The sequence below is a fragment of the Apodemus sylvaticus genome, chromosome 1 (assembly GCF_947179515.1).
Source record: "Apodemus sylvaticus chromosome 1, mApoSyl1.1, whole genome shotgun sequence".
In the NCBI taxonomy this organism is placed as follows: domain Eukaryota; kingdom Metazoa; phylum Chordata; class Mammalia; order Rodentia; family Muridae; genus Apodemus; species Apodemus sylvaticus.
In genome coordinates, this window is record NC_067472.1 from 199,165,506 (window position 1) to 199,237,594 (window position 72,089).

A 72,089-nucleotide genomic window follows, 5' to 3' on the forward strand; every position below is an offset into this window, starting at 1 on the left:
CTACCTGCATTAGGGGTGGGAACCAAGGGTTCTGTCATTCCTTGTTCATATTTACCCAATCCTTTCCCAGGGAGGAACCCCATTTTTAACATTTGATTAGTAATAACTTCATTAGGACTGCACATCATCATCCCCATTTGAGATAGGATATCTCTCCCCCAAAGGTTAACAGGGAGTCCCGGTACCACAAATGGCCTAACCGTCCCCGTATTATCTTCCTTGTCTCTCCACGTTAGAAGCCTTGAACTTTGTAATGTATTTTGTGACTGTCCTATTCCCTTTAAGTGTGTGGCCGTGGCCTCAAGAGGCCAAGCTGAAGGCCAGTGCCTGGAGGAAAGCACTGTTGCATCGGCCCCAGTATCCAACAGGCCCTGAAACTGTTTGCCATCTAGCCATAGCGTCATCATGGGCCTCTCATCAGATAGCTTCTGAATCCAGTAGATATCAGAAGAACCAGGGGAGGAAGAGCCACGCCCCTTGCTCTTGTGGGGGAAGTGTCCCATCAAGGGGAGGGGTAGGGCCTGAGCAATGCGTTGTCCAGCCCTGAGTGTTAATGGACCCCTCGTGGCGGTGGCGAGAAACTTTATCTCTCCTGAATAATCAGCATCTATTATAGAAGGGAGTATGATGAGGCCTTGAAGGGAGCTTGAAGCTCGTCCAATGATCAGAAAAAACATCCCGGAGGGTGGGGGCCCAAACTTTCCAGATTCTATAAAAACAGTCCCTTCCTCGGGGGTTAAAACCCGGGTGGTGGATGAGCAGAGGTCCAATCCAGCGCTCCCTGCTGTGGCCCTAGATAGGGTGTCATCATTGGTGTCTGCTCTAGTGTCTGGGGGCGTACTGTGGCCTGAAGGTAAGGGCCCCGATATGGGGCCCTCGGCCCGTTTCCCGAGACCGCAGTAAGAGTTTGTCCATGAACATCAATCTTAGAGCGGCATTCGTTAGCCCAGTGCCTGCCTCTCTTGCATTGGGGACAGACTCCCGGCGGGGCAGGTCTTATAGCCCCTTGGCCGAGGGCAGGATCGGGGGCCTGCCCGGGAGAGCCACATTCCCTAGCAAAATGACCAGGCTGTCCGCACCGAAAGCATGTCTTGCTCTTGGTTCGGTTAGAGTCCCCTATCTTATGAAAGGCAGCCCCAATAGCCATGTTGATGGATTTGGATATCTGAAGTGAAACGGGATCTACCTCACCACAGAGTTTAATCATTCCTGAGATATCTAAGTCCTTGGTTTTGCCCCGCAGCGCGGCTCTGCACGCCGAATTGGCGTTCTCAAGGGCTAGCTGTTTAACTAGGATCCCTTCAGTCTCATTCGGACCTAAGATCCTCTCTGCCGCTTCTTGCAATCTCCCCACAAATTGAGCATAAGGCTCTTGGGGTCCCTGAATTATTTTAGTTAGAGGGGTAGTAACTGTCCCTGAGGCGGGGACCGCTCTCCAAGCAGACAAGGCGGCTTGCGCAGTCTGCGCAAGGATGCCGGGCGACAGCCCTCGCTGTTTTTCCTCGGAGGTGAATGCGCCCCTCCCACATAGCTTATCTGCTGTCCAGGAGGCAGTTTTACTCAAGGGATTCTTTCTATTTCCAGCGGCAAGGTTTTCTGCTTTGTCAATGAATTCTGATTTCCAAGTTAAGTATTGTCCTCTGCTCAGGACGGACTGCACTACCTTAATCCATTCTCCAGGTGTCAAATATCCGGACCCTGCAAGCCCTTCTAGTATGGATACCGTAAAGGGTGCGTTCATGCCGTAGTTTTTTACAGCTGAATGCAGTTCCTTAATACTCTTGAATTTGAGTTTCTTGTAAACGGGACGCGAGGTCCCATAGTCCCCTTGGTCAGATTCTTCTCCCTCAGAATCCTCAGCAATCTCATCATAGTCCTGTTCCTCTATTTCCTGGTCTTCATCACTGTCTTTTCCTAGAGTAGTATCTGGCTCAGATTCATTTCTGGTTTGTCTGGCGCGTGCCCTGGTCATGACTGGGAAGGTCAGTTTAGACTGATGTTTCTTTAAAGGGCCAGACGGCCGCTTCTTCGGGGGATTCTGTCCTTTTCTCATGGTTTCTTGTAAGTTCTGAATTTCTAGGGAAAGGTCTCCTAATTCTTGTTGTAACTGTAAGACCTGCTTAAGCCCAGTAATTTGCGCCTGGAGCGCAGTCTTTGTTTGTGTTATCTCATCAACCACCGAGGCTGGCAAAGACATAAGTGGGGCTGATGGCATCGGGGGTAGGTAAGGCGGGGGCCGAGTGAATCCGGGCCTTTGTGTGAAAAAGACTCGAGGGTCTCGGAGTCCGTCACCATACCTCTCTTCCAAGTACCTGGCAGCTTCCTCCTCTATCTCCTCTAACTCAACTTCGGAGGTCGGGTCTAGTTTCAGGTCTAAGGGACGTTGTGGGCTGCGCTTGTTCTTAGTTTCATCTTGGCCTTTTGAAATCTCCTTAAGAGAAGGGTATATATTTCTAGGAATTTTGGGCTCCTCCAGTGAGTGTGTAATCTTTGGAGGAGGGTCCTGTGTGTCCTCAGGTATCTCCACAATCACCGAGGGACACGGGGAGCCGCCTTCGCTTTTACGTGATGGCGGTCTTGAGGCTTGCAGAAAGTCGCCAGCAACAGCTAACAAACGGGCGCTTTCTCCTCCATTTTCAGCATCTATTATTATGTCCCGTATAAGGCCCCAGTAGCTAAGGAAAGCATCAGACACTGATTCACCTGATTTCAAAAGCTCATTAATTTCCTTACCAACCCTATTCCACGTTGGCGGGTGAATGTCAGGTCCACTTAAAATTAACCAAGGGCATTTTTTATCAAGAAAACAAAAGAACTTAATTAAATCCTTTTTCTTAACTCTTATCCCTCTCCCCCTGAGTGTTTGCTTGATCTCTCCTATAAAGCAAGCTTCCTTCGATAGTTGTTTCCCCATGACGATCGGACGACAATGTTTGGCCACTCACCTACCCCTCCAGCGACGCACGAGTGATGCGGTCTGAGAGGTCCTTGAATCTTCTTCCCGGGATTTCTTCTCCGTCGTCCGGTAGCTGACCGTACTTCGGGTCCCTGGTTCGGGCGCCACTGTAACCCGTCCCGCGGGTCAGTTATTCCAGGGTTCCGAAGGGGTGCTACCTGCGGGTCAAAAGGGGTGGGGAGGGAGACGGAGGCCAAGCGCCAAGAAAGACAGAGTCAATCTGGGTTTTGTCAAAGCCTCGTTTATTGTACTGGGGTACCCAGGTTTTAAGGTTTTCAGGAGGGGAGTACCCCAAGGTAAGGACAAAGAGGGGCAGAGATATTCCTGGCATTTACGACAGGAGATGAGAAGGTCATCTGATGAAGATACCCGGAGTCAGCGATGTTGACGCAGGCAGGATCATTCTGCAGTAATCTCGAGACAATGGCTAAACAAATACCCATTGGAGAGGCTCTTGTTTGCTTTTCTCAGGGCCTTAGCCCTGTCAGCTAAAGTGGAGGTCTCTAATGGCTTCTCACAATTTTCTCTTCTCAATGAGATTCAAACATCTTCCCTTAGGTCTTCCATGTTACTTAGCTTCTTGGGGTCTGTGGATCATGGGTAATCCCTACTTTATGGCTTCTGTGCACTTATGAGAAAGATTAGACCATGTTTGCCTTTTGGGACTTGGGTTACATCGATCAGGATATTTTCTATTTTTATTCATGTGCCTGCAAAATTCATTTTTAATAGATGAATAATATTCTGTGTATGAATGCACCGCATTTTGTTTCTCCATTCTTCTGTTAAGGTGCATCTACTTTGTTTTAAATATCTGGCCATTATGAATAGGGCTATAGCAAACATAATTGAGTAAGCATCATTATGGTAGGATTGAGGGTCCTTTGTGTATACAGCCTTGTAGAAGTGGGTTTTTAGGTAGAGTGATTTCACTTTTTCTAAGGAACCTTGATAGTGCCTTGATGTTCACAGCTGTCCAAGTTTCCACCCCACCAGCAGGAAAGGCGTGCTCTCTTTGCTCCAGAACCTCACATCACAAGATGCTCCTTGAGGTTTTTCATCTAAGCCATTCTGACAAGTGTAATGTGGAATCTCAGAGTCATTTTGATTTGTGTTTCCTTGATGACTAAGGATGTTGAACATCTCCTTAAGTGCTTCTTGGCCATTAGAGATTCCTCTATTTAGAAATCTGTTTTGGTTTTTTGATGTCTAATTTCTTGAATTATTTTTTTCTTTTTTCATGTATTTATTTACTTTACATGCTGATTGTTGTCCTGCCTCCCAGTTCCTCCTCTTCAGTCCCTCCCTACCCTGTCCCTTCTCCTCTGACAGGGTGGAGGCCACTGCTGAGTATCCCCTACGCTAGCATGTCAAGTGTCTTCATGACTAAGCACATCCTCTTCCACTGAGGCCAGACAAGGCAGCCCAGCTGGAACAATGTGTTCCACAGACAGGCAGAAGCTTTACAGACAGCCTTTGCTCCAGTTATTCAGGACCCACATGAGGACCAAGCTGCAAATCTGCTACTTATGTAGAGGTGTGCTAGGTCATCCCATGCATACGGACTCTTTTGTTGGTGGCTCAGTCTCCGAGAGCCCATTGGTGTCCAGATTAATTTATTCAGAGTGGACTTCCTATCCACTCCTATCCCTCAATCTCCTGTCAACTCTTCCATAACCTCCCCAAGCCCCATCCAGTGTTTGACTCAGGGATCCTGATTCTGTTTCAATCAGCTTCTGGGTGGAGTCTTTCAAAATACAGTTAAGCAGCACTGCTGTCTGCAAGCACCCCGGAGTATCATTGATAGTGTCAGGGGTTGGTGCTTGCCCATGGGATGGATCTCCAGTTGGGCCAGTTGTTGACTGTTCATTCCCTCAGTTACTGTTCCAACTTTGCCCTTGCATATCTTGTAGACAGGGTAAAATTTAGGTCAAAAGTTTTAGAGGTGGGTTGATAATTGTCTTTCTGTTTCTAAGAAATCTCACACACTGTTTTTTTTTTCCTAGCAAAATCTCACACACTAGAATTTTTTTTCCATTTACCTCCTTTTTTTATAAATTTTTTCTTAACAGCTGAATAATATTTTGATCTGCAAGTGTACCACATTTCATAATAACTCACCAGTTGATAAGCATCTGGGCTGTTTTTATTTCTTGTCTATTCTAACTGGAGTTGCAATAAATGTAAATAGTTATATTTATCTCTTAAATGGCTTGTCATATTCATTGCCTTACCTGTATGACCAGAACTGCTTCTTACACAGCAGATTTTCTAAAAATCAACAGCAGCTACTAGGCTTTTCAGGTACCCACGCCTCTAAGGTTTGGTTTATCAGAAAACAAGTCATAATCTGCCTGCAGACAAAAGCACACTGGAATAACCCAAGGTCTCATTAGGGGAACTTTGGTATCAGGTGGTAATTTGACATAGTAAACAGTCTAAGCCAACATGAGGGAAAAAGTGGAGTGGAATAACTCCACATCAAATACCACACTGTAGATCATGTGTCTTGAAGTTACTTGTTGTCAGGAGACTTTTAGATGAGAGCCACAGTGCTGTAGAATGTACCTGATAAAAGGGCACTAAATAAATCCATTGATTCACCCTGGAATACATTCTTCAATTTCTGATTGCAACAGAGTGCATAACTTCCAAAAGTTCTCCGCACGGAAACTTGGAAAACTTTTCCTAAGTTCTGCTCAGCTACTCATGAGTGAGTAGCCAACTGCCACATATCATCATTAACCACGAGAAGGTGAAAGTGGCAACTTGCTTTGGGGATAAATGTTTATCCCTTCATCTGAGGCATCCCAAAGTCTCCATGCAGGGAGTGTCAGGGACACCACAGATGGTAAAGTAACATCTCTGTGGCATGTTATACTCATCTATACTGGGTTTCTTTGTTTTTTGTTTTGCTTTGTTTTGTTTTAGTTCAAATTGTTTTATTTCCCTCTTTAATACTAGTCCAAAACAGACTGATACCCATGAGCATAGTTGAAATGTAAGAAAAAAAAGAATTAAACTATGTACTTTAAGGAAAGAAAATCTTTTCTATACCAACTTTTTCCTATTAATGCAGTTTCTGATTAGAAGAATTAAACACATCTTTTTCTTAATTTAATTTAGTATCAAGTAATAGAACTTTATGATCAACTTCATAAAATGTTAAGGAGAAAACAAATTTTTAAGTGGGTGTCATCATATTTACCAGTGAACAGGCTGCATGCTTGCCTTGTCGCCTTGAAGTCTGGCTATCATTAGAACTAACAAGACCAAGTCCATGAGTCCCGCAGGGAACTCAATGGCTTTGATATCCAAGGGGGACAGCACATACCACATGTCACAATGATGAGAATTAATGCTCTTACCCTCTGAGTCCATGTACAAAAATTTCTCTCATTCAAACTAACTGAAATCAAACAGTTAAAAAGTCAGAATGAAGAATAAAAAGTTTTTTTTCTTTTCACATAGAGGAGGGACACTCCTCCAGCTCCATTTAAAGTGAATCCTGTGCTGAGTTCCTGCTCCTACAGAAAACTGAAGTAACTTGGGGTCAAGGTCACATTGTATCACTTGGGTCTACTTGAGGACTCTTGCTCTGGGGCAACTAAGTCTTGGAGTTTGCACTTAGCATTATAATACACAGCAACAGGCCAACCCTAAAAAGAGTCAAGTAACTTGGGCCCCTGAGGGCTCACTGAGCCTTGGTCACCAACCAGGAAGCATACAGGGGCTTGACCTAGGGGCTTGACCTAGGGAGTATACAAATTCGTAGAAAATGTGCTTTTTGGTGTTTATGTATGGCTACTAACAAGTGGAACAGGGGCTATCTATGTCTTTGTTCCCTGTCATTGAATGCCCTTCCCCCTACCTGAATTGCCTGGCTGGGCCTCAGTGCAGGAGAATGTGCCTAGTCCTGCTGGGACTAGATGTCTCTAAGTAGGGTCTATCCAAGGGGTACTCTCCTTTTTCTGAGAAAGAGAGTGGGCAGTTGAGGGAGAGACTTGTAAAGGTAGGACTGGGAAGAGAGTAAGGGGTGTGTTATTTTGATGTAAAGTGAAGAAAAAAATCAGTTATTGGAGCAAAAACAAAATGAAATTCTCAAAGCTCTGAAGAATTCTGGGCCTTGGGTGATTTACAAAAACAAATAGAAGTAGGATCTTGTAGACATAGGTATAATTAAACTTACAGAAGCTCAAATCAAGAAACATTTACTGTAAATACATATGGTTAATGTAAAAGGATAAAGCATTCTCACTAGCACAGCTAAGCATGGTATGTCCCCTTACATACAGAACAAAATTAAAATAGTAAATCTCTTCAATACAATATTTTAAATATGAACAGAGTGAGTTAATCTTAAGAAAAATCAACATAATCTACAGCAAATTCCAGGTTTTTAAAGGCTGATAAATAAAATGCACTTTACATTATTCAAGAAAAATAATATAACACTTAAATGGCTGTTTAAGGAACCTCATTTTGTTTCCATATTCACTAAATTAACTGCAGTTTTCTCCTGACATAATTGATCAGTTCTCCATAGGACAGGAATGAACATCATGTCCCAGAGGAAAGGAGTCAGACTTTCTTAAGCATATTTTATGAAAATTTTATCTATGCATCTCACAGTCATCTAAAGTTATGCGATTCTAATTGTTCATTAAAGTACCTGTCAATTATCTTTGATGAATTATCTATAAAAGTTAGAATACATTTTCAGTTTTAATAGCTGACCTGATGACACTTAGAGATGTTAACATTTTGTATAATACTTGTCCATTTGTGTTTTAAACTTGTACAAATTCAAATCATAGAACAGTTTCTATAGCTTCATGTTTTTCTTACTAGGTTTCTTCTGTTTGAATGAAAGACCATGACCAAAACCATCTTAAGAATTAAAAGGTTTATTTCAGCTTAAATTTGCAGTCCAGCATTAAGAGAAATTAAGGCAGAAACACAAAAGTACATGCAAACATCTCTCTCTCTCTCTCTCTCTCTCTCTCTCTCTCTCTCTCTCACACACACACACACACACACACACACACACACACACACACACACACACGCACATGAAAGGAAGTCATAAGATATGTGGAATACCATCAAATACACAAACTTTTAATTATTAACATATATGAAAGAGACACCAAGTCAATGGCATGGGTATCTTCAGCATGCTCATAGATAGAATGTCCGCACACTAAGGAAAGGCTTATCTATGCATAACAATCCCCCCAAGAACAACAAATAAACAAGACAAGGAAGGAAAATCCTTTGAGCATTATTAAAAGACTTAAATATATATAACAAAGAATGTATATTGAAAGCTGTAAGAGAAAACTAACAGCTGATTTTTCAGTGAAAACTGAAATCCCCCAGAGGCTATAGCAATACATACAGTTCTTAAAGACTATAACAGCAAATCTAAAATAATATATCCAGCAAAACTGTAATGGTTTAAGGAGAGTGCAAAATTTTCCATGACATAAGCAGCTTAAACAAATTATATTCAAGAAACAAAAACCTAAGGGAAATATAGGAATCATTGTTTCTCCCTGAAGAGAGGATTCAGCATTCTCTTCTCCCGGAAGAGAGAGTCATAATGTGGAAAGTCTTCATTATTAAAGAATAAAGTACACTAAGAAGAAAACACCAAAAAACAGCAACAGGATTGGCCCTGATTACACATGCATATCAACTGTAAATATCAGGGTCCTCAATTCTACAGTCAAAGCACAGACTAAATGAAAGAAAGGGACAGGGAAGTAGACCACATAGACACATATGTAAATATATAGATATATAGATAGGTATCCATACATTCTGTACAGACAGACATATATGCATATATACACATTTGATGGATGGAGCAGAGTCCCAACAGCCATCCTTTATTTTTAGAATCAGCCTTTTTAAAACTTGTTAGACAAAGTTATTTTTATAAAATTTCCTCACAGATATAATGTTACACAAAAGGGAGTTACAGAAGGCTGTTGGTAGTTCAAAGCAAGATTTCATTCTCTAAGCTCATAAGTTCAAAGAACAGTTTCATATAGCCTTATTTTTTTAAGGTTTTATTTTATATATGTGAGTACACTGTCAGTGTCTTCATTATAGATGGTTGTGAGTCGCCCCGATGTGACTGCTGGGAATTGAACTCAGAACCTCTAGAAGAGCAGTCAGTGCTCTTAATCACTGAGCCACCTCTCCAGCCCCCATATGACCTTATTTTATTCTAATGCACACCTGACCTGGAATTATTGATTTTCCACGATCATTAATTTGTTCCAATCCTATTTCTCTTCTTAGTGCAGTTTATGAAAGCTGATTCTATTTCTTATTACGCAACCTTTACTTACTATTCTGTGTGGAGGGGACACATTCTATTCTTGATTCTAACTTTATTATATGATTCTGAGAAAAAAAAACTAAAACCATCTCCTTAAACATTCTTTCTAATAATATTTGAACAAAATCAGGAATTCTATAAAATCAGTAATTCATCTAAATAGTGCTATTTCAATGAAAGTTCTTCTTCATGTTGATCTGCAGGAAATTTGTCCAATAGGGTAGACTGATGCTCAGGAATCGTTAGGATATGTGAGACCGTCAGGAAAGGCATATCATTCGAGAAGCAATTCTTGGATGAAGTCTCTGACATCCATGCCTCTCAGCGCTCCCCCATAATAGGCCATTCAAAGAGGTGGACCAACTCTAGAAAGCTCATTTGCCATGTCCTATATTGCTTGTGCCACTGGATATTCATTCTTTGTTTGCTTCTAGAAAGAACTTGGACATCTAGGCACCTGTGCTCAGCCTTGACACTCATGTTACATGGGGACTGGGCTCGTGACAGAGCGTTTCCTTAGTATGCATTCTCTAGTTCCAATCCCCAGCAACAAACACACAGAAAAGGCTCAGGGGGAGGTAGCATAGTGCCCAGTGAGTAGGTGGGAATCCTGATTCACTCCCATATCCTAGAGAATGGGACTGAAGAAAACAAGGGCGAGACCAGCAGGATGAATGGTGCCAGTCCTACAGAGAAATCCTATGATAAAGAAATAGGATGTAAAACAAGAGGCACATAGGCAAGCGGCTGGTGAGATGAGGCCTTGCAGTCTTGTGGGACCTGCTTAAATCCAACATAACTCAAATATCAGGTCTAGGCAGCTAACAAAATATGATTGTCATCAAACTGCTACTGAAAGACCAGGGCAGCAGACCAGACTTGGAAGCTGAAGTAGGACCCTGAAGGGATGTTCTGCAACACTTTGTTTTTCAGAACATTTATTACCATTAATTGGTGATGTGATAAGACAGTGTTCAGGCGGCTTGAAAGTTGTTCACAATCACAGTGAATCCTACTCCAGCCTAGCATATACAAGGGAATATAGAAATCAGAGAGATGTGTTCAGGTATGTATCAGGATGTATAAAAGTGATGCCACACATTTATACAGCTTCAAAAGATAGAGGGCCAGCCAGTGTCACTTTGCTTCAGTCAACACTCACTTCACTATACAAAAGGTATCTTTTAAGCTGTCATTAAGATTTCTGATGACTAGGCAGTGACATGAAAGTATAGGGAGCTGCTGCCCAGTCTGTAGCACTTACAACTGGAAGGAGGCAATAGGGAAGCAAAATAAATTCGGCTTTAACAAGCACCCCAGAAGGAACATTCATGCTTTAGATAATGTCTTTATGTAATACTTTGTGAAGAGAGCAACATACTGTTAGGAAGAAGACCTGGTAATTAACCGCTCAATTTATTTTGTGGCATCGAAAACAACATGATAATGACCATTAAAACTTCACCTCAGGGAGTCAAATGTTAATTGGCCTTAAAAGCTATGTGTTCAATTAGGAAAGTCTTTGTTCCTTGTTCTATTCATTCAGAATACTTAATGAAGTTTAGTATAAAACAGCATCATTCTAAGTTAGTCCTCTTAAAGCATCTATATTCCCTTTTTAATAAAATGTATGTTGTATACAATATGGGTCTTTGGTATAAATTTGGTTGCTTAAATTTTCAATAAACTTTCATTCATTTGATCTGTGATGTGTCAATTCCCTTTATTCTTATGTATACTGAAATGCTACTCTAGGCTTTGGTTTCATTAAAACCAGGTCTCACATAATTTAAGTTTCCTTTTAAAAGTACAATAGTAAATGTGTTTTGCTAAATTGCTGGATAATACATGTATATAGATGTATTTTTCTATAAGCACATAATTATGAGACTGACCTTAAAACATTAAAATGTCCAGAAATGGTAAGTTACTTTTTCTACATTTTCCTAATTCATATTTATGTCCCTTAAATTATCATTTGATTAACCAAAGTTCCCTTTAAAAAAATTGAGTAGGCCTGAATGAAGCAGCTCTGCAAAACACTAATACTGACCAGACATCACCTTACACCATTAGCTAACATTGACATGAGAGGCAGTGAAGTGCAGTATGAAGTGCCACAAGAAGTCATCAGCAGGGGAAGACAGCCACTGGATTATATTTTCTTATTTGTATTTTTTGGGAGGAGACTCTCTTGCTATATACCTGTGTGTTTTTTAGGAAACCATTGTTCTACAATCCCAACTTAACAATAGAAACTTCTTATTTCTGGCAACTAGGGTAGCTCAGACATATGGCATTCATAGAATTGTAAATTTTATATTCCTATCACAAAGATGAACTCGCATATCTTTCCTTTCTTCAATACAACCAGACATTTAGAGTACACATCAGGGAGCAAAGGTCAAGATGAATATGGGTTGCTGGTCTGTATTCACATTAGCTAATACCTTCCCATATCCAAGACTGAGGACAGTGAGGATTGAAACCTTTATTCATACCAAACACAAGTCTCAAAAGAAGGTAGAGAGGCAGGTAGCAGAAGGATCTGGGGTCTCTATAAAAACCTTAATTTTAATGGGTCATAGTCCGGAGACAGTCTATTTGGCAGCATGTGTGGCTTTTACTTCCTTGACTTGGGTGTGGTAGACCCATGATGTAATGCCAGCTACCTTCACAGCCATAGGAATGGAGAGAATCATTGTGCAGGGACTTTTTTACAAGTTTGCTTCATTGCTCCTTCAGTTATGCATTTGACCCAGACAGGATCACTCTACTTGAACAAGGGAAAAGTGATAGTGGACTCAGAAGTTGGCCAGATCACTTGAATAGTCCAATAGTTTCTTTGGAGGACTGGATGACCTTTACTCCTTGAGAAAGGAATGATTAGAGAGTTCTGCCAACTGTTGGTATCAGAACTTGGGAAACAATGAGAAAGGTCTTTCAACCATAATGTCATAGGGAAGACAATACCTCCCTATGTGGGGTGTAATGGACCCAAAGCAAAGCAAAGGAAGGACATCTGTGCATGCTTTTCTGGACTCTAATGAAAGTTTTTGGTAGAGTTTCTTTCAGTGTCCAGTGTTTGGTTTTTTTTGTTTTGTTTTGTTTTTGTTTTTTTTTTTCTGTTTTTCTACCTGCCTAGACTCGGATGTTTATATGCACAATGAAGTTTCCCATCTTTGTCTAAAGCTTTAGCTATTAATTGAGAAGTTTTGGCTATGAAAGGACCAACATCTGAGAAGTATGAATGGCCCTGAAAAGCAAGAGTCCCCTAATGATGAGAGCAAGAAGATTACGCTTTCGGAGGACTATGGAAGATGTGCTTCTCTTTGCTAGGCCAATGCTAAAGATAGTGTACAGAATCCAGGGAATGGTGAAATAGCGAGTGCCAATATGGTCCAGAAGAGAAGGGCTTTGGTAAAAATTAAGAAGTCGTGAAGCTGATGTGTTAGAAAGATTATCAAGCCCAAATGATCCTAGTTAATGGTAGTCTTAGAAACAGTGACTCAAAACTGAAAGGAAATCCTTCAGACTCTTCAGGAAAGAAGAGTGAAGGTTGGTGAGGAAAAAGTGGCAAACCATCAACCAACCTTTCCTTCTTCTTATAACCATATGTTGACAATTGTAACTCTGCCGCAGATCTCCACATCAAAAGAGCAATCAGTTTCTCCAAGTCTGTTTGTGTTATGCATAAAGTTTATTTCAGTGAATGGGCATAATTGAGCACAAATGATAGTCTATCCATTTGGAACCAAGGCTGCAAAAGTCTTAAACACTACTTCTTGATGAGACACCAGCAAATCAGTTCAGGTTAATATATGTTTTTGCACTTCCTATATATTCAGGTAATATTTAATCTGTTCTTAGATCTCTGATGGGGTTGAAGACTAGTTATAATCTCATGATCAAACTTAAGTTATTTAACATTAAGATCATCTAGATTTAAATAGATGGTTTTTAGGTGCTTTACAAGTTAAAGTCAAAATATAATTCAAATATAAAATATAAATTCTTTTTTTGGGTTTTTTTTCCCCTTTGGATTTGGTTTTGTTTTGTTTTGTTTTGTTTTCTGAGACAGGGTTTCTCTGTGTAGCCCTGGCTGTCCTGGAACTCACTCTGTAAACCAGGCTGGCCTCGAACTCAGAAATCTGCCTGCCTCTGCCTCCCAGAGTGCTGGGATTACCGGCGAGCGCCGCCACCACCTGGCTAAAATATAAATTCTTAATTAAGATAGATGATAGAATACTATATCTAAATGTACAATATTGATAGACTAGATAACATCTAGTCAATGAGTATATATCATACCTTATAATTTACATAATTATTATAATTATACTTGATTTATATGTGAGAAAAAAGAGACTTTTTAACTGGAAAAAAAGCAGGAAATGGGGATTGGTCTAACGCTGCTTGGACTATGTTAATCTGGGTCCGCAAAATTACACAAAAATTGAGGAATGCACTGTCGACGCCAAGATCAATTTGAGTGATTAATTGGGTTCTGATACCTCCTGTGGTTACATAGCTGTGTGTCTTTCCTGAAATCCAAAGTGCAGGTGTCAACTGTAGTGTGAAAATTCAGTTTACAATTTTGCATAGATTAGAAAGAAGTTCACCATTCATTATGCAGCTATTTCGAAAGTTAATTAGTAGCAGAATCTTCTAGGAGATTAATTAAGATTTCAGGTATTTATCTTGTAGATTCATCTACTGTCATGCTGGGTGTTGAGTACATGGAGTAGGAAGCACATCTTCACCAGCAGCTGAGAGGTTACTCTACATGAAGATGGCCAGCTTGTAGTTCTAGAACAGTAGACCCCTAATAGAGCCACAAGCTGGGAAATCTCCCCCAAGTAAAAAATTCCTTTTCAGATTTTCAACTTTAAAGGAGGTATCTTCCTAGACTTGTGTCAACTTGACACAGGCTAGAGTTACCTGAAAGAAGGGAAACTCGATTGAGAAAATGCATCCATAATATCCAGCTCTAAGCCCTTTTCTTACTGAGTTGTTGATGAGGGTTGGCCCAACCCATTGTGGGTGGTGCCATCCCTGGGCTGGTGGTCCTGGGTTCTGTAAGAAAGCAGACCATGCCAACCATGGGGAGAAAGCCAGTAAGCAGCACCCCTCCATGACTTCCATCATCTCCTGCCTCCAGGTTCCTGCCCTGTTTGAATTCTTATCCTGACTTCCTTAAATTATGAACAGCAATAAGAAAGTATAAACAAAATAAACCCTTTCCTCCTCAACTTGCTTTTTGGTCATGGTGTTTTGTTACAACAGTAAAAACTCTTAGATAGGGAATTGAACAACACTGTCTGACTGAAGAAAAACAACACTTGAAATTCAACGTTGTAGCATTTTCAGGTTTAGGAGCAGTCATACTTCAACAACACTTTAAGCCTTTGCTGGGCAAGTTGTTAGGAAACTTTAAGCTATAGAGAGCATGAGAGGCAACACTTGAGGCAAAGGACAAATTTAGCATCTGGAGTGTTATTGAAAGATGTTTGTTTAAGAGGGAAAAGTGTATGGTAGAATCTTACCAAACATTTCTTGACCAGGACTTCAGTCTCAGTATGTGAATTCACATTTTCTCTCTTTCTCTCGCTGCCTCTGTCTCTGTCTCTGTCTCCTTCCTCTCTCTCTCTCTCTCTCTCTCTCTCTCTCTCTCTCTCTCTCTCTCTCTCTCTCTCTCTCTCTCTCTCTCTCTCCTCTTATCACCATAAGCTTCTTTTTTTCCATGGGAGAAGCAGCTGGCAGGGATATGTAGCCTGCTTTGAGGAACTCCCTCAAAGTGGAAGACAGGATGCAGTTTTTGCTGTGCTCTACAAGGAAGCAAGCCAGTGGTCCTGGGAAGAGGATCGCCAAGTCAGTGAAGTTGTGGAGCAATCTGGAGTGGAGGATCTGTCATTCCTGAGGTGAGGAATGCAGGAGGAGGACTGCCCTACCTAACAATTCAGTACTGAATTGTTGCATTATTAGTGTCTAAGTGAAGTGAAATTCCAGGAAAGGTCCTGGAATTTAGGTAGAGATCAGGAAAGCAGTGGCCTCTAAGAGGCTACATCCTGTGGTCAAGTACCCTTTCCCTCATTCCACCACCATCACCCCCTGTTGGGGTTTTGTCTAAGCTCCAACACCCCCAGCCCTCTGCTCTGAATTTTGCAACTATTACAGAGTGTTAAAAAGCTGCTGGAAGAAACCATTCTGTGGGTGTTTGGTGGTAATTGAGACCTTAGAAGGGGTAGGGGAGAGATTCAGGAAAGGTAGAGAGACAGGCCACTCCCAGGAAGGCTGAGCTAGACTGTGTTCTGCAGAGCAGGCTGAGTATCTCTGCACTCTCCCAGTGTGAAGCTGCTGCTTTCTCTGCAGCTGTGACTTTGTTTCTTCTGCCCAGTATAGAACTGTGAAGTTCAATTTGCATTCCCTAGTCTGCTGCTTTCCTTTTCTCCACATTTTCTTTTACAAGACATACCATTAATTGTCATTCCCACACAACAAACTCTGCAGTGTCCTAGCCAACCTACTCACACCCCCAAACCCCTGTAACAAAAAAATTAGAGGCTTCTGACCTCTTTGGGCTCTTCTTTCCAAGGAACATTTAGCTACTGGCTCAAGAGTGTTTCTACAGAAGGATCAGCCTCTGAGGTATTGATGTGGATACACTCTGTCTAAGAAGCAGCACAGGTCCAGCTCAAGCTGACCGCTCATCATCATGGAGTTTCAGTACCCTGTCTTCTAAGGCTGGGCCCTAGCCATTGCACACTCCCTTCTCTAGGGCAAAGTCTGGCCTACTGCAGGAAATCCTCGAGGGTGTCAAGCAAGAACTTCAGTTCTACCCTGGAGCCTCTCAAATATAAGGTGTTAATACAATTTGGAAGGTGTCTTTGAATTAGTGAGGTTCCTAGGAATACAGAAAGGACAGGGTGGGTCAAGAATATAGATGGTTGTTTAGCTCTCTGGCAATGCAGGTGGAAGCCAGGGTCTTACACAGGCCAGGTAAGTGCTGTACACTAATTGCATCTCTCAGCCTTCAAGAACACTTTCCTGAACTTAGAAGCATGTTTGACAGGGAGGATTCTAGAGAGTTCATCGTACGTATTTAAGATGTATTTCAACAAATCTTGAATAACAATCTATTATTTTTTGACACTGAAAAGCCTGTCATCCTTTAATCTGATTTTCACCTCTGTATTAAATCATTATAAAAATGTGAGTTTTCATTGTGGCATTTATATACTGTTTCAATTTCTTTCTAACTATTGCTTATAAATTAAGATGAATTTCCCTAAAGCACACGTCATTTTTGTTTTTCTTTTGTTTGCATTTTTAATCCTCTACCTCATATGCTAATGGAACCTTGAAAAATTTTAGGTTTGAAGTATTTTCATAATATTAATTCTTAAGGCTGTTCACAACTGAGGTGAGCTATTGATTTTAACACTTGTTCTTTGTTTGTTTATGTTTTATTTGTGTAAACGAATGTAAATCTCAAGCCTACAATGCAAATTGGCTCTGGAAGGTTGCAGGATGCCACAGTTGGCAGCTCTAGGCATCAAGAGCATCAGAAAGGATTACCTCAATCTTATTATGTTCCGAAAATGTTTTTATTCTTTAAATGTGTTCATGACTAGCTGAACTCCTCATTTTCTATGTGCCCATGTAGTAGTAAATCTGCCTGAGATTCCCATTTACAGCAAGTTGAGTGGACCAAGGCTATGACTTCTTGGAGCTGGTGATGAGACCTGGAACAGCACAGTCAGGTTCTTTTGTATCCTGGACAACAGGCTAAGTAACCAAAGATGACCTTGAACTCTTGATTTTCCTTCCTCCGAGCCCTCCCCAGTAGTTGAGATTACAGTCCATGTATAACCACTGGACAATTTCGTGCTTTCTTCACTTGGGGATGAAGTGAATAAGAGTAGAAGTAATATTTTCCCATCTTTATTTTCCAACAGAAAATGTGATTTAAAAATAAATGACAGTTCAGGTGGCCACCATTTTATGAACAACTCTCCAACTCTGTGTTTTACAGGTATATTTCATTCCTCTCAGGACTATTTGGCTTATCTTTCTTAAATGAATGAAGGACAGTTATCATTGCATTGAGCACACACTTTTCCCAATGCAAGGCCTGGTGTATTTCTTGCCGTTCATGTCACCATCTTCCAGTAATGTCAGGGCCACATAGCTGCTCTGGGGAGGAGAAAGCTAGCAGGTGCTGCTGGCTTATGACAGACGCTTGCTTTGTTAGTCATGTAGAGCTCCTTGGGAGATGTAAGACTGCTAAAAGTTTTAGTTAATGTCTCTCATTATGTACATTGAACCCCGAATGTGTAGGACAGGTTTTGTTACAAAGATTCTACATTAGACAGCCTTGCCTCGTTCCAGGCCTAGGCAGCTACTTGGATGTTTTTGCCATGTGTTGAGGGACACTATTAGTCTGTTGTTGCTGCTTAGAATTCCTTTCTCCTGATGTTGTACTTCAGTTTATCACGTGATGATGATGACTGCCACCAACTCCAAGACTAAAGAATCAGATCCATCATTTTAGATTTCCCCATTTTCCTATCACCTGTGAGACTCTGGATATATAGTTCCATAGTAGAGTGTTGGCCTGACAAGTTTCAACTCTAGGTTTGCAAAAATTTGGAGTGCTGGTTCATATCATTGGGAATTAGAATCAGGAGGATCAGAAGTTCAAGGACATACTCAGCTGTATAATAAATCCAAGCCCAAGCTTAGTTATTGGAGACTCCATCCCAAGCAAACATGTGCAAGACTGAAATAGAGCATCATTATACAGATCCGAGAATAAGAATGCACTGTTTTTGTGTATAGAATGTTAACCACAGAACAGAAGGGATACCTGCCTCATTCTAGTACTGCTACATATGGAGTGAGTAGTGGCCACTCTCCAGGGAGCCTGCCTTTGTGAACTTCAAGTACACAGTTTTCTTTTGTTTAGTTTGTAAATGAAAGATTGGATAGATCAGATATGTGTCACACAGCAAGTTAGGAGGCACTACACACTGGACCCCCCACCTCATGAATTCACTTTTCTCTTTCCCACCTGCCAGTAAGTTGAAGCCCATATTTGTGTATTTTGGAAAATATCTTCAGGGATATTTTCCAAAATATGGGAGGCCGAGGCATTCTCTTGTGGTGTGTATTCTAGACTGCAGGTTGTGCTCCAGATTTCAAAAAGCTGATTGATGTGTGGGTGATGACATCACAGACATCTTTTATCCTGTGGTCTGGTTTGCATTTGCTTCCATTTGAGGTAAGTAAGAGGTTAAATATTCAATTTTCAGACTTTCCATTTTTTCAATCAACAAAGACCAAGTTTTATAATGTCTGTTCTGTGTAAATTCTTCCCTGATGCGATCTAATAGTTAGTGCGTGTGTAATTTTATATTTTTTATTATTCTGTAATCATCAGATAAGACATACTAATTTATTAGGTGTGACTCTTCAGAACTTCTCAAATAACTACTTGTCAAGCCTATGTACATGTGGATGCCAAATTATGCCCCTGCCAAGGTCCACAGGGTAAAGCTGTAGAGTTTTTGGATTTTTTTTCAGGGGAGCCTGACAGTGTGAACCCATGAGAGCATGTGACATGAAACAGGTCCCTACATCTGTGTTGTCTCTGTGGGACCTGCTGTTTGGCATGATAAGCTTCTTCTAAATCTGTCACTGCTGTGATTGAAGGGTTTGTTGATACTGTGACCAAACTGTGTATATATGTTACAGTTTTATAAAGAGGCTGTTTGTATCTGATAATAAAGCTGGCTGAGTGCAGTGGTTTAGAGCTGGATGGAAACTGAGTTGTTCAGAGAAATAACTACATACAGTGTGCATGAAACATCTCCCCTATTTTTTCTAATTTTTGACCCCATTCTCTTGTTTTCTAAATAGAAAGAAATCCTGTCATCTGCTTAAACCCCAGCTAACCAAATGTGTTATCTTAGAAGCTTGTTCTGCGATGATACACCTTGTGATGGTTAAACCTGTTTGTCACTTTAATTAGTTTGAAACACACTTGAACTATTCCCCATGAATCTGTGAGGGGATTTCCAGAAGCAACTGGAACATGACTCAGGAAGGAGTGGCATGTCCACCCCACAGGCAGCATCCTTGGATGGTGCCGGTACAGAAAGAGTGGAGAGGCTCGCACAGGAGTCTGTGTTCTGTTCACCTCTCTGGGGTCTGGGTCTGCGGCTACATCACCCATGGATACCTGACTTGAGTATGTCACATGGTCTCAGACTTCTGATCCCATCCTCAGGTTTCAGGCTTCAATATTAGTTGGTACTGTAGTTCCAGCCTGTCTTTTTCTGATGTTTCCTGTGCATTAAACTGAGTTGCTGTTATTTAGGCGAGGTCTCAAGCCTAGAGTTGCCCACTAAAGGACTCCTCACCTTCTCAAGTATAGGTCAGTCTCATCAAGACTCCATTTTGGGAGGAATTTGGGAAGGGGAAAACCTGATCAAAATATGTTGTATGAAAATTAAAAAAATGAATAAATAAACAAGAATCCACTATTAATTTAGGAATTCTTGAATTGATCACATACACAGAATGATAAAAGTCTCAGAAGTGGGAAAATTGGTTTCTCAGGAAGAGGAGTGAAGTGAGTCTCAGCAAGAGGAGTGAAGTGGTGGCTGCAGCTCACAGGAAACTGAGACAAAGGAACACAGGGACAGGCTCAGCTCACCTGGGTCCCCTGCTGTGACATGAGACAGGATGGCTGCTCTGAGGCAGAGAAACAGATAGCAAAGCTAAAGCTGCCTGCTTCTTACAAACAGGCAATCAAAGGATAGGGTTCTAAAGTTTAATTGTTCTTAAAGCTAGAAGGGAATATAGACTTTGCTGGAGCCACGAGGGGAATTCTTCAATTCTTCCTACAGTTTGGAAAGATTAGAAAGAGCTGCTCACCGGTGCTGGTATTCCTTGCTGTGCAAAGATAGGCTGTTTGGAGGAAGGCAGAGGCAGACAGTAAAAGGCTGCTGGCCTCCAAAAAGCAGACAGAGGATAGACATGAGGAAATTGGATTTAATTGTTTTTAGGGACAGAATGGAGTATAATGGTAATTGTTTAAGTATACAGAGATATTAAGCTCCCACAGAAGAGTGATTGAGTGAAAAAAATGCTTTAGAGGTGATATAAAAAGGTCTTGCCTGGATATTTCTTTTTTATTTTCTTTTTAAATTCTTTTTTTTTAATTCGATATATTCTTTACTTACATATCAGATGATTTCCCCTTTCTTGGATCTCCCCTCCCCAAAAGTCCCATAAATCCTCTTCCCTCCCCCTTTTCCCCAATCAACCCCTTCCCACTTTCCTATCCTGGTATTCCCCTACACTGCTGCCCTGAGCCTTTCCAGGACCAGGGGCCTCTCCTTCCTTCTTCTTGGGCATCATTTGATATGTGAATTGTGTCTTGGGTATTTTGAGCTTCTGGGCTAATATCCACTTATCAGTGAATGCATACCATGTGTATTCTTTTGTGATTGGATCACCTCACTCAGGATGACATTCTCCAGTTCCACCCACTTGCCTAAGAATTTCATGAATTCATTGTTTTTAATAGCTGAGTAGTATTTCATAGTGTAAATATACCACATTTTCTGTATCCATTCCTCCATTGAGGGACATCTGGGTTCTTTCCAGCTTCTGGCTATTATAAATAGGGCTGCTATGAGCATAGTGGAGCATGTATCCTTATTATATGCTGGGGAATCCTCTGAGTATATGTCTTAATCAGGGTTTCTATCCCTGCACAATCATGACCAAGAAGCAAGTTGGGGAGGAAAGGGTTTATTGAGCTTACATTTCCACGTTGCAGTTCATTACTAAAGGAAGTCAGGACTGGAACTCAAGCAGGTCAAGAAGCAGGAGCTGATGCAGAGACAATGGAAGGATGTTTCTTACTGGCTTGCTTCCCTTGGCTTGCTCAGCCTGCTCTCTTATTGAACCCAAGAGCACCAGCCCAAAGGTGGTACCACCCATAAGCGGCCCTCCCCACTTGATCACTAATTGAGAAAATGCCCCACAGTTGGATCTCATGGAGGCAATTTCCCAACTGAAGCTCCTTTCTCTGTGATAACTCCAGCCTGTGTTAAGTTGACACACAAAACTAGCCAGTACAGTATATGCCCAGTAGTGGTATAGTGGGGTCCTCTGGTAGTATCATTCCCAGTTTTCTGAGGAACCGCCAGACTGATTTCCAGAGTGGTTGTACCAGCTTGCAATCCCACCAGCAGTGGAGGAGTGTTCCCCTTTCTTCACATCCACAAACTACTAGAAAAGAAACTGGGGAAGAGCCTTGAGCACATGGGCACAGGGGAAATTTTCCTGAACAGAATACCAATAGCTTATGCTCTAACATCAAGAATTGACAAATGGGACCTCATAAAATTACAAAGTTTCTGTCAAAAGGACAAAATAGGAACCCACAAATTGGGAAAAGATCTTTACCATCCCTATATCTGACAGAGGGCTAATATCCAAGATATACAAAGAACTCAAGAAGTTAGACTCCAGAGAACCAAACAACCCTATTAAAAATGGGCTACAGAGCTAAACAAAGAATTTTCACCTGAGGAATATCGAATGGCAGATAAACACCTAAAAAAATGTTCAACATTTTTAGTCATAAGGGAAATGCAAATCAAAACAACCCTGAGATTTCACTTCACACCAGTCAGAATGGCTAAGATCAAAAACTCAAATTCTTTAAAAGTGGACTTCATGGGAATTCTGGGATTGATTCCTGGCATGACAGATTAGAAGCCTAAGAAATGACTATTCAGTAAACAGAAGGGAATTTATAGATATTAGAATATTGAGGCACTCAATCTTAAAAAATTAGAATGAAGGCAGGGAGTAGAGTGCCTAGCCTATCTCAGACAGTAGAAACTTAGGTCTTGAGAATTATATCAAAAGAGAGGCTGGAAATAGGCTCATACAGTAAGCAGATAGAGTTATTAAATAATTTAGACCTTGATCTCAGGAAGGTTGGGGCAGGGGACAGTACAAGCACTGTCTCAAAATGTAATATTTGTTTAGATTGCTTTATTTGCTTTGAATTGTTTTAATTATCAAAATGAGTGTGATTTTAAGTTTGGTGGTTATATTAGATTTCCTCTGGGAGAGAGGTCAAGCTAAACATTTAATGATTTCCGGTTGCTGGACCAAAGACTTGCTATTTTGGGAGAAAGGCTCTACATTTGTGTTGACAGGAAAGGAGAACAGGCTCTGGACCCCTTCCAGAGTGATATGCATCCAATATGACAGGGGAAGACCCCTGAAGAAGTAGAGATATTCAAGAGAATCAAAAAGGACAGGTAAAGAGTCACAGTGCCATCCTTCACGTGGCAGGGATAAAACCTGGTTATAATTGGTTATTAATAAAATTAACTCATATTACAAAAGACAGCTGTCTTTCACATGCTCAAACAAGGAACAGAATGTCATCCTTCACTAATCTGTCCACTCTGCACAGTCTATATGGATGTCTTAATGGTACTAAATTTTTGGTTGTGAGATTTATATATTACAGAATGTACAGCTTTGGTGAGATTCATCCTCAGACACGCTAAACTGACCTGCTTAGACCCCGTGTGTCATGGGTTCCAGGTTGTCTTGCCTCATTCAACCTTTCAGATGGATCTAGTCAGAACTTCAGTCAAGCCCTGAGCTTTCTAAGTGTACAGAGACTGGATAACGGTTGCTAAAGCATTGCTTTCTGAAGTCTAACAAAATTTTCTACTTCTCCCCAGCCCTTCAATTTTTCATTGGCCCTGTTCAGCTGGAAGAAGCTACATAGAGTTTTCAGACCAATTCCCTGGATTTGAGCATCTGGTAATGGTTATTTTACAAATTATAGAGTTGTCATTTTAAGAGATAATTCGGCAATGGTCATAATTTTGGAAATAGATGGGATGGTTTGTGTAGTGATAATCTTATTTGGTAGAAATCTTCATATTGATGCAAGGTTGAAGTTATAAGTTATTACATTTGTATAGAATTTATTTTCATAGAGATTTGTAGAGAGACTTATTGGGGTGCTATGCCCCCTGGCAGGAACTTGACATCGACCAAGGTGAAATTCCTCTCCTAGCCTTTGAGCGGGAGCTGTTGTGTTAGTTATAATCCCCTCCACTTAGGGTGGACCGCTCAAACCAAGGTGAAGCCCACTGTTCTTCCAGGACCTGCAGTTTCCTGAGATACACTAGCCTCCTGCTGAGTAACCAAACAGGTTCTGTGGCAAGTTCCCAGCCTTTGGGGGAAGGGTTCTCCCCTGCCTATATATTTGGAGTCCTCCATTAAACCTTGAGACCTTGAACAGCAACTGTTGTCTTGGTCTCGTTCTCTTTTTGCCGCTTTCCCATACATCCCCAGCTTCCCTTCCAGGTAACCTGTTCCGTGTAACTGCGGGCAGTTACAGAGATTTAAGGTTTTCATTAGTATGGATTTCTTTTATTGATACAAAATTTGAGATTGATATTGTTACTCTTAGATAGACATTGTACCATGCAATTCCTCTAAGTCCTTCTAAAAACTGCAATTATAGACTGTTCTTAGAGGATTAATCAGTACAAGTTAAGGGCCAGATAACAACTTCATGTTTATGTTAGATTCCGATTTAATTATAAAAGCATGTTTTTCATATATTTCAATTAGAAATAGCTAAATAGTCAATGTTTAACAGTATATATATATATATATATATATATATATATATATCCTTCAAAAACACCAGAAACCTACAGAATGTGACATTTAACGTTATTTAATCATTTAACAATGAGAGATATCTGCTCCTGAGAGCATACCTTTCTTGGTTCAAAGAAGATATCAAGCATCTTCACCTCCAGGCAAGGTTGCTTATCATGGCAGGGTGACCACTGGGCAGAATTTGCCTATATCATCTGCAGGCAGGATGCTGTCCAGGAAAAGGATACATTATACAGAATAGTATAAAGTGTTAGCTCTGCCAATATAGGGTAAACAGTCCTTAATAATTCTACTCTATAAAGGTCTGACAGATGATCCTGGGCCAGAAGGCTGAAGACTGATGCATCAATGTTTTTGAGGAATTGGGGTTGCTGTCCAGGTAAGTCAGCTGTCTCTACAGTTGTTTAACTTTGAGAAGCTATGTTTGGTGCTTCTTATATAAACAGGAAACCTTTGAGTCGTTTTCAGATTTCTGACTGGGTTGAAGACTAGTTTTAGTCTTGTAATCAATCTCAAGTTTTTTAACATTGAGAGAGAGGTTATAGAGTGGAGGGCATGGTTTTCAGATGGCATAACAGGCTAAAATCTAAACATAATCAAGGGATAGGATCATAATTCTTGCCGGGTGTGGTGGCACATGCCTATAATCCTCGCACATGGGAGGCAGAGGCAGGTGGATTTCTGAGTTCAAGGCCAGCCTGGTCTACAGAGTGAGTTCCAGGACAGCCAGGATTACACAGAAACCCTCTCTTGAAAAAAAAGAGATGCATAGTTCTTTCAGTTAGAAATGATGGCAAAATTACTTTTTCTAATTGACAAATATGATGGATTGAATGTTATTTGTATACCATACTGTGTAATTTACATGATTGTTATGGTTTTGTTCAATTTATGTCTGGGAGAATAGTTTTTTTTTTTTGGATAGAAAAGGTGAAGTGTAGGGGTAGTTTTTGATACTAAGTTCCTGTTTCCCAGTTGGTTCTTGATTTGTTAGTAAAGGAAGCCATAGTGAGACCTCCAGGTCTCTGGAGATAGGCAGGTAGACAAAAGGATGGAGAAGGAGATTTACAATGCTTTGGAGGGTAAAGAATCCAGCAGGCATGTGAGCACTGGGAGGAGCCAGGGCCTCTGGCCACTACTACAGGAGGATGGTAAGGGATGTTGGCAGGGGCTAAATGGAACTAGCCACTGAAGTTTAGGGCAGATGGGAGGAACAGAGCTAAGGGTAATAATAAGGGTACATTTTCCAGGCAAGAGATAGTAGAGCCAGCAATAATGTTCAAAGGCAAGTTGCAAAGGAACAACTGTCTATGTGTCTTTTATCTGCAAATTTAAGGGAAGCCTGGTGGGAGTGGGTGGTGCGGCCACTTCCTGGAACAAAGGGAGGAAGTGCAGAACTACATACAACACTGTATCTTTTCCTAGAGCAATTTCTTTCCTTCTTTCTTTCTTTCTTTCTTTCTTTCTTTCTTTCTTTCTTTCTTTCTTTCTTTCTTTCTTTCTTTCTTTCTTTCTTTCTTTCCTTCTTTCTTTCTTTCTTTCTTTCTCTCCCTCCCTCCCTCCCTCCCTCCGTCCCTCCCTCCCTCCCTCCCTCTCTCTCTCTCTCTCTCTCTCTCTCTCTCTCTCTCTCTCTCTCTCTCTCTCTCTCTCTCTTGGTTTTTGGATTTGGTTTTTTTTTTTTGAGACAGGGTTTCTCTGGATATCCCTGGCTGTCCTGGAACTTACTCCACCGCCCAGCACTAGGGCAATTTCAAATACATCCTTCCTTTGATGTCCAGTGACTTCAGAGTACATTGTTACCTGCTTGAGGTCAGGTGTTGGGATCCTATAATACTCAACCTATCGCTAGCATAGAGCAGGCATTTGGTGGATGACATCTGGATGGAATCAAGTTCACAACACTGAATTTTGTTATAAGCCTACTCACAAATTTCTCTTTTCACCATTAGTGTGTTGCTTAACATTGATTTCCCACAAGATAATATTAGCAAGAATTCTTCATAAATGAAAGAGTTGTACATTAAAAATATGCTAACATAGACCATATAACTTCGAGAAAATTGTGCTAAGTGAAGGATAGTGGTTGCTGTACTGTCCATCCAACAATTTAGTTTCATATACTAGCTTTTCTGCTCCTGTAGGAATTAGTAATGGTTCCCAAAATAGCTTATATTAATTCTTTCTTCCCAGTTCTATTGTATGATAACTCTTGAAATGAACTTTCGTTTTAAAGATTTATTTATTTAATATACATGAGTACACTGTGACATGCCAGAAGAGGGCATCAGATCCCATTACAGAAGGTTGTGAGCCACCATGTGGTTGCTAGGATTTGAACTCAGGGCCTTCAGAAGAGCAGTCAGTGCTCTCAACCACTGTGCCATCTCTCCAGTCCCCTTGAACTTTTTTTCACAGTTGTTATTTTAGTATGTAAGTTTGCTTGCTAAACATCCAGGAGTTGCCTTGAGGCTATGTCCATAAAGTGAGACTTACTTTCCCTTGGAGGAAGGGAAATTTGGCTTCTCATTCACCTTTATTGTCATGGATTGCCTTCATTTTTCTCTGTCCTTCCATTTCATTACAGCATGAGTCCATTTGACACCTGAACCCAACATCACTTAGAGTCCAGATTCTTCAACTGTATGTTAAACCACATATGGCAACCAAACATGAGTGTGGTAGAAAAGTTGATGATACCAAAATATACCTGAAAGTACAAGAGGCAATAGCAGAAGATTCCTGCCTAAGGAAGGTTTTTTTTTTTATTCAATATATTCTTTATTTACATTTCAAGTGATTTACCCTTACCTGGATTCCCCCTCCCTGAAAGTCCCATAAGCCCTTTTCCCTCCCCCTGTTCCCCAATCGACCCCTTCACACTTCCCTGTCCTGCTATTCCCTGACACTGCTGCACTAAGCTTTTCCAGGACCGGGGGCCACTCCTTCCTTCTTCTTGGACATCATTTGATATGGGCATTGCGTCTTGGGTACTCCAAGCTTCTGGGCTAATATCCATTTATCAGTGACTGCATACCATGAGTGTTCTTTTGAGACTGGGTTACCTCACTTAGGATGATGTTCTTCAGTTCCATCCATTTGTCTAAGAATTTCATGAATTCATTGTTTCTAATGGCTGAATAGTACGCCATTGTGTATATATACCACATTTTCTGTATCCATTCTTCCATTGAGGGACATGTGGGTTCTTCCCAGCTTCTGGCTATTATAAATAGGGCTGCTATGAACATAGTAGAGCATGTATCATTATTACATGCTGGGGAATCCTCTGGGTATATGCCCAGGAGTGGTATAGCACAGTCCTCTGGAAGTATCATTCCCAGGTTTCTGAGGAACTGCCAGACTGACTTCCAGAATGCAAACCAGCTTGCAAACCCACTAGCAGTAGATGAGTTTTATGCTTTCTCCAGATCCTCACCAGCACCTGCTGTCTCCTGAGTTTTTGATCTTAGCCATTCTGACTGGTGTGAGGTGAAATCTCAGGGTTGTTTTGATTTGTATTTCCCTGGTAAGTAAGGATGTTGAACATTTCTTTAGGTGCTTCTCAGCCATTCAATATTCCTTAGGTGAAAATTCTTTGTTTAGCTCTGTACCCGATTTTTAAGGGGTTTATTTGGCTCTCTGGAGTCTACCTTCTTGAATTCTTTGTATATCTTGGAGGGCTGGATTTGTGGAAAGATTCTGTGTAAATTTGTTTTTGTCATGAAAAATCTTGGTTTCTCCATTTATGGTAATTGAGGGATTTGCTGGATATAGCAGTTTGGGTTGGCATTTGTGTTCCCTTAGGGTCTGCATGACATCTGCCCAGGCTCTTCTGGCTTTCATAGTCTCCTGTGAGAAGTCTGGTGTAATTCTGATAGGTCTGCCTTTATATGTTACTTGACCTTTTTCCCTTACTGCTTTTAATATTCTTTCTTTGTTTAGTACATTTGGTGTTTTAATTATTATATGACGGGATGAATTTCCTTTCTGGTTGAATCTATTTGGAGTTCTGTAGGCTTCTTGTATGTTCATGGGCATCTCTTTCTTTGGGTTAGGGAAGTTTTCTTCTATAATTTTGTTGAAGATATTTGCTGGCCCTTTCAGTTGGAGATCTTCACTCTCTTCTATGCCTATAATGCTTAGGTTTGGTCTTCTCATTTTGTCCTGGATTTCCTGGATATTTTGGGTCAGGAGCTTTTTCCATTTTTCATTTTCTTTGACTATTGTATCATATAGCTTCTATATGTTATTATACATATATTTGTATGTTATATACATAGATATATATTTCTATGTATCTTCTGCATCTGAGATTCTCTCTTCCATCTCTTGTATTCTGTTGTTGATGCTTGGATCCATGACTCCTGACTTCTTTCCTAGGTTTTCTATGTCCCGAGTTGTCTCCCTTTGTGATTTCATTATTGTTTCTACCTCTTCTTTAGATCCTGGATGGCTTTGTTTAATTCCTTCACCAGTTTTGTTGTGTTCTCCCTTAGTTCTTCAAGGGCTTCTCGCTGTTTACTTGTGTTCTCTTGTATTTCTTTAAGGCAATTATTTATGTCCTTCATGAAGCTCTTCATGATGCCCTCCATCAGCCTCATGACCTGTGATTTTAAATCCAAATCTTGCTTTCCTGGTGTGTTGGGGTATCCAGGACTTGCTATTGTGGGAGAATTGGGTTCGGATGGTTCCATATTGCCTTCATTTCTGTTAGCAACGTTCCCACCTTTGCCTTTTGCCATCTGGTAATCTCTGGTCTTAGCTGGGCCTGCTGTCACTGGCAGGAGCTTGCCCCTCCTGTGTGTGTGCCTGTAGGTCTATCTCAGCAACCTTGGGTGAGCTGCTTTCTCCTGACACAAATTGCTGTGGTGCTGCAGAGTTCTTGGGTGCAGATGGAGTCCTGGTGTGGTGTGTCCCAAGTGATCCTCTACTCTGGTGAAACCTGCCTACCAATCTGTTGCACAGTCACAGAAGCAAAGATGGCAGCCGAGACCTACTCTCTTGTAGTTGTATTTGGGTATGTACCTCTGTGCCCGATCAGCTCTGGATACAGGCTGTGCTGGCTGTCTCCTCTTCACTGGCTACTTCGTTTATAGTTGGCTTCCTGCACTGCTTAGAGATAGCATGCTGTGGCCGAGGCTCTTCCCAATCCAGAGGCAGAGACCAGAAGGCTCTTGCCAGAGGCCTCTGGACTGGATCCTTCGCTCTGCAAGGCCAGACTCAACCTGTGCAGGCTGCCTCTTCCTAGCTGGCTGCTGGGTGTATAGCTGGCATCCTGCAGTGCTTAAAGATGGCACGCTGTGGCGCTGCCTAAGGAAGTTAATTCAAGGTCACATTTATGTTGGATCTCAGGTGTCTGCAGAAGCAGTCATAACTGTGTGGCAGCTCTCAGCTTCCCAGAAGCTGTGGGTCTGAATTCTTTTTGTACCGTGCATGCCATCACTCTGTGCAGCACCAGCAAACACTGTTAGGAGCTCCTCTGCTCAGACTCAAGCTGTTGTTTCCACAGAACACACATGGTTTCCTGACTCTAGAGCAATGTAACAGAAAACTGAGAATTCATATTTTCCTACCATCATTCCTCAGCACACATCAAATTAGTGAATTTTTTGGTTATGTTTAACATTTTAAATTTGTTTAAGTTACTGTTTTGCATTTCATGCAAAAAAGAAATCAGTCAATGAATCTTGGCTGGTGTCTTAGTCAGGGTTTCTATTCCTGCACAAACATCATGACCAATAAGCAAGTTGGGGAGGAAAGGGTTTATTGAACTTATACTTCCGCATTGCTATTTATCATCCAAGGAAGTCAGGACTGGAACTCGAGCAGGTCAGGAAGCAGGAGCTGATGCAGAGGCCATGGAGGGATGTTTCTTACTGGCTTGCTTTCCCTGGCTTGCTCAGCCTGCTCTCTTATAGATCCCAAGAATACCAGCCCAGAGGTGGTACCACCCACAAGGGGCCCTACCCCTTGATCACTAATTGAGAAAATGCCCCATAGCTAGAACTCATGGAGGCACTTCCCCAACAGAAACTCCTTTCTCTGTGATAAGTCCAGCCTGTGTCAGTTGACACACAAAACCATCCAGTACAGCTGCAGAGTAAGACAGAATCCAGCAACTTCAGATTTGGCCTTACATGTAGTTCCTCCATTTTGTACCATATTTTTCTGTATTAAAAATTATGAAAAAATATGAAATTGGGCTGGAGAGATGGTTCAGTGGTTAAGAGCACTGATTTGTTCTTCCGAAGGTCCTGAGTTCAAATCCCAGTAACCACATGGTGGCTCACAACCATCTGTAATATGATCTGATGCCCTTTTCTGGTGTGTCTAAAGACAGATACAGTATACTTACATATAATAAATAAATAAATCTTTGGGCCTTAGTGAGCGGGGCTGGAGCAAGAAGGGGGGGGACCTATGAAATCTGAAGGTTGATCAGTTGTGAAAGTGGTGAAGGTGGCCCTTGTCCTTCCATATAAAAAATTGAGCCAAGAATTAAGTCTTCCTGTCAAAAGAAATAAATGGCTTTAAGATAAAGTTGCTTCCAACTTACAAAGGAATGTTTGAATTGCCTGTTTTGTATTCCTGTATGTCAGAGGGTGTATAAAATTTTCTTGGTTACAAGGGGAAAGAGATTAAGCAGTCCTTGTATACATGATGACTAGGAAGTAAAGCAACAGACAGGAATCCCGAATGAAGAAACCACCTGACCTCAAAGAGGTAACATGCAGCTGATCTGAGTTCTGCTCCTGGCCCAGACTCTATGACACTCACAGCATTATGAGCTTATGCGACCAGCCACTTGTATTTGTGCCATGGACTGACCCAGCCGGGGTAGTCATGACCATGGGAAAACCAGGGCTTTGGTACTCAGGAAGGCACAGGTGTGGCGAGGTAATGACAGACAGAAACACAAGAGAGCGGTTTGAATCTGCTACAACTTTAATTTTTCAGTCAGGCATATTTTTAGTATATTGAGGAACAGGTTGAGGTTGGTACAACTCCAGAAACACTCATACAGTTACTAAACAAGGTACACTTCCATCTTAATTAGAACAATAAGTAGACATGGCATGGTGCCCACAGGAACTATTGCTCTGTGAACCATGGTCAAAAGCAGACTTAGGTCATGAACTTTAGACATGTGGCGTTCGAGTCTAATTTTTGGTTACTTAAAGTTGTGTTAATAATCAATAGGAGAACCTGGGCTTTCAGGCCAATTTGTATGATATAAGCCTTCTTCTGCCACCAAAAGTCAAAATGCTTTAAGAATGAGCAATGTTCATTACAAGAGCCCTCTGTACTGCCCTGGAAAGCAAACCCCAATGTGGTCTGGCTCAAGCTAATATATCTCTAAATTTAAAGAATACTACAGGACCTCTGCCCTTCAATGCTATTACCCATCTGTAACCTTCTTTACCATAAGCACCTGTATAAGGCAATGGCTCATCAGTAGTCCTATATTTTCTCCTACTGTGTTCTTCCTGCTACAAACTATCCATAACATTCCCTAATATCTCATATTCTTTGGTCACTACTTTTGCTAAGGCTAGTAATAAAGAGGGGCCCTGATGAGAAACAATCCAAGACCTTCTTTCAGTAAGGTTCAACATGAGTTCATTGAGTTCAAGACTGGGAGCAGTAGGTGTAACCGCCACATCCTCTTTTCCTTTTACCAGAACATCAAATCCTCCTTTATCAATTAACCAGCTTGTAGGCTTGGATCGTGCGATATAAAGAATTAAGAATAGGAAGAAGAAAGACACAGTGCAGAATCCATAACATAGGAAGCACAGTACCTGTGGAGAACATCGAGGCCCTTTTCAAGGCCAGAGGTGGGCACTCTGCCAGAGACCTCCAGGGAGCCTAGCCCCAAGGGGCATTTATCTCTCGTCTGCCTTAATGATGTACTGTCCTGTCGCACAGACGACACTGGAGTTGGTGTGGCATATTTGCACATTTTCCAGAAGACATCTTGAGCTACTCAGAGGAGTTGGTTTCCTATTTGGGAACAGTCTCAAGCCTCCTAGGCCTCAGCTTCTTTGGTCAACCCTGGGAACATCCCCTCTCAGCTAATGAGCACCTGTTTCTTCGTTTTTTTTGCCCTGCCTCTTCAGCTACAGCTGCCTCTTCAGAGCACCCACGGCCTCCCTTTGTTTCTGGTGTGCCATGTTGATGTCTCCCAGGACTGGATATGTCCGAATGCTTGGCTTGTGGCTGCATATGGATATGGAAACAGCACCTGACTGTGTTGCCCAATCTGGCCTCACATTCCTAGTTGCAGGAGAATCTCCTGCCTCAGCCTCCCATGTGCTATGATGATATGTGGGTGCCATCACCTTGGTTAGAAAATACGTTTGATCAAATACAGTAATGGGCCTGGCTACTTCCAACAATGGGGACATCAAAATTCGGAGCTTCCAGCCATCTTAGCCTATGTCTAAAAGTGGGGGTCTCCATTGTCACTCTGTGGATGTGGCTTTGTTAAGAAAAAACAAGTCATACAGTGGTGGTGCACACCTGTAATCCCAGCACTCGGGAGGCAGAGGCAGGCAGATTTCTGAGTTCGAGGCCAGCCTGATCTACAGAGTGAGTTCCAGGACAGCCAGGGCTACACAGAGAAACCCTGTCTCGAAAAAACCAAAAAAAAAAAAAAAAAAAAAAAAAAAAAAAAAAAAAAAGACAAAACCCCACGAAACCAACCAGGCAGCATGTAATCTTCTCAGAGGTTACAAACAATACTGCCAGGCTTAGGTCATTCAGTGATAAGGTACTTGGCATGGTGAGGGCCCAAGTTCATAGCCATTACACAGATTGGACAACAAAGTCCAGGAAGATCCCAGGTTCTCTCTCCAACTCCCAAGAAAGAAATTGGAAAAAATGTGTAAACACACAGGGCAACCTGTCTCTTTGAGTTTCAGGCAAGAGGGTGCCACTACCATAAACAAGTATGTGGTAGAGAGATGGCAGAGACAGAGAGGTGGAGAGGTTTGTATATTGTGGAGAGGGGCTACACTGGAGATGCGATGGCAGCGAGGCTCAGGCTGATGTGGATGGCCTGTGCTGCCACCTAAAGCCATGTTGATGTAGGAGGGCCCAGCTACCACTGGAGGCCACACTGATCTGGGAGGCAAGCCCTGCTCTAAGGGTGATGTCTTGGTCCTGATGCTGCTGACAGCCAGGTCTGCTTCTTCCATAGCTGGGGGCTGTGACGATGTCCATAGTCTGTGCTGAGGTCTCAGACCAAGTGGATTCTGTGGGGGGTGCTGCTCCTTGAGTCCATGATGGTATCTTGATCAGGTCTGAGTAGGGCCTGTGGCCCCTTATAACACCAAAGGACATGTGGATGTCCATGGCTGCAGCCTGAAACCATGCTGACAGCAGTGGCTGTGCTGACTCTGGGGGCCATATTGATGGGAGTGGTTTGCATGACCCCCTGAGGCCAAGGTGATACCCATGGACCAGGTTGTCTACTGTGGTTCTGTGGTCCTACAGCTGCTGGGGTGTTGTGCTGATGCAAGTCACTTAAGAATACGAGGTTTAAACCCAGTCCTTTTAATTGCTGCTATTACAAACTGTTTAGGATAGACAGTCAAACTCATGGTCATATTAGATTCTCATTTAGTTAATTATAATAACATGTTTTCAAGGTTATTCAAATAGTAAATAATTTAAAAAAATTAATGATTAGCAATTCAGTCATGCTATATGTAGATAGCTTCAAACGCATCAGCGATCCACAGAACATGGCATCAAAAGTTATTTCATTATTTTTTTTTTTTTTTTTTTGGTTTTTTTGGACTTGGTTTTTTTTCGAGACAGGGTTTCTCTGCATAGCCCTGGCTGTCCTGGAGCTCACTCTGTAGACCAGGCTTGCCTCGAACTCAGAAATCCGCCTGCCTCTGCCTCCCAGAGTGCTGGGATTACAGACAGGCGCCACCACCACCCAGCTATTTCATTATTAAAGGTCATGTGACTATAATTTTCATAATTGTTGTAATTGGATTCAATGAATATTTGAGAGAAAAGGAAGTTTGGTCTTTCTGTCTATTGTAATGCTAAGTGTGGGTCCCCAAGCCCTGGAGTCTGCATGTAGACCTGTGACCCCACAACCAAGTTATTTCTGATTGATAAATAAAGACAGAAACAGCCAATAGTTAGGCAGAGGAGACATAGATGGGTGTTAGGTTTCTCCGGCTTGGGGTCCAAGGAGAACCACAAGAAGAAGAAGGAGGTGCATGAGGGAGAAGGAGAAGCTGCCACAGGTTAGGTGAGCCATAATCACATGGCTCCGCGGGCTGGCAAATTAGAGCTATGAGCAGCCCAGAAGAAACAGAGAAAATAGTAAGTAATAATTTGGGGTTATCAATAGGAAAGTAGATTCTAATACCAAAGAGGATTCTAATCCTAGCTTTTGTGCCATTTAAGGCTTATTGCAAAAATAAAGGCTGTGTGTATCTTTTATCAGGGAGCTAAAGGTTGGAAGGTGGGTTAGAAACCTGGGTCGGGATTAAAAACTTCTACAACAATCTGCCTTCAGAGTGCTGACATTAAAGGTGTGCTCCACCATGATAGCTCATTAAAGAGGAATGGCAGCCAACAACCACAGAAGGAATATGTATTTGGAAAAGCATCCTTTGCAACTCAATAAAATAGTTGACTGAGACCAAGTTTATCAATAGAGGCTGAAACATTAGATGTCAAGTTGTTGGTGAGAACTTAAGGCTGATAAAAGCATTGTCAAGTTAATGGCCAATATAGAGGAAAATGTATTTTTATATTTTAGTAAGGAAAAAAAATTGGCTGTTACCACTCAACCAGGCAGTTCTATTTTGTATTCTATTTGTAGTGAGGAACCTGTCCCTTTCACTATGATAGAATATTAAGTATAGAGCAGTGTGCCTGACCGTTTCCTGCCAATGTAGAGTGGGAAACAATATTGTCCCATAGTCCCAAGTTTGAGAAGTGGTACATTCCCCAGTGGCTACAGATGTCCCATTAGTAAATAAAATTCGTAGTTTTGTTTTTGACTTAAGTATATTACTTTTTTGCCTGATGAATTACCAACCTGTTAAGTTACAAATACTTAAGTTATGTGGCCTCATTTATTTGTAATCACAGAGTTACATATTTATTTTGGCTTATGGATAATATTTAAAAAATTATTGAGCCATAATTGCTAGGAACAGAATGAGTTTGTGAACCCCAGTTTGTAGGGTAATCACTGTATTAGAATTTAGCACGTTAGATGATATTCATACTACTGATTTGATTCAAAATGATTTCTTGAGTCATTGTCTCCAGTCCTGGAATTCACTTATTTAGCAATTTGACTGTTCAGCTCCTCTGGAAATCCTGTCTCTACTTCATGAGAGTTGGGAGTATAGGCAAGCACCCACCCCTGCCCTGCATTTATGTGGGTGCTACAGATCTGAACTCAGTTCCTCACAGTTGTGTAGCAAATTCTTGACCCACTAAGCCTTCCCCCAAGCCCTGATATCTGATGACTTTAGTATGTATAGAGATGAACCATCTCTGTCCTGAACTTTCATATCTTTGAACATATCCTTTAAAATGACTTTGTCCTCCATTTTATTTGTCCTCTCTCATGGCTGCAGCCAGGGTGAATTACTAAAGTTACTTTTACTGTTTAACTCTTTCATTGATTCCTCCTCTGGAGTATAGGCTCACCAGGTCTCCAAACCCGGCAGGACCTTCATTCTCAGTCCTCCATTTGCCTCCCTAGCTTCCTCTGTCTGGATACTCTGCAGCCTATGCCACTCTCTGCTTCATGCTTCACAGTTCCTAGAATGCACGCTGACCTCCATCCTCTGCCCATGCACATGCTGCTCTGGATTTTTTCTACCTAATAGAACTAATCATTCAGTTCATATTATGACTTTATTGACATGTTCTAGCTATGCCCCCCAAAGCTTTCCCTCAGATGTAGCTCTGAACTTATCCTGCAGCTGTTGCCTCTCTCACCACACTAAATGTGTTTTAAACACTGGGAATCGACCTGTTTGTCCATTGGCACAAAAGATGTGGTAAAGTGAGTGGTGGACAGAATGTATGCTGTGACTAACTATTGGTTAGAATGAATTTTTGTGAACTGTGGTGGAACATGCTTTTCTCAGCCTTAAAAATACATTTTTTTCATTCTTCTTAGTGGAAATAACATCTGTGTAGAGACAATTTTTAAAATATCATTCCCTCAAATCTTCATTTTCTTTTTTTTCTTCACTGTTACATTTCAGGACATGACCTGCTGGTAAGGCAGCTAGGAGCTCTGTCTGTTACTCCTGAAATTAAGCTGTTTCTATCTTTTCAGTTGTGGGTCCAGAGAACCATGCTGCTTTTTAGGGATAGGGATGGAATATGAAGTTGAATTTATGAAGGAGGGAGAATGAGAGCTATTTTATTTGAGTATCTCCTGTTTTGTTCTGGGGGAAACACGTCAGGTTTGCAAAGTCAGTTTTGAAAACAGTACTGATTGTTTAAGAGATTGCAAACACTTTCAAGTCTCTAAGGTGGAGGAAAGAAAGTGTTGAACTTTGGGAAAGGAGTTGGTTGGGAGAGGAGTTTGAATATTCCAACTGTAAAGACTATTGTAATAACAATGGAGTCTCAGGTCTGATATCACAGAGGCCTCCTTTGCCAGCCAGCAATTTACCACCGAGGCTATGTCACCCCCAACTCGGGAGAAGGACCTTGACTGGGTCTCTTTGCTCTCTGTGCCAGCAGCTCCCATGCACTGTGTCTACTGAAAGTGTCAGCTCTCATCCAGCGGGCAGGTCACAGGCAGGATGGGGGCGGGGAGCGCTAGAGGGATGTGGGGGAGGCGAGGAGCGGGGCGGAGCCATCGTCAAGCCGGAGGCAGAGCTGACCAAGGGAGCCAGGGGTGCAGCGCGGTGCCCCTCGGAGGCCTGCGGACCTGCTACCTTCTCCGGCCTTCCCCCTGGCTGCGGTGAGGTCACTGAGTGGCTGCGGTGCTGCCGAGGCCCAGGTGCGGTGTTTTGCGGCGGCGCCGAAGGTGAGCGACCCCCGGGCCAGCAGACAGGGAATGGCGCTGACTCTGGAGACCTCGATCCCCTGCGCCCCTCTTGCAGCTCAGGCTGCAGAATTGTGTAACCCCTAACCTCCGGTTCCCCCTCCGCTGCTCCGGCCCTGCCACCCTCGCTGCGTGGTTCGCTGACTTGTGCGCCCGCCCACGGATCTGCTTCTGAGTCCGGCAACCGGCAACGCCTCCTTCCTCCAGCGCAGGTCAGTCCTGGCCATTCATTCCCTGATAGTTCTGTGCTTGGTCGCTCCTCAGGCTTTTGCAGATCTTGGCAGGGCTCCCTCCCTCTCCTCCCCCAGTCTCCCCCCCCCACCCCCGCACCCCAGATGCAGTTCTCCAGCTTGCTGTTCCTCACATAACAGTAAGAATGATGTTTTTAAAAAGAACTTGGATTGAACTATTTGTGCACAAATCCTCCAAAAGCCCTGGGTTACACACAGAATTGAGTCTAAGCTGCTTCTCCCTGCCACTAGGGCAGCTTCCAACCTAACCTCAGCCTTACCCCATGACTCTCACTCTCACTAGGGCTTTAGGATGCTACCCTGGCAGATGTACCGGGCACCATCTCTGGCTGGTGGCAGTTGTTCTTGACTTCTATTGCTGTTCTTTACTTGAGAGAACTTCTCCTGGTTCCTAAAAGATAAGCAAGTCTCCCTCTCTTTGTCATTTGACTCTTTTGTTTAGCATTAAATTAAACATTATTTTCTCTTTCTCATCCCTATTTATTATTAGATACACTTTACACTTGTTAATTATTCCCATTAGAATTGTTGGCTCTCTCTTCCTAATTACAGGGTAAAGATCTCATTAGATTTATTCATAATTTTATCCCTAGTACTTAGAACTGTGTCTGGCACCTGATAGGCTCTTTGTAAAAATTGCTAACTAAATGAATGCTGTAGATGATTCGAACACTTGACATCTTCAGTTCAGATCCTGCCTGCTCCCGTTGACTGACTGCATGGCCATGGACCGGTTAGTGACTTCTGGGGCTTCATTTTATTCAGCTGTGTGTGATGACTATAGTATTACCTACTCTGTAGCCCTCCAGTGAGTAACTGAGTTAATCCATGTTAAAGAACAGAGGCCTGAGTTTCCCATGCTTTGTGTAGAGATCAGAGGTCTGAGGTCAGTGTCTTCCAGTTGTCTCTACCTTAATTTCTCACTGAACCTGGAGCTTGTATTTCAGCTGGACTGGCAGACTCCCAGGACCTGTCTCTTGTGAGACAAGGAGTTGGAGTTAGAAAGAAATGTGCAGCACTGCACCAGATTTTATGTGTATAAGGATTTGAACTTAGGTCCTCATGCTTGCAGAGCAGGCACTTCAGGAAACCCTGGCTTTTCCCAAATAGCCTATATGTCAGGCTGGTTTCCAAGTCAAGTGATCTGGCTACTTACTTCTGTCTCCACAGTGCTGGCATAAACGGTGTGTTACCATTGCCTGTCTTCTGACAACGTTTTTTGTTGTTGTCATAAGACAAAATAGAATTCGTTTTTATATTTTGGTTTTTTTTTTTTTTGAGTGAAATTTTGCTGCCTATCAGAATTTATTTGACTTTTTAAGTAGTTTCTCTGTATGTCTAGAATAAAATAAAAATAAATTTCTGAGAATGAGAAAGCCACCAGAGTGGCTTTCCTAGGTTTTGCTTTGATGTTGGAAATAGGATTGTGGTGATGAAATAACTTACTGGGGCTTCTTGTTTCCAGACAGGAAATCTCGAAGATCTCAGGGAAGTCTGTTTCTTGAAGTATTCAGGAACGAGAGGTGTTTTATTATCTTTAGTGTGATGTTTTCTACCATTTTTGTACGAGGAGTTTTTCCTGTGTTGTATTTTGGTTCTTAAGTTGGAAAGTAAAGTAGCCTAGTAATATTCTTCATTCCTACCTTTGCTCTCTTTTTTTAATGTGTTGTTTTTCCCTTTATTGTTTATGAAAATGAAACCATATCTTTGTAAAAATGAAAACTTTGAGGTGATGCATCAAATTATTCTAATAAACTTATGATTGTGCCTATGTCAATTATATTTCCATAGTACTAGATATTTTTACTTAGCATTTGTCCTTGGCAAAATGGCTTTTTGTAATTCCTTTTATATCTCAGTCTCAACTTTAAGTCAGGATTCTAAGCCTTGTGCCTGACAGTTAAAAATAAACATGAAACACTGCTTGTCTTTTTAACATTTGTTCCAAAATTTAATAATTGGTAAATTACTATGTATGGACTATTTCCATGACTCTTTGCTAAGTGGCTTCCCTTTTGATATTGAGAAGCAGCATATAAATTTGGCACACTCAGCAAGAAACAGATTTGTAGAGATAATAATGGTACTTGGTTGGGTTACATGGTAGGAAAGGAACCGGGATTTTCACTTACTTCCCTTTCATTCATAACCCAGGTCCTAACTCTTTTGTGGGCTACATTTTAAAGGAACAGAGTTTTGCATTTTTGCCATACATTTGTAAGTGTTTTTTCCTCCAAATCACTGGCAGTTTTTCATTATTTCTGCCTAAGACAATGTCTGTTTCCTGGAAGCTATACTCATGGGTGTGTACAGGATGCTGGAATTTGGACTCCAGGCCTCATGATTGCACAATAAGTTCTTTTAACCTGGGGACCATCGGTCTAGACCCCAGAACAGCAGTTTATAAAGAGTTTAATATAGATTTAAACATGGAGATTAGGGAGGAGAAACACATGCAAGCATGATAGGCATGAGATAAGGAGAGGTAGATGTGGGGAAGGGAGCTATGTAAACCAAAGACAGAAGTGAGTCTAGGCCAACAAGAGATGATGTGAAAAACCTTTAATTAGTTAATTAATTAATGATTACATTAATTTATTCTGTGTTCGTATGTGTGTGTTAATGTGCATTTATGGAGGCCAGAGGATAGTGACTGGGCAGGTTATCATCCTACCACATGGGTTCTGGTGATCAAACATGGATCCTCATGTTTACTAACAAGTGCTTTAACCCCCTTTAAAATTACATTTATTATTTGTGTATGTGGGGGTGGGCAGGAGTTGTATATGTGGATGTTGTAGAAATTATTTAATCCCAACTCAGGTTTTTACCCTGCCTTTGACCACTTAGTTGTCAGATAAAAGACACACACAACCTTTCTATGTACAATTGGCCTTAATCAGCACAAGAGCTGGGGAGATTGTGCACCTCTCGCTGTTGTCTATTTCCCAATACTAATCCCACGATAGAATGTGCCATGTTTCATTTGGACTGCTCTTATTTACAGGTAGCCAACCCACATGGTCTTTATTTTACGACTCACCTAACCCATGGTGTCTTCCCCCTTGTGGTTCTTCTCTGATGCTGGAAGTCCTGGAATGCTAAACCCTGCCTGCATGGGTTTCTTCTGCCCAGCTATTGACTGTTGTCATCTCTATTCACCAATCAGAAATAATTTGGAGGCAAGGTCACATAGCCTCACTTGGATCTACCTGTGCACTTTCTTGTCTCTGGGACAATACATACAACAGACCAAACCTCATCAATAGAGGTCCCAGGTATTGGACTGGTTATATCAGACTTGGCTGCAAAAACCTTTACACATTGAGCTCTCTTACTGCAGCGGATGAAAATCCTTTTATAGGCTAGTTTGGTCCTGTGGCCCTGCACATGTGAGCCTGCGTGTGGAGACCAGAGGACAACCTTGGATGTCATTCTTCAGGTGCCATCCACTGTTTTTTGTAAAACAGGATTTTTGATTGGCTTTGAATTGGACAGGTAGGCTCAGATGGCTGGCTAGGGAGGACATGGAGTTTCTGTCTCCATGGCACAAGTGTGTGCCACCAAACCAGGTTTTATTATTGTTGTTATTATTATTATTGTAATTGGCTTCTTATGTTTGGACTGAGTATCTGACTCAAGGCTTTCCATGAGAGCAGGAGGACAAAAAATGTCTGTGATTGATGTGTGTGTTGTATATGATTGTACTTGAGCCTAGTATAAAAGGGAAGCAGAATGTTGCTTTCTGACTTAGTCTTGCTTGATCACGGTCAAGATTTAACAGAAACTTCTTGAAGGTTTAGTTATACAACAAGGGTTGTATAATTCTCTAAACTCCATCATTCTTACATCTGAGAATTCTAAGAATATACTTTGTTTCATTTTTCCCTTTTAGGCACAGTCTGAATTATGTAGCCGAAATGGAGAATAAATTACTAATACTAAAATTATTAAGTGTTCTTAAGTTTATTAGGGCACAGGCTAGGCTGCTGAAAAAGACTGTGAATGCAGTGCAAACAATATTGAGACTTTTGCCTGTTGTAGTCCAAACGTAGGCAGGCAGCTAATCCACAGAGGGCAGCATTTCTCTGGCTATTCAGGACCACAGGCCAATCTCTAGGGATCACAGTAGAAAGTATTTTACTTTACTGTGGAGAAATGGCATGATAATGCTCCTACCTTGCTAGCTGCAAGGCACCCTAGGATGGTTCTGTCACTCTCAGTACTGAGATACCGAGGAGGTGCACTTCCTCAAGCAGAGGATCCTGGTGTTCTGCCAAGCAAGCTGCAGACCTGAGGAAGTGGCTTCATGCTCATTTTTTTTCATGAGAAAGTAACGTTGTTTATAGCTTAATTAGACAACACATCTAACACATCTCAGAGTTGGACTGCTGACAGATTTCTCAGTCTGCACTTTGAACCAAGATATGCTATTGCTAAGGAAACAGCAGCTGGTGAGAACTAAAAAATGTGGGAAAATCTTATTCTGCTTTGTCTTTAAAAAAAGTTGAAACTTTGACTAAACTGTGTATTGGCTGACTGGGCTCTGTACCCCCTGTGTCCAGGTTAATGTGAAACTCTCTTGGGACCTCAATGCACTAGACTGAATTAATTAAACCGCTTTGGCTTCTGACATGTAGTGCAGTCACTGCACCTGCCCAAGAGTTCTCTTGATTGGTAAATGAAAGACACACCAGACACACACACACACACACACACACACACACACACACACACACACACACGCACACGCACACACACACACATGCACACGCACACGCACACACACACACACACACACATTTGATATGTCTTAACTAAGCTCAATAGCTGGACATTTGTAATCCTGCTGATGGGTAGCACACATTTCCCTCCAGTATCCCTGGTTTAATGCATTTTAAATTTATGTTGTATCTTTGCTGCCTGTCATCTTCTGCGCCCTCTTCCCATAGGGTTGCATTCACTTTCCACCTACAGTGTAGGATGCTTTCCCTCTTTCAGCTCTTAAATCTGATCCTTCTCTTCCTCCCCCCTCTCCTTCCCTTGCACTTGAAATTTAAGTCTGCCCCTGTCTTTCTGCCCAGCCCTTGGCTGTATGGCAACTTTTATTACTCATTCGAACCGGGGGAGGGGAGGGAAGTGGGGGCAGGGACCCTCAGATCTGGCAGTGCAGCTTTTTTGGGAGCTGAAATAAGCATTAGAACCAATACCCAACATCAGATGTTAACATTTTACAAATGTGTTCCTTATTTTTTTTTTTTTTTTTTTTTTTTTTTTTTTGGATTTGGTTTTTCGAGACAGGGTTTCTCTGTGTAGCCCTGGCTGTCCTGGAACTTATTTGTAGACCAGGTTGGCCTCAAAATCAGAAATCCACCTGCCTCTGCCTCCCAGAGTGCTGGGATTACAGGAGTGCACCACCACCGCCTGGCTCTACAAATGTGTTCTTGATATTGAATTAACAAAACTTCATTTAAGAATAGAGGATTTTGCCGGGCAGTGGTGGCACACACCTGTAATCCCAGCACTCTGAGAGGCAGAGGCAGGCATATTTCTGAGTTCGAGTACAGCCTGGTCTACAGAGTGAGTTCCAGGACAGCCAGGGCTATACAGAGAAACTGTCTCGAAAATTCAAAAAAAAAAAAAGAAAAGATTAGAGGAATTTGATCTTCAGTACTAGGGAGGGTAAAAATAAAGAATATGGTAGGCATTTTGCCTATGGTATCTGTTCATATGTAGTCACAGGTGATTGTGAGCCCCTATAAAGGTACTAGATGCAAATCCTTTTTTTGTTTTTTTTAAACATTCATTCAGTACTCTAAATTGTGGAGCCAGTGGGACATTTCTCTAGCCCATGAAGGGATTTTTTTGTGTGTGTGTGTTTGTGGGTGTGTTTGTGTGTATGTGTGTGTTGTTTTCTTTAAATGTATAGAATGATAGTAGACTGTAGAGTTGGTTAGGTTCAACTCTTTTTCCTTTTTTTTTTTTTTTTTTTTGGTTGTTTGAGACAGGGTTTCTATGTATAGTCCTGACTGTCCTGGAACTCACTCTGTAGACCAGGCTGGCCTCAAATTCAGAAATCTACCTGCCTCTGCCTCCCAGAGTGGATTACAGGTGTGTACCACCACCGCCCTGCTCCCTGATGACTTTGAACTTAGAGATTTCCCTGTCAAAATCTTCTGGGATTCATTGCCACTGTGTCTCAAGATCTCTAAGCCAAGATCCAGGTCAGAGTTCATTCCAGATATAGTCAAGTTGACCACCAGGGATAGCTACTACATGGAATATAGTTGGTCTTACAGTTGCTTCTTGCCAGTTACTTCAGTCCACTTCACAGATAAACTAAAGTGAGGGGGGGTTTAATTTCTGGAAAACTTGATTTGTTTACTTCTAGTTTGTTCTTATTTCTGAGATACTAACCCCTTATATAGAGATCAGAATATTTGGAAGATTTGTAGACTGCAGTCCTCATTCTTTTAGTATGGTGTTTGTTAAAAACATGGCTACTCTTCAGCCACTTCTCTGGAGTTGACAGATTGGTCTCAGAGTGGAAAGAATCTCATTTGGGGAGAAGTAGCAGATCTTTGTAAAGTTTGTTCTCTTCTGATACTTGACTAATTTCCATTACTTGGGAGGCGTCTTTGATTGGGACAATTTTGTATAGAAAATACAGTTTTAGTTTCTTGTGGGCTTTGCTTGGTGTTGTTTTTCCTTCAATATAGACACCAAGCTCACAGCCTCTTGAAAGACAGGCAAGTACTGCACTCCTGATCCATATCTATAGTCTTAGCATCAGTCTCAGTATCAGACCTGTCTACCCTCCTCATTACACCATCAATAAGGATTTTCTCACTGACTTTTCACAGCAGAAACCTTGGTGAGCATAGGTGCTCTTAAATGAGCAATCAAATGAATTGCTACTTTTAAATTTTTATTTATGTATTTATTTATTCAGAACGGATACTGTTTCTGTAGCCTAGCCTGGTCCTGAGCTCATTATGCAATGAAGCTGTCCTTGAACTCCTGATTCTACCTCCCAGACACTGAAATTATAGGTGTAATACCCCATACCTGGCTTTAAATTTGAAGATATATTTTATTATCTGTAGAGAAATGGCATGAGGAGATTGCTCGCAGCTTGCTAGTTTCCAGGCAACGTAGGGTCTTTGTCATTCTCAGCCTACCAAGACAGAGGAGACACACTTCCTCATGCAGAGAACCGGATGTTCTCCCAAGCAAGCTGCAAACCTGAGGAAGCGACCTTCCTGTTCCCCTTCCCATGAGAAAGTAACTTTGCTTATAGTTTAATAGACATCATGATGGGCAGCAATGCAGCAAACAGCAGGCGTGGCAGCTGGAGCAGAGAGCTCACATCTGCAGGCACAAAGTGTGAAGCAGAGAAAGCAGACTGAATATGGCAACAGTCTTTAACCTCTCAAAGCTGACCTCTGGGGACTCACTTCCTCCAGCAAGGCCGCATCTGTTAATCCCTTCCAAGGAGCACCACCAGCTAAGTGTCCAAATATCTGAGTCTGTGGGGACATTCTTATTCAGTTACATTAATGACTGTGACATACACATTAGCAGAATTCTCAAGTCATTTGCTTTTAAAAGTAGGTGTATAGATTCAGAGTTTCTTGGAAACAGTAATTTTCTAATAGGAATTTCTCTGACTCTTAAGTGATAAAGTCTTCAGGACTGGCAAATAAGCTACTTAAGGAGAATTTAAGAGAAACATATGGCAGTTCTGGGCTTGTAATGAATACACCATTGAACACCCTCACACCTGCCTGGAGCAAATTTGAAAGCAAAACTCTTCTGTTCGCAGAATTAGTAATTTATTCTCAGGGCCTTTTCCTTATGCCCCTAAAACATTTAAATTTTCTTTTTTACTCTTATGACTTAGCTGACAACTTCTGTGTGTCTTTAGCCATATTTCATGTATATAATATGTCATTAATACAAATTTCAGAAAGAGAAACCAAATCAAAGATCATTTCAAAAACTAAAGAGTCATGTGTGTGGATAAAATATGTTTAAGTGTTAAATCTTATAAAAGCTAATTTGACTTTGATAGGGTATTTAATGCTTCATATAATAATCTTTGATATAAACATGCATAATTACCGAAAGCACTGTAAATATTGTATTAATTTATGAAATGTAATGCAGTGATAGTCTAAGTTGTGGCTAGAAAAATTTGTCTTTGTGGCTCTTTTAATCTAATAATGAGCTTACTAGTTAGTCCCTAAGACTGAAGCTAGAGACGTGTCAGCGTTTGGTAATCCTGGTGTTGTATGGTACAGTTTAGTTCTGCCAGTGTTTTCTGTCCTCTGGCCCCCTCTTCCCTTATCTGCCCTCATGGCTCTGCTCTTGTCTGTGTCTACCCAGTCTGCAGGTCCTCACCCCTCTGCCGTCTCCCAGTAAACCTCCTCACACCTGACCTCTTGCATGTTGTAATTTCTCAAGAGCACATCTTGGCATGGGTGTGCAGTAATACCCCCTTGCTGTATTATATTTCAGCCTCGTGTATTACACTTGTTATCATGATAATCAGTCCCTTGTGCTGTGTTCTTTTAATGAACAACTTCTCACGGGGTGCAGTTTGCATGACAGATGTGTTATACTGTGTGTGTTTTCTTGAGTGGCTAGTATGACCTAGTTTAAGAGCCATTTTCTGTCAGATGATGAAGGATGTTAGCATTCTGTCCAAACTCCACCCCATCGTTACCTGGCAATAGCCAGGTAGGCCTGACCCACTATAAAAGAGCCTGGTTGCCCCCTCTTTGCTCTCTGGCCCTCTTGGTCTCTTGCTCCTCCCTTGCTCTTTTCCTGCTTCCCTTTTCCCTTCTCTCATTCCCTTCCCCCCTCTCTCTCCACGTGCCATGGCTGGCCTCTACATCTTTACTCTACTTCTCTACTCTCTCTTTCTCTGCCTCTACCACCCTCTTAACTCCCCTCCCCATGCCCTTAATAAACTCTATTCTATACTATACCATCATGTGGCTGGTCCTCAGGGAGAAGGGATGCCTTGGCATGGGCCTGCTGAGGCACCCCATTCTCCCATACCTCATCACACCACCATAGAACATATCCCCTCCTCTCTATGTCTTCCTACAAACGCTCCAAAGGGGATATTTTAGTAGATTGTTTAACTAAGTAGTGGTAACAAGTAAGTGACTGTTAATTTGATTTATTGATGATTTATGCAAAGTGAATGTTAAGTGTTGTTATTCAGGAGGGCATGGATTCATTCTCTATAGACCTCACTCAGCCAGTTGAAAGGTTGAAATGTGTTTAAATATGAGGCTTAACCTGTAGGGAGGAAGTTCTCTGGACAGATTGTACTGATAAAGCATCCTCAAAATAATGCATTTGACAAAATTTACTTGGCATTAATCTTTTGTCTTCCATTAATTGGACATTTGAATTTTCAAATTTCCCATTTCCCTTGATAAATATCAACGAAGAGTACATTATGATCTAAAATTGACTTAATTTTTTCTACCCACCACGAGGCAGTGCTGTTGGAGGAAGCAATCTGAGAATGATGACTGGGAAAATGGGTGTGTTTTAATGAATAAAGACAGTTACATGTCTAGATAATTATTTTCTTTTTAGTTTATGATATGGTTTCAGGTATGAAGTGACTTTATACACCAACTCTGTGTTTTCAGTGTTCATAAACTGTAACCCTTAAAGTTCATTTTACTGTCAAGAATTTTGTCCTGAGGAAGTAGATATTTTGCATAGAACAATTTAACGTATTTTAGTTTATCTCAGCATTGCTGGTAATACTGAGAATTAGGAACATTGCACAAGTATCTAGTACATAGTGTCATCTGTATATAGTAAAACATTTTCTTTTTATGTCTCTAAATTTTGAAAAAACACAGTGAATGTATACTATTTTAATAATCTGTTAAAAACAAGTTGTTTGCAGTTTGGACAGCACATACCATTGCTGTCACCTATAGTTTTACATCAAAGACAAAATCATCAAAACAGTGAAGCCTAATTATTTTAGGGTTAAAAACTGAGATTGCACTTGTAAATCTGTCGGGGGTTTTAAGTAAATTGTGTGGCAGGAGCTGTAACTGTTGTTTACTGTCTTGCCTTTTCTTGGTTGTGGCTGAGTCCAGAAGCTGGAGCAGCAGTTCTGCCACGCAGGAAGAGGGACACTGGCTGCAATAGTTAGTGCAGCACAGCCTGTGTGTACATTTTACTTTTTTGGTGCCCAATTTTATCATGAATTTTTTAAGATTAAGTAAAAATTGTTTTAATCTTTGATTATTTATAGCCTGTATTATTTACTTTTCTGATGCTGGAATAAAATACCATGACCAAGGGAATTTATGGAAGAGATTATTTTGGCTTGTGCCTCCAGAGGGATGAGACCATCATGGAAGGGAGCTGGGAGATCACATGTTAAGCCCCAAACATGAACAGAGAGAGTGAACTGGAATTGAGGCTAGTCTACATGCAAGTCTCAGAGCCTGCCCCTGGTAAGGTATAGCTGTAAAGTCACCACCAGGGTTCTGATATTTGAGCCTATGGGAGACATTCTCATTCAAACCACTACATTCCACTCCCAGGCTCCAAAGGCTAAGAGGCCGTTATTATAATGCAAAGTGTATTTAATCCTATTTCAGAAGCCCCCATAATCTTCCACCGTCTCAATAAGACCCTGTGAATTCTAAATGTGTATTAACTTCAGCATGCAGTGGCACAGATATACATTACTATTCCTAAAAGGAGGACTGCGGGCACAGTCAGAAAATGCTGGACCCAGCAAGACTGGTAAGGCTGCATGTAAACACCTAATCCTCATCTCAGCAGCTCCCAGCTGTGGGTCATGACCCATATATAAGGGAGGGGGGTGCCTTAGACCATCTGAAAACAGATGTTTGCATTATGATTTATGACAGCAAAATTACAGTTATGAGGTAGCAATGAAAATAATTATGTAATTGGGGGTCACTACAACACAAGGAACTGTATTAAAGCGGTTCAGCATGCTCTTCCCCCTTCTGCTGCCCCAAGAAGAACCAAGAAGAAAGAAACACCTCTGCCAGGGCTGGCTCCAGGCAGAGGACCTATCCACTGTGATGGTTTGAATAAGAATGGGCCTCATAGGCTCATGGGTTTGAATGCTTGTCCCATAGGGAGTGGCGCTATTAGGAGGTGTGGTGTTATTGGAGCATGTGTGGCCATGTGGGACGGAAGTGCGTCATTATGAAAGTGGGCTTTGAGGTCTTAATTTATGTTCAGGCTACACCCAGTGTGGACACTGTCTCCTGCTGCTGCTTACAGATCAAGATCTAGAACTCTCAGCAACTTCTCTAGCCCCATGTCTGCCTGGATGCTGCCATGCTTCCCACCATGATAATAATGAACTAAACCTCTGAAACTGTAAGTCAGCCCAATGCAATGCTTTCCTTATAAAAGTTTCCTTGGTCATGGTAACTATTTACAACAATAAACTCTAAGATACCTACTCACCCACGTTTTTGCTCAGTGAGACTGTTCCATCAGTTTCTCTCCACCTCCCAGATATTTATTTATTTTTTCCCTTTGATTCCAAATAACCTCTTTCTGAGCTTTCATTTACCCAATCTAAATGTTTTCCTTGCTGATCATTTTAGCACTTGTCTTTGTTTATTGGGTACTACTCCCCAATTTTTTCTTAATTTTGAGTCTTCTTAGGGTCACTTTTGTGTATGTTTGTCCCCACAGCAAATTGTTCTCAATATGTATGTCAGTATTACTTTTTTTGACCTGTGCAGCTGTCCGAAGCACGTTTAGCATTTAATATCTCTGTTCATACATCACTGCTCAATTGCCTGGCTGTCTTACTGGTTTAGATGATTTCATTGTTTCTCTGGGCTATGACTCTTAATGTATGTGATTATTAGCATTCTTTAGTCCTTAGTGTAGGTCCTTGTTCTAGAGACAAAAGCTAGAGCTACATTTTCATTAGTATAGTATTGTACTGTTGTCTCTGTGATGACTGAAACTAACTATTAGGGACAGGTTTGTTGAGTTAAAACTAAGTACTAATCAATCAAAATATTTGCTATGCTTAATGAGGGTAAATCATATTGTTTATAATTACAAGTTTTGCTGGTAAAGTGTTAATTTCAGAGTCTATCCTAGTATAGGTTTTAGAGTTAGTCTCTAGAAAATGCAAAATTTTCTTCAATGTACCTTGGCAAATTTAATTTCTAGACTTCGGTCACATATACTCTGAGAAACAAAAAATTGTTTAAAAATATCATTGCTTTTTATAATCACTAGTTAAGAAACTCCTTAATTCTCTGTAGCACCTTATTCATGTGGAAGGAAATGAATGAGAAAACAATTGCAGTAATTACTATTTATTTCTTATTATTTGGTCTTATTATTTGGTATGTTTGTTTCCCTCTGGTGTTGGATTTAGAAAATTGTGGTTCTTTTATTATTAGTTTTTTATTAGTATTTATTATTGGCCTTTTTATTAGTCTTTACTAGTATTTATTATTGGTCTTTTATTAGTAGGGAGGGGCTGACCGCACAAAGATCCTTGGCTTTTGTGGTTTTTTGCCCTCTGGATCTTTTGTCTGGCCTATAGCCTTCAGCATGTGTGTTGATATTAGGCAGCCTGCAGTGTAAGCATTTGGGAGAGCTGGTTTGTCTGTCCTGTGCCCTGTTTAGAAGTGTGGTGGGGGGATATTGGAAATTCGAAAGCTGCAGGGGAAGGTTGGCTTGCGGCTGAAACGCCTAGATCAGCCTGTTGTGTCTGTGAAGAAAGTTTTGGAAAGATAGCTGTTGTTGTTCAATTGCTGATCTTCAGCTGTGAATGTTGCTTTTCAGGCAACATTGATTTTGGGTCCTTGAATTTTTCTCAGGCTCAGGGAACGCCAACTATGCTGTGACATTGGCGCCACCTTGTGGCCCAGCTCAGGGTTGCGTTGTTACCTATGGTTGTTTAGGATATAGGGGGCTGGATTTTCCTCTCAATTTAGTCCAGTTCTAAGCTGGATATAAGGTGCACGAATTTGTTGTTAAAATTTCCAACCCTTATAGCCCATATAAATGACACATAATCCAAATATTTTAATTATAAGTCATATGTCTTCATTGGCAAAATACTTACTTCCCAATCACTAAGATTTGTGCTTTCTCCCATCCTCGTGGTCCATAGTGGCTTCCTCCTCTCCTCTTCCTTCTCTTTTTCTTCCTCTACCTGCTCCCCCTTTTGAACCTCCAGTCCCACCTTTCCCCTCCACTACCCAATCATAGACTCTAACCTTTGATTGACCAATTAAAATAGAGAGAAGGTTCACATGGCATCACCTAAGTACATGATGGTCTGCTTGTGTGGTCTGACTAATACAAATCCAAATAATGTTAGTTATTTAAATGTGTGTTTTACTATATTTCTTACACAGCTGTTTTCCAAATATGCCTTTGTCTAGTCTGCTGTAGCAGCATAGACATGTTTTGTTAACAGTGTATTTTCTTGCCAGTAATACATGCATATGTGTTTGTCGGATATGCTACTATTGATATCTAGAGTCATAATGGTTCAACACTAAAGCTAACTGTCAGAATTTTTTTTTGGTTTTGAGTCAGGGTTTTCTGTATAGCCCTGACTGTCCTGGAACTCACTTTGTAGACCAGGTTACCCTCGAACTCACAGAGATCTGCCTGCCCTCAGTCTCTGAGTGCTGTGGTTTAAGTCCTGCACCTGGCTTGATTTTTTTTAAATACATCATTTTGTTGACTTCTGGGTCTTTGGTGATACCTAGTAAATTTGCACTTTAAATATATTTAAGTGGATCTTCACTTCATTCTCAATCCTTTATCTTAACAGGCAAGCTTCCTCTGATTTGGGACAAAATGAAAACAGGCTGGTCTTCCCTTGTACCTGACACAGGTAGGTACTAAAATTGTTTTCTTCAAAACAGTTCTATTTGATGCTTTCATTCTGATGTTCTTACTGGTATTCTAATTATTCCAAACTTCTTAATATAAAAATCCTGTAGGAATGTTAGGTTATATAAGTTACAGTAAGTATAACTGAAAACTTTGCTACTATGTTTCCCATTAAACTTAACTGTGGCTACCTCAAAATGTCAGGTCATTTTAGTGCTGTATGCACTGGGATTCCAAGCTTTTCTTCTTCATGGGGACTTTATAAACAGCTGAATTTATGAACTGTATAAACGTGACATTTTATATTCCGTACCTAATCTCCTGTAAGAATGATGCTGATTGGTAAGGGTAACTGAGATTTTCTAGAAGGCTGTTTCAATAATGCACTCTTAAAAATTAACATTGAACTAGAACTGTTGTAACTACGGTGGTAAACTTAGGGAGATTGTTTTAACATCTATGTAGATTGTCTCATTTGTGTGTGTGGCTAACACTTGTCATCCCAATCCAACAGGAAGCTGTTTTGTGATAGTTGTTACTTAAACTAGTTTCTAGTTCAGTTATTTTGACAAAGGTTTTGGTCTCTTTTTTGTGGGCAAAAAGTAAGGTTCAAGATTATATGATAGTAATCTTTATAACTGTGGAAAGGGAGACATAAAGAGGGAGATGCTAATGGGGTTTTAGAAAGTTGCAGGGTCTTTCTATGTGAATGTTTGTTGCTCTTATGTTATTTGTTTGTATATCTAAATAGGCTTTTAGTCAGTAGTTTGGAATATTTCATAATAATGCCATCTGTTATTTGTTTCTTGGTTTTTTTTAAACCAAAGGTCACTTGATCTTGAAAGCTTTAGAATACTATTATGAGTTAGGTCAATGAATGGGAGTAAATTTTTAAATTTATATGTTGTAAGAAACCATGTGATAGGCATTTTATTTATATCTTCTGTACCCCTTAAATATTTAACATCTTTTAGGTTGTTTACCTTCTGTTTCATAGTACTTTGAACAGTAGAATTGTGATTGTTGCTTGCCTTACACGTTCAAGGCCCCGAGTTTGATACCTTGTTCTACAAAAGAAAGATCATGATTAGTGAAATTTACATAGAGAATGGCAAGAGTTTGATTTAGTGTAACCTGGATCTGAGTCCTTGCTCTGCCACTTTCTGCGACAGGAGCATGCATGGGTGTTTGCCTTTCTTGCCTATTTCCTCTCTGCAAGAGGAACGACAGGAATCAGTGATGCCCAGCGTACGTCTGCTTAAAAGCAGCAGGGAGAAAATTCTAGATTCCCAACAAGGCTTTATTTTTGTCCTAGGTAGTTGTGACTTAGCTCTGAAAAGTATTATTTTGAATTTGAAAGAATTGGTTTTAGCCTTGGGACAACTTACCTTCTAGTAAATTGTTCTTTTTTCTAGTTTAAATGGAGAGGCAAGAAGACTTTCTGTGTTATGTGTTTCTTTGTTCTGAGTCTCCTGCCCTCTAAGCCTGTGGTGTTTTACTTGCACATCAGTTTTACAACATTATTGTTGTCTTGTAATTTTATACATAAAAGGAAATGATACATTAAAGTAATGCTCTTAACCAAAGCAAAATCTGGGGGTCTGAGATTCACATTTGGTTATATGTTAAACATCAGATTTTCATTGCTGTGCATGAATCTCCAGTTTGTTTCTATTGCTATAAAATTAAAAAAAATAAAATGGGAGGATAAATGTATTTATATCTGAATTGTAAAAGTCTGTTTATAGTTTTTGTTTTGTTGTCTATTCCTACAATTTGAGCCTGGGATCTGAGTTGTCTGCTTTTCATTGTAAGAAATGAAAAGCCATGGAAAACTGATTCTGCTGATTTTAGATTGAGTCGGTTTATCAGAAACATTGCTGGAGCCATGCGTGGTGCATGCTTTTAATCCTATCAGGTAAACATCAGTGAGTTCCTGGCCAGCGTGGTCTACATAGAGAATTTCAGAAGACACTGTCTTAAAAAACATTAGGTGATGTTATATGGTGATGCTTTTTAAGATTTAATGCATAAGTGATTAAAGAACAAATGTTATATAATTAAAATTCCATGAAAAAGTTCCATTACATGACCTTAACATCCTTTTGTACTTAGAGAAACAATTCAATTTTTTTTTCTCACAGGAAAAACAGTGGCTCTGTCAGCAACCATGGCACAGGAAGGTCACCTTTTCATCCTGGCGCTAACATCCAGCTGGAGTGGCAGTATTAGCAAAATAAAATCCTGAAAGGAGAAGCAGGTACACATGAGTGTTTAAAAGCCATAGTAACCTCTGGGTGTTGCTGGTGGTGTTGGTACCTTAGAAGTACAAGTAGAATTAGAATAATTAAGAATTTGAAGTTGAAGGTTTTAAGGATGCTAGTGACTGTAGAGAGAATTATCTTGCGTATTGTACTAAAAGAAAACTATGGCCTATAGGAAAGTATAGAATACAAGATGAGACATTCAGAAGGCAGAAAGAATTCTGGGATAGAGCCAGGGATGAGATATTTGCCTGGGAAAATGTGACGAGACTGACACATGGTACCTGAGCCCAGGTAAGTAGTCATGTGTCAGAAAGTAGATTTGAGTAAGTGGGTTATAATGCACTATGGCCTAGTCAGAGAAGACTAGCTATAAGGCCAACATATTTGTAAGTATACATATTTTGAGTCTGAGTTTTAATTCTGGGAGCATGGGGCTGGGAAGAAGACCTAGGTCCAAACTTCTACAAGTGACAACTTGAATCACAACAAAATCTAAATCTGAGCAGATGACCAGTGCATAGTTAGGTTTTCTGGAATTGGATGATGGTGTTTTCCTGAAACCCAGTCTACTGTGTATAAATTTAGATTGGGAATGAAAAGCATGGTGTGAATTTTTTTTGTATTAACTAGATAAGTTATTAGCCATTTGGCTTATGTCACAGTGAAGACACTGAAGTTTGTGTTCTTCAGTATTTTTAAGAATTTAAAGGTAAGACACGGTGGTACCTAATCCCAACCTTTGGGAGATAGCACCAGGAGAACAGTATTTTCAAGGGAAGGCTACAGAGTAGGGAAACCCTGATTCAAGAAAGGACACAACCTCTTTTGGAACCAGAATCTAAATGCCTCATTTGAGTGAACTTGTTTTTTAGAAGAAATATTTTCATAGCTGTCTTAGAAAACTAGTCTCTTTACATTCATAAGACCTTTATGTGTTTTTATTACCTTGCATTACAATTTGAAAGAAATTGGGAATTCTTTCTCATTGGTTTCCTTGTGGAATAAATTGTTAAAACCACAAATCTTTAAAAAAAAAATCATTCTTTTAGAGAAGCATTTACCAGAAGACAGATATATAGCACAGTAGAAAGGATATAGAGTTTGGTTTTATCCAAGTTACTTTGGTTCCCTGTTTTGTCAGATATAAAACACTGGGATTATTTTATAAAAGACCGAGATGAGGCAAAACAGAGTCTGGGCATCTGGATTTCTTTTCTGGAATTAGTCTTTCTTGATTGTAATCATCTGCTTACACAGTGTATTGGGAAGCATAATTGTAGGCACACATTTATACTTTATATATATAATGAGTTTTTCAAGTTTTCTAAGGCTTTTATTAGCTGTTATCTGTTTTCAGAATATTTTGAGATTTAGTGATTTTTGTCAGTAGATCATGGGGTAACTTTCTTAACTTGTTTAGGCCTTGCTTCATTGTTTATGGTTAGTTTCTTAAGCATACCTTTGTACAAGGTGGCAATGGGGTCTCCCTTTCTGGTCTTCTCTAGCTACCAATACTGCATCCCCTGCTCCTCCTTCAGAGGAACCATGTGGACTGTTTCCTGTGGCTGCCACTTCTGCTATCCACTGGTCTTGTACAAGCATGTTTAAGTTTAGCGGTGGTAGGGGAGTTGTAGGTGGAGCTGAGTGTCGTTTATCACTCCTATCCTACCAAAGCCAAGAGCATCCTTTCAGAGGTGCAGACAAGGGAGAAGGTGAGGGAAAAAACCTATGTCTCTCTGGTCTCCAGCCCTCACACCTCGCTTGAGGTTTCTCTTTGTCCTGGAGGGATGGATAGCTAGTTCCTTCAAGCTGGGAATAACACAGTGTCTTGTGGGCAGAGGTGCTAGTCTGCTCATGGAAGGACCTGGTCCTCGTGTTTCTTGTGCCCCAACCCATCTCTGTGTTTCATCCTGGGGCACTGGAGAATTGTGGGAACCTTAGCTTCCTAGGCTTGGTGTCCATCTAGATGGGATGTGCGGATCTCTGGCAGCCGGCACTTTCTCCACTCTCTATATTCCCTCAAAGCGTGATGACAATATGGTACATGTTGGGTAGGGGAAAGGCAATGAGAGGCACTCGGTCTCCCCACCCCCACCCCTGCCTCCTTCTGTCTTGTATTTTGCTATGTTTTTTTTATTTATTTATTTATTTAATTTTATTTTATTTTTTTAAAAGACTTATTTATTTATTATATGTAAGTACACTGTAGCTATCCTCAGATGCTCCAGAAGAGGGTGTCAGATCTCATTACAGATGGTTGTGAGCCATCATGTGGTTGCTGGGATTTGAACTCAGGACCTTCAGAAGAACAGTCAGTGCTCTTAACCTTTGAGCCACCTCTCCAGCCCAGTATGTTGCTATGTTGGCCAGATTTCTGCCCATCTGGATCATAATTTCCTCCACCCCAGGTCTACCAGATGTCAAATCTGGACTTTTTTTTTCCTTTATTTAAATGAGGTTTAAGTTGGCCATTTTCCTTAACTTTTCTTTTCCTAAGAGGATTGTCAGCTAGTTGCCTGGTTGTTGTGTATATCACTCTTGGTCTCTAGCATTAGGGCAATGGTGAAGTTGGTATTCTGTTCTCCATGTCACCTTGATTCCTAGTTGACAAGTTGTCCTTTTTATTAAAACCAAAATTTGTTTTTAGTACAGTACTCATGATACAACAGTGAATAATAAGATGGACCAATTTTTTTTTTAGAAAAGTGGACCGATTTTTAATATTCAATGATTATTTATTAACAATTAGAAAATACAACCATTAACCTTTATTTTGTTCCTTCTTTTTTAATAATAAAAACCATAATGAGTTCAAGCAGTTTACTGGCTGTTTTCTTGGTTTTTTAAAATTCCTTATTAAATTATGGGAGTGTTGACCAGGTATCCCTGTCTTACTCAACAGAATAAATTGTATTAATGAGTGTTAAAGTAAGATGGGCCAGCTTTAATTTTTAAAGTCATTACTTTCTTATTACAAGAAAAAGTGGTAAAAAAAAAAAATCTTTTCATCTTTCTTTCTCACTATGTCTCTCTGTCTCTGTCTCTGTCTCTCTTCCTTTTAGATGATTGTGTGCTTTTTTAAAAGATTTTTAATATCTGAAGAAAAATAAAATATTCGGCTGGGTTTGTTTTGTTTCATTTCACTTTTTCTTTTGATTTTGCCTTAATAACCATAAGGAGGTTGACCTCTCTCTCCCGCCTTCCTTGTTTTCGAGGGGCCATTATGAGTCGTTGTTAGCCTTCTTATGTTCTCTCTCTTTCCTCTCTTCTTTATCTGTCTATCTCTGTGTGTCTCTGTTTATATGTCTATCTGTCTGTCTATCATCTATGTTTTAGCATTTTTATTATGTAGCCTTGGATCTCTTGGTTAATTTTATTTAATCCTCCTGTGAGGGTTGTGCTATAGATCACCCACAAGCACACACAATTTTAAATTTTAATTATTATAATAAAAGGAGATTGACAAGTATCTTTTGTTGGTGGTGGTGGTGAAGATGATGGTGGCAGATGTTGCTGCAGTGGCAGCTCTCTTTTTTTCTTTTTTCATCCAATGAAAAGAAAAAAGAAAATATTCGGCTATTTCTATAGTTCCTCCAGCTTTCCTGTCTTGTTTGTTTATATTTAATCCTCCAGTGATGGTAGTCCTGTGTGCATGTGCGAGCATACACACACACACACATACACACACACAGACATTCACTACACAACACCCAGGGATGAGGGGCAGTCATGGAGAAGGAAGAACTCATTAGGAAGCATTGGCTTAGACATGTGGGAAAGGTGATAGTGAACCAGACTTTGAATGTCAAGCTATTATATTCCTTAAAACTTACAATAACTGTTCTAACAAAGAAATATTGAGTTTTTTCTCCATCTGTTTCTTTTCATTCCAGAGATCATGCTGACCCAGAAAGTGGAGATCTGATTGCTGAGATTAAAGGCTTGAGCCACCATGATTATCTGTAATAAAGTGAGGTGTTAGAGCCTGTGGCCTAGTGAAGTGAACATCGGGCCTGGGTGAGTATGGACTCAGAGATGACCAACTCTGTGTGTGTGCTACACTCAGTTCTCTCCTTCCAGCCAGGGATGAGTCTTAGGCTCACAGATTTGTGAATGTGAGCTTGCTTTGTTGTGTCCAACATAACATGTTTTCTGGTTTGTTTTTTCCTGCATGCTGGCTTCCTTGGTGTGGTTTCGCTTTCTATCTGTGCTGGATTTCTAACCTGCACTGGGGAATCAGAAGCAAGGTCAGAGTCAAAGTCTTTTTGATAAAGAACCAGGAATACATACCAGCACATCTGGGCTGACTGTCCTTCTTCCCAAGGGATGGATCAATCTCAGAGAAGATGGTCCTTCCTCTTGATCTACAGGTAGTACCCTAAATATGGTACAGCCCATTTTCCTTCTTGCACTGTACACTTAATAAAATTAAGTAAATTAAAGAATGAACTTTCCAGTTATATATTTGTTCAAGCTAGTTAAATTCACCCTCAACACCTATACCTGCCACACACACCTACCTACATCTCCCTGTATGTGTGAGGGGGGTTGCCATGTCTGTTGGTCTGCAAACTATCTGAGGAAGCTTGGTGGCCACAGAGGCTATGAGAAGGGTGTCAGTTGGCCTGGGAATGGAAGAGCAGCCAGTGCTCTTAAATTCTGAGCTATTCCAGTGGACAGTTTTCAGCATGAAATCATGCATGAAATCAGTCATAATTTTAGTGTGAATGTTTTACAACTCATTGTCCTTTAATATATGTAAGACTAACTAGTATTGATGATGGTTCACTTTTCTTAACCTTGATAGTCAAACTAGGACAGACTTGCAGACTACCTAGCTATTGGGGAGATAATTGATGTGCAGAAAAGGAACTTGTCTAGTCAGTAAAGTGTTGCTGTTTTTTTTTGGGGGGGGGGTTAATAATAGAAATTGTATTTTGTCTATATATTTTATTACAAGTTCTTGTTTTGATTCTCATTTTATTTCAAGGGTACTCTCTAGATCAGTAGAGCCTCCTTACAAGTCACCACATGTAAATTGGATTTACATCCCTATCATCTAGAGGATAGCAAGCACAGAGAACAGCAAAGACAAAAAAGAAAGGACAAAGAACTCAGAGGGTTACACACTAATCACTTTGGGTCATTTTTTTCCTGTTTTACCTTGACTCTGACTTCTAACAAAAAGAGAACATCAAGAAGAAGAAAATGAAAGAAACAAACGTCTTTGGAGCCCTGGTGTTGTCGTCGAGTCAAATTTTTAAAAGACAGAGAGGAGTTGTGAAAATCAGCTTGCTCAGTGGAAGTCCACAGTGTTATATAATCAGTACCATTGTGCTTTATCTTACAGAAAGTTAAACATGGCCTGTGGTCACATAGTTACTGAAGAATTGAACTGTAACCTACAATTCTTATTCTCTCTCTCTCTCTCTCTCTCTCTCTCTCATGAATAAAATTTGAAATTAAACTACATGTACAATGAAAGAAAGTGTGGTGCTGTGTGTCTTTAATCACATGACACAGTAGATGGAGACAGGCAGAGCTCTATGACCTGGAGGCAGGCCTGATCTAGGTACTGGTCTCAAGGGCTAAGCACCCTCAACTAATGAAATGAAGAGAAAAATAAATAGATATAATTAACCTTGAATTAAGGAAACAAGTAAAAGCTGGGTGGCCTGGCTTGGAGAGGAAGAGGGAGAGGAAGGGGGCAGAGGGAGCTAGAGAGAAGTGATGATGATAATCAGAGTGGTTAGAGGGACTGACCTTGTCTTCTCTGCCTTCAAAGGCTCATGCCATCATCCGCAAGCCAGCCTTCTTCCTTTGGTCTTCCCAAGGGTCAGCCAGGCATCAGATGCAGTCAGAGAGAAAATTGGGAACCTCGTGGAGATTCTCAATTGAGGTCTCTCTGGCCCCTTGGAATAAAGCAAACAGGTAGACAGTCTAGTGGTATGAAAGGAACTGCTGGGATGTCATTGGTGATGGGAGTACATACATTCTTTCTGCCCTTGTAGACCCTTTGTTCCTGGCTTGGAGAGATCAATGTGCAGGGGAGCAGTAATAAGAGGAGGAGAGATCCTGAAATGATTCCAAGAGTCTAGAAGTGTCAGATAAACAAATAGCTTAGAGCTTGTGAGACAGTGTGCTACTCTAGTGGGGAGGGCTCTGGTTCTCTGCTCACCTACTCACCACCCAGTGTCATTTTGGTTTCTCATGCTCTCAAGACAGGGGATCAAACAATCAAGCATCTGCAATGTAAGGAGGGAGGGAGAGAGGGAGAGAGAGAGAGAGAGAGAGAGAGAGAGAGAGAGAGAGAGAGAGAGAGAGAGAGAGAGAGAGGGAGAGGGAGAGAGAGAGAGAGAGCCTAGAGTCAGTCCCAGCAGAGGCGTTTTTTTCTTCTTGGTTTTTCTTGAGGTAGTGGAGGGGGGGAAGAACATCAAAAATTTAGGGTTGCTGTATAATAAAAGGTTTACTTACCTAAGTCTAAGTTACTATGCTAATGTAGATCTGCCTTTTGTGTTCCTCTGAAGCCAGAGACTACAGTCTCAGGCACTTAGCACTTCACCCAAAAACAGCAGGAGATTAGTGGCTAGAGCCTTTTCCCCATTATCCAGATGCCTTTTGCTTGTCAGTCTAGGGCAAAGTGAGGAGCAATAAACTTCTATTGAGCCAGGAGAAGAGAATAACACTTGTAGAAAGAAAAACTTTTACATAAGTGAATATGCATAATCTCACAGAAATTCATACATACAGCTCCATACATATTTTCATGAAGTAATCTGGGCCCAGCTTGCATGCATTCTCACAATTCATACTTATACACATACATGCATACATTCTCACAATCACATGCTTACACACACATCCATACTTACATATGCATATGGAGCAAAAGACCAGCACCAGTGCAGAAAGAACTCACTCATTCTGTATGAAAAATGGACTCCAGTATTTATTGCATCAAGAAAGAAAAAGTTTCCACCTTTTCAATGCTAAATGAATCAAATCCATATTTGTAAGAAAAAGGCTTTGTTTCTCTTAATGGGACCTGTCCTGTCCCATGGTAAGAAGACTGCCTGTTCCTTCTGCTTTCTGCAACATCTTTTTTCCTCTTTCCCTCTGCATCCTACACATTGTTCTCTTAGTTATTTACATTACCTATAGTTTCTAAGTTATTCCACTCTGCATTCACCTAATCTTGTTCTCTTCTGACTAAAAACTTCTCCTTAGTTTAGTTCTTCTCTCAGCTCTGTTCCTCTCCTAAACTCTTCTGCCCTGACTTCTCTTGTCCTCAGCCCTTAAACATCTTTCAGAATACATGATCACATGTTATAAAGTTCATCACAAGTTCACACAAAATACCGTCATAAATTGAAATAGAAGTTTACAACAGAGAATATTTACATGCATATCCATTAGGAGTAATTATCTAGCTAGACATCTATTATTTGTCTTCTCTACATTATAAGTGAAGTTTTGTATAGATAAACCCAGTCAATATTTTATCTTCTAACACCTATTATATATCCAACTTCCCTTTTCATGACCTTTGGTTAACTGTTTTTTGTTTTGTTTTGTTTTGTTTGTTTGTTCGAGACTCATCCAAAGGACTCTCTAGGCAAGTTAGTGTGTTTCCTTAAAAATCAAGAGATGTATGCTGTGCATATACAAATACTTGAAAACATAGCATGTAAGATCCCTTTGGTTGGGCACAAAGGAAGTACTTCTTCATAAATACAAAACACAATCATTAGAAAGGATACTCTTGGCTTACTTAACTTTCATTTCTACATCTTTTAGGTATATGGTCTGTTCAGACTGTTTTACTACATCCTGGCAAGCAACCATTCTCTATGCAGATTCGTATGAAGTTGGAACATTGAAGAATTAATCCGAGTAAGACATAAAATACAAGGAGCTGTAAAAGTACTAGGAAATGCTCCTTTTACTCGAACTGCTCACTATTGACTATATATGGTCAGCGATGGAGATCTGGAATGGATTGACTCTGTGCAGAGCACTATTTAGGCTGGCTGTTTCTAAGAGAGACAAGAGGTCCCCTCAGTTACTGAGTTCCATTTGCTTACATGAATCCAGCCTAATGTACGAAGACCCAGTTCTTCTTATATGAGGAACTGATACTCATTTTGTGCATAGCAAAAATCTTGGGCTCCTTTCTGGAGAGGAATGATGATGTGGGTAACATGATATTCCCCATCAACTTGCCAGGAGAAAACAACTTGTCACAACTCTTGGAGGACTCAGACCCATTCTTTCACACACACATGACCCAGACCACACCAGTGCATGCATCTCATTGTTCCTACTCTCTTTGGTGTTTCAAAACCGTGGGTGCTATTGTGCTTTGTTGAGATACAGTAAAAAGGAAAAGATGTTGAGTGGAATGGGAGATATTCATCCTGACACCTCCTGGTCCTAGGCTCTTTCCTGTAGCAGCCAGCAGGTCTGCTCAGGTGTCCTGAGGTGTCTTGATAATTTATACTCCAAAGCTTACCAGTGTAGGTACTAAGTCAAGGACCCAAAGCAATTCATGTTTCCTTTTCTCTTTGCAACTAGGCTCCATGTCTCTATTCCTGCTTTATGCCTCCCTGGCTGCCTTATGCTTTCTGTCTGCCTTCTTTATCCTTTAGGTAATATGGCACTCAGACTGTGGAGCTGATTTGAGCTTGTAGGAAGCCTTCAGCCTCATTTTGTGAGTGACTAGAATCACTGGCTCTATCGCCCAACTAGAATGAAAAAATGTTAATTATAGTGTTGAACCACATTGTTCATTTCCATGGACTCTGAAAAGCAACCAAATATAAAGTCATCAAATTGAAGATGGACAGTCCTTGTCACCCATAGTTCCCTCTGGAGGGTGATGTGTGTGGATATATACCCTAGATATGTTCCCTGACAGTCATGGAAAATCAAGGGGGAAGAAACGGCCTAAGATCAGGAGAAGTGTTCATATCTTTACCAAGGCTCCATATAGTACACCGCATTTCTCGATTCTTTTCTTAGTGTTCTGCCTTCCTGAGGGGAGGAATTTCTCACATAAATCCTGAGGGAGGACTAGCAGGTGCAGGTCTCTTCTGAACTGTAATGAAAAATTTAGAAAAGTCTGAGGTGACAGGGCCTGGTATCTCTGAGCAGTACTCAGTCAGTCAGCCTGGGAGAGAAATTCAAAGTCATTGGGATTCTTTCCTTCATTCTGCTCCTCATCATGGGCAGGAAGTATTACTCTGAGTTCTGGGTATTGGTGTCTGGGATATGGGGCCTTGGACTTTACTGTCAGCTTAAGTGGATAGAGCAATATTTTTGGTTGTGAATCTGGGCTGATTATAAAATGTCTATATGTGTGGAGGGATTCATTGGACAAAGTCTTCTAACTGAGTTATGGACCATATATCTCCAGGGATCTAAACAGTCAGAGAATAGGAAAACTTCTGCTGTGTTTCCCCAGGCAGAGATATGTCTTCTCTATTCTTAGTTCATATCTCCAGATTTTTTGGCCTCTGGATTCTAAGATCTGGACATGTATTTTCCTGTGTCCTGCTGGGATTTTCCTTAGGCACAGTCTCACACAAGTTACTTACAAGTCTGTGACTTCCAGACATAGAGTCAAACTGCAAGTATTTCATAGAGTCCTCTTTTAAGAAGCCAGCTGTGGGCATGCTCAATCATATGGAGCATTTACACTAGAGCTGTGAGCCTGTGAGAAACCCCATCAGGTATTAAGAGGTTGCATACAGTAGAAAGACAGACAGTCTATTCTCAAGATCAGACCATCAGGGGATATCCACAATAGTACAGTATTGTAGGGAAAGAGAGACCCTTGTGGCCTCAGAACTGCAAGGCAAGCTCAGAATTTTTCTTTCTTATCATCAACTCAGAAATATTGCTCTGTCTACACAAGCTGACAAGACATTTAGATTGTCAAGATTGAATAAAGCAACATTCATCACAGTAGGTTCTGTTACCACAGCATAGTAAGTTGATCCCTGGTAGCAAAATACTGAATACATGGCCGGAGATTCAGTATTCTCTGTGGGGTCCAGTGCTCCAGACTTGAGACACCTGTCCAGCATCTCTGCCTTACCTTACTTATAAGCTTCAGTTGAACTCCTGTGTGACTGATCCAGAAGAAATTGGAACCACTTCTACACAAGGCTTGTCCAAGTCAGAAACCTGTGGTTACTCACCTGGACTTTCCAAGGTGCGTGTTTCTGCAGCCTCTTTGGAAGCTGGTGATGTGGCTGGGGCTGCTTCTTCACAGGATTCCTTTCCTGAAGACACCACTGGTGGGCTGAAGGTCCTTGTTGTTACTGAAGAAGGCTGTGCTTTCTTTGATGCTAATGGTGCTCCAGGTCCCACCTCCCCAAAGTTGTTTCCTTTAGAACCATACATTTTTCCAAATGGCTAGGAAGCCCATTTGAAAAATCCTGATGCTACTAGAATGTTTCTTATCTCCTCCCAGAAGGCTGCTTTTTGGGCAAGTTCCTCTTTATTCTTCTTCTGTAGGAAGGGAAAATCATTTAGGCCACTGCTTCAAATCTTGGAAGCAAATTCTTGTCAGCACACATATTAACAAAATGAAGTTCTGTTAAAGTCTGACATCTCAGTCTAGGACCTTTATCCCTGGTGTGTTTGAAAATCCATTCTTCTACTTTACTCATTTCCTGTTTTCATTAAAGGTAGGTCTGAGTCTTCTCAGTATGTCACTTCATTCTCTCTCTCTCTCTCTCTCTCTCTCTCTCTCTCTCTCTCTCTCTGTGTGTGTGTGTGTGTGTGTGTGTGTGTGTGTGTGTCTTTGCTTCATATGTATATTGTATGTGGAGCCCTTTTATTAAATAACACACTCCACTGAGACAGCACAAGACAGTCCTGGGAACAGACTGAGTAGGTGACACAGAGTTCTCCTGTCTCCATGCTTCTCACACTGACTTTTTCTGTCAAGTAGCTTAGATATTCTTCCAAGTATTCTGTTAGTAATTCACTTTTTAGCTCCTCATCTCTCCTAAAAACTTGTTTTGTCCTCCGTAATACCAAACCAAAATATATAATTAGAACAGTTCTAAAGTCTGCAAAAAGACAAAGAAAATGAGTTAGTAGGGCAGCAGTATCTCAAGCATGACCTGAACCCCATTCGCTGCCATCCCCTGCTTTGTACTGAAATCCTGAAGGAGAATTTTCCTCCATTCCATCTAGTGTCATCATCTGTGGGTTTTCTGTGAGTAGCCTCAAGAGAATGCCTTTATTTTGCTGGAAAGTACCAGTGGAAACCCAAGAGAACCGTTGTTGGCATTATAAAATAAGGATAATGAAAACTGTGGTACCTGAGCTCATTTGTAAACTTAAGCTTTATCTGTGTAGAAGAGGAAGTGATATATCTGCTCATCACACAGTCTTCAGAAGTTCAATAAAATCATGTCCAGAAAACCTCTCCCCAGTGCCTGAGCTCCTCAGAGTCACGTGTATCGCTTTATATTCTGTTTCACCACTCAGGGCCTCTTATGGTTGGTGAGACTTTTCTATCATCCCCTTACTATAGGTAAAGCACACTTGTCACTGAGGCTGTAATAGATATTTCCTGGTGACAGCTCTGCTTTCTACTTTTTATTCTGCCTACCCAATATGATGACCAGTTTGAAAAAAGCCTAACTGTGCTTAACCACACTGATGCCAAGTAGTCCACAATCCTCTGGTCACTGTGGAGCTATAGGAACCCCTACTTCTCTCCTGTGGAATTCACTGAGCTTGGCCACCCATCAGAGCCAGTGACTGCTTGAGAGGAGATCTGGAAATCAAAATGCCTGCCAGGTCAGATACACTCTGCTTTCTGGCCCCCTTTTCTTCCACTATGATCTGGACCATGTGTGCACAGGTTCAAGAACTAAGTCTACTACCAATAATATTCCTTATTCATGATACCACCACCTTTGGTCCTCATGTTTTTGAATTGCAAGAAAAAGCCTGTGTGTGAGCTGCCAGAAATCTGATAAAGAGATGACAGCCTCAAGTTCCATAGCTGTCAGCCAAGGAGAGAACCCTTAATAGAACAGCAGGTTGAACAAGGGAAGAGTTCCAGGAAAGGAGTAGAAACCGCAGGTTCTCATGTGAGGAATTTGTGAGAGAGCACAAAGGCGGCTTCTCTTTGTCCACATTTATCCAGGTCAGCTGCCATTTAGAAGACGTTTTTCCTCATGCTCATGTAAGAAGCCAACAAATAATTCTTGTTGATTTCAGTGTTCTGCTCTAGTGCACTTAAGATTTGGAACCTCTCTTGTGGAGGTAGAGTGACATCATGGTGTCTGAGGATATTCTAAGGCAGAAAAAGAAAGACAGCAAAGATCAAAATCATTGGTCGGTCCTGCTGCCATTCCAGATCTCTAGCACACATGCACATGCAGTCTCAAAAACACACACAAACACACAGACACACACAGGTCTGTGCATCTGAATTGCTGTGTGTTTGTGTTGGATTCACAGATCTCTTTTGCTAAAGAAATTAGAGTGAATAGAACCTTACATGTGGTGATCAAGTTTTATGAATTTTGTAAATAATCCCACCATGGGATTTCCTTATTATGGTAATCAAGTGGTAGGGCTGGGATTGGGATGTCTGTCCCCATTAAAAATGTAATGCACAAGAGCTTTTAGGGAATGTTCAACTTTAGGAGCTGTCTTACAAATAGCCTATTTATTGAAAAGAGGACCAGAAAACTTCACATAGCTATGAGTGGTTTTGTACACATAGGAGGGTAATGCATTTTCATGACCATGAGGAAGGAAAACTCAGTTTCTGCTATCTAAGAAGTTCAGAGGAATAGATGCAGAAAAGGTGTTACATTTACACAATGGAGTACTGCTCAGATATTAAAAACAATGAATTCATGAAATTCTTAAGCAAATGGTTGGAACTAGAAAATATAATCCTGAGTAACATAATCACAAAGAAAACACACAGTAATCACTTGCTGATAAGTGGATATTAGCCCAAAAGCTCAGAATACCCAAGATAAAACTCACAGACCATATGAAGCTAAGGAAAGAGGAAGACCAAAGTGTAGGTACATTGATCCTTCTTGAAAGGTGGATCAACACACGATGGCTTACAACCAACCAATAGACTGAGCATAGGTTCCTCAATGGAGCAGTTGGAGAAAGGACCCAAAGAGCTGAAGAGATTTTCAGCCTCACAGGAGGAACAAGTACCAACCAGTATCCCCAGAGCTTCCAAGGTCTAAAACACCAAACAAAGAGAACCCATGGCTCCAGCTACTTATGTAGCAGAGGATGGCCATTTCAGACATCAATGAGAGGAGAGGCCATTGCTCCTATGAAGGCTCAATGCCCCAGTGTAGGGGAATGCCAGGTCAGGAAAGCGTGTGGGTGATTGTTGGTAAACGGAGGGGGGGGGCAGGGGGGAAGAGGGGGCGGATAGGGGTTTTTTTGAGGGGTGACAAGGAAAGGGAATGCCATTTGAAATGTAAATAAAGGAATAACCTAGTAAAAAATAAAAAACAAACAATAAAGTTTAGAACCTAATCCTGAGAATCCTCAGTAGGCAATAAAACCTTTGAGTAATCTGAGCACCTTGGACCTCAGCATTGTACATGACTTTCTTGGGTCAGAGTGTTTGAGCACAGAGTGCAATGCAATCTAAAGACTAACTGATAAGGGCATTGATCTGTATTATCTAATCCCAGTGGCAATATAAAGAAAAAGTGATATATGACCACTTGGGTGAAAACATTTGATGGTGTTGCACTGCAGCCAGATTCCACTTCTCAGAAAAGTATGCACAGGTGACATTTGACATCCAGTTCCCAGAAACTTTTCCATGGAGGACAAAGGACTAACTGCCTCTAGATAGAGAGGAGACAGAGGTGATGCATAGGAAAATGGAAATTATAAAGGTAAAATGAAGAACACTCCTCACATATTCTCTCTACCTCTCTACCACCCAGATTTATATTCTCCATCTTTAAGAATAACACACACACACACACACCACCCCCCCACACATGAAAATCAAAACAAACAAAAAACAATAATATAAACAATGTTTTAAAAAATGAAGGAAAATGTTCCCACAAAAATTCATGAATTCTATATTCTCTGGTTTTCTAATTCTGCGCAGCAAACCTGCCCTGAAATATAGATGCTATACTAAGTGACACTCTATTGGAGAAAACTGATTTTCCCTATGCCAGCTTATGTCAATGGCAGATAGTTTCTTAGTTACGGCATGGGACCCATGTCTGTGACCAGTTCAGACTCAGACATGGTGATAGAGTTCCCCAGGGATCTAGGTTCTAGCTATTTTAACTACCTGAAAGCTACCTAGTCTGACCATAGCCCTCTCAGTGTTGGGGTGCCTGTGTGGGTCATGTGCATGACTCCACAGTCACTCTGATTTCATATGTGCATCAGTTTCTATTGTGTATGGAAGACCCTGTTTCCTTAGAGTCATCAGTCAACACAGGTTCTTACAATGTTTCTGCCTCCTCTTTGTTGCAGAACCCTGAGCCATGAGGGCTGCATCACTCCCTGCACAGTACTAGCTGTGTATCTCTTTGTCAGTTAACATCTTCTACAAGAAGCTCCTCTGATGTGAATTGATCAAGGAACCAATCTATGGGGAGAACAATATGTCATTAGGAGTCATCTTATTGCTATGTTCCTTAGCATAATAAGAGCAGTGTGCTTTCATAAGATTCCAGACCTATCTAGTCTCAGGTTCCTGGTCCTCTCCAAAGGACAGAGGTGCCTATAAGGGGGAGGGAAGGAGCTTTAACTTCTCTAGCCCTGTGCAGCAGGGAAGTGCAGAGGCAGGCTCCTTGTGTCTCTTCACATTGACTATACTATTGGTGTCTTCAACAACAAGGATTCACCATCAGTTTATGAGCAGTGTGATGGTGGACATTCTGGTTAAATGATGATTCACTGGGCTGTAAAGGCTTGTGAAAACAGAATTGCTTTTAGCTTGTATAATCCATGAGGATATTGCCTCTATCTTGAATATACCCTGTGCACTTGCCTAAGAAAGACAACCTCCCTGTGCACTTAGGCTATTATTAGATGCTTTTGATTGCTGTGAAATAATCCAGTACTTCAGCTTTTCTTACAAAGAATAGGTAATGGGTCACAAGATTAAACAGGCTAACTGCCAAGTTCCACTTTTGCGTGAAATGATTGCTTGCTTGGATAGCTGAGTCACCTACTGGGTGTCTGCTACATCTAGTTCACATAGCTAGGTTGGATTTTGAGTCTTTGCAGCTTGGCTTGTTTGAGAGTGATTCACACAAGCAGCTTGCCTTGTTTATTCTTTGGAAGAAAGAGCCTAGAAAATCTGGTTACTTTCAGGGACTCTTGATGCTTGCCTTGTGGGTGGCTATGAGGATTCTGTGAGCACATTAGAGAATAGTACCAGTTGCAGTCGCTGTGTATATTTGTATGATAGTGTCTGGTTGAATTTCTACAAGTATTGTCTAATATTATTCTCTCTTGGTCCATTCACCCAATGAAAAAATATTACTGACTTTGTAAAAGGAATGTCATAAAAACATAATAGTACCCATAATTTTGTTACTGGTATCAGAGTTGGAATTGTAGGACAAATTTCTTCTCATCTATTAATCTAGATGGAATTGGGTCTTCAGGGACCTCCCCACTTCTTTGATTATTATAAGATGTAGGAAGGTACTCAAGTTCTATTTCTTAAATCTGTGGTGATTCAGTTCATTCATTTTAAAATTACTTTAAGTGTAATTGTTTCTTCTTTTACATGAGTCTGGCTTTTACTTGCCATGGTTAATTAACACCAGTTCCCTATCAGTATAGTCTAATTATATCAGAAGTCATGTTAATGAGTTATGATTCACTGTATTAGTGGCGTTAGTTCTTTCTGTCATTTGGTTTATGAGCAGACAGGCATGTAGTTATGTTGTCCCCTTGTCTTTGATAAACTCATGAGACAGGTCAAAAGAAGTGATAATAGAAAAGAAATCTGTCAAGAAAGCTCAAAGTGAAGCAAAGAAAAAGTATTCACACTGAAAATAAGATTTGAACTAATTATAAACAGGATTCCTGGAACAGGGTAACTGACCAAGGGCACATCAAGCCTCGCACTGGTGTCAGAACTGTGTGGAGTTGGGAAAGAAAGAATTCATCAAGGCACAGAAGAGCTACCTAGTGAGCACTATGCACTATTCAATATAGTGTTCTTGTTTGTAAATTAAACAACACACCTTGAAAGTACCCCCTATGTGATGGAGAAAATAACGTCTATTCTCCTGCCCGTTATTGGTATCACCAATATTTTTCTCACCCCTGTAGTTTAGTCTTTTTCCGGATGTGATACAAATGTAAATCATACAGTGTGTATTTGTAAGTGTGGTGGTTTCATTTGAGATTCATGTCTGTTGTTGCATGTAAGAACCTATGGGGTTTAAGCCAAACTGTAAGACTTGCCTGAAGATAGAGTAGGGAGGGCTCTTATTGTAACCTGGCTAGGCTCTGGTCGGGAGTACACATTCAACATGCAGCGTGAGTCCTGGCTTCAAGAATCCTGTGGGAGCTGAAACATGTCTCAGCTGAGGCCCTTAGGAGCTGCCACAGGTGGTGGGGGGACTGACCTAGTGTGGTGAGGAGAGAGGATTATCCAGAGGTGAAGTCCAGCAGGCTATGGAGCATGTGAGGAAGTTACTTTCTCCCATTGTTCTCTGCTCTTTGCCTAAATTACTTTTCCGGCATTACTTTTCTGATTTTGCTTCATTACATGGCTCCTTTTCTTTCCATTCCACCTTGTCACCACAGGAATGTGTTTCCAGAACTGGTACCGCACTTTGGATCACTCCTGTTGTTAAATCAGGCATCATGTTTATAGGGACCAATCTTTGCTGCCTTCTGGCGATGGCAATGCCATTGTGCTCCTGAATTCACACTGTTGTACATGTGGGGAAGGGGCTTGTGCGACCTTGTGATGAGCTGTTGGCAGTTAATGATTGCTAGAAGAGGAAGAATCATTCTTCTCATAATTATAGCCATTGCCAAATTGCCCACGCTTCAATAAATAACCACTAACTCATGCCCCTGCAAGCAATCTTAATTAAATTGAGTTGGTCACAGAAAGAGACAAAGAAAAAAAGAGGGGAAAGGAAAGAAAAGGAAGAAGGATATGAAAATGGGAGAAGTGAGAATGAGGGGGCTCAGTGTTGAGAGATGATAATGGGGTTAAAATGACTAAAATTCAATATAACGCATGTATAAAGTTGTTAAAGAATAATGAAAAGGAACCTATCTCAGTTTATCTGAAGTTTTCCATTGCTTCCCACAGGGAACAACAGCATAAATGTCACTGAGATGTTGGTGAATTGGGGGCCCCTTAGAGCTGCAAGTCAAGGGTTCGGTAGTCCCAAACCAGTTATAGGCTCTTTTGTAAAGATCTTGGTAAATCTTCTACCAATTGGGATTCTATGGATTTTTTTTAACCTTTATTTTTCGTACTGGGGAATCAAACCCAGAGTTCATCATATAGTCATGTATTTTCTAAGTGTCCATCAACTGATACACACTCCCTGTTCTTGGGACCATATTTTTAAAGGTACAGTACACAAACTAGATTGAACTCTGTGGCAAAGACATAATGGTGAAGTAATGAAGCATTGGTAATTCTTGGGCCATGATCAACTAACTCATCCTTTGTGGAATCCTCATCAGCAGACTCCTGAAGCTAACACATGACACTCTCAAGCACACGTACACCACAGAACTTCACACATGATACTACTGAGCACACGTCTTCCCCCATCCTTACACACACACACACACACACACACACACACACACACACAATGTTTTTAGACTTGACGTGCAGCTCTGACTGTCCTGGTGTTCACTTTGCAGAGCCGACTGGCACAGAACTCACTGCCTCTGCCTCCCGAGTGCTGGGATTCATGGCCTGTGCGACCATACCGAGCACAATATTCTTAAAGGAATAAAGACTTACACATGACTTTGTTGTTGTTTTTGACAAGACTTGCACTCTGTAGGCCCGGATACCCACAAGAACATAGACATCTGCCTGCCTCTGGCTGCAGGGCACTGAGATTAAGGGAATAATGCACCACCATAGCAGGCCTGCCTGTGTCACCCTCTAAAACTCCACGGCAGAGACTGCACCTTAGTCACCCACACTCCCAGGCTGCAACACACAGTCTACTATTATTCTGGAATCGGTGCACAAGGACTTTGTGGATAAATCCTCACAACAAGGTAGACATCACCATCTTTACTTCATAGATGGAAACACGCCTGAGCACATATAAAGGAGAGGCGGAGACAGGTGGGAAATCTGGGGTTTTACATGCACAGGCCAGAAAGAAGACATTTTCACTGCTCAGTCCGCGGGTCGCGCATGCGCAGACCTGGCTGTCTGCACATGTAGACCTGGCTGTTCTGGACTCTGTAAACCAGGCTGGCCTGGAACTCAGAAATCTGCCTGCCTCTGCCTCCCAAGTGCTGGGATTTCAGGCTTGTGTACACC

The 72,089-nt window shown here is 41.0% G+C and overlaps 1 long non-coding RNA gene across 16 annotated transcripts; it reads left to right on the plus strand.

Annotated features, from left to right (window-relative positions):
* The first annotated feature begins 36,937 nt into the window (after positions 1–36,937).
* LOC127674933 (uncharacterized) lies at positions 36,938–58,653 on the plus strand. Of its 16 annotated transcripts, XR_007975406.1 has the most exons (10): positions 36,938–37,319; positions 38,019–38,091; positions 40,366–40,636; positions 47,498–47,566; positions 48,669–48,767; positions 51,211–51,273; positions 53,417–53,532; positions 57,433–57,556; positions 57,780–57,909; positions 58,530–58,653. It is a non-coding gene; the product is annotated as an uncharacterized LOC127674933 (long non-coding RNA). The 16 variants fall into 16 exon arrangements; XR_007975411.1 differs by lacking the exon at positions 40,366–40,636; XR_007975405.1 differs by lacking the exon at positions 36,938–37,319 and having other exon boundaries at positions 37,860–38,091.
* Positions 58,654–72,089: the final 13,436 nt, after the last annotated feature.